Source organism: Zingiber officinale, chromosome 4A (genome assembly GCF_018446385.1).
Source record: "Zingiber officinale cultivar Zhangliang chromosome 4A, Zo_v1.1, whole genome shotgun sequence".
Taxonomy (NCBI): Eukaryota; Viridiplantae; Streptophyta; class Magnoliopsida; order Zingiberales; family Zingiberaceae; genus Zingiber; species Zingiber officinale.
The window spans coordinates 120,902,905-120,974,993 of NC_055992.1; the positions used below are offsets into that span (position 1 = coordinate 120,902,905).

Genomic DNA, 72,089 nt, shown 5'->3' on the forward strand with positions numbered 1-72,089 from the left:
CTATAATTAAGAGGCTACGATAGGGACCGAGAGGAGGAATTGGTTTTGGTCTCCCGATAAAATTAAGCATCCCGTGTTCGCCCCGAACACACAACTTAATTTTATCAATAATAATTCATTCCACTAGAGAACTATTATTGAACTACCGCACCAATCCCAAATTATATTTTGGGCTCATTCTTATTATGAGTGTGTTAGTCTCCCTGTGTTTAAGATGTCGAATGTCCACTAATTAAGTGAGTTACTGACAACTCATTTAATTAATATCTTAGTCCAAGAGTAGTACCACTTAACTTCATCGTCATGTCGGACTAAGTCCACCTGCAGGGTTTAACATGACAATCCTTATGAGCTCCTCTTGGGGACATTCTCAACCTAGTATCTCTAGGACACAGTTTCCTTCTATAATCAACAACACACACTATAAGTGATATCATTTCCCAACTTATCGGGCTTATTGATTTATCGAACTAAATCTCACCCATTGATAAATTAAAGAAATAAATATCAAATATATGTGCTTGTTATTATATTAGGATTAAGAGCACACACTTCCATAATAACTGAGGTCTTTATTCCTTTATAAAGTCAGTATAAAAGAAACGACCTCTAATGGTCCTACTCAATACACTCTAAGTGTACTAGTGTAATTATATAGTTAAGATAAACTAATACCTAATTACACTACGACCTTCCAATGGTTTGTTCCTTTCCATCATGGTCGTGAGCTACTGTTTATAATTTATAAGGTACTGATAATATGATCCTCTGTGTGTGACACCACACACCATGTTATCTACAATATAAATTAATTGAACAACTACATTTATCATAAATGTAGACATTTGACCAATATGATTCTTATTTCTACATAAATGTTTATACCAAAAGCTAGGCTTTTAGTATACATCCTAACAGGTGGTTAGCCGGATGTAGGAAAGGAGGAAGATAGAGAAGAAGACAACAACTTATGTTGGCATCGAGAAGATGATGTTGGGTCTCTGCTTGATTGGAAAAGACGGAATGAGGGATGGTGGCTGGCCGGATGACGGTGGAGACGTGGGAGTTGGTCGATGGATGGAGGGGTGAAGGTTGGTTTCGGTGGAGATGAGTTTTGAAGTTTTGGTGGAGAGGCTAGGTTAATTTAGTGAAGGGAGGTTTCGGTGGAAGAAGTTAGGTTATGTAGTGTTAAAAAAAATGGTTGAGATAGATATTAAAAAAACACTGGTTGACAATGCTTTTTTGTTTTTTTGAAAAGTATTGTTAGACAACACTTATTTGAAAGAGTTATTGCCTTTAATAAGAAATATAAAATATAGACCATATTTTTCACTAAAAGCGTTGTAGAAAAAAAAAGACAATGCTTTTTAAAAAAACGTTATCTTTTAAGTGTTGTGAAATCATAATTTTTTTGTAGTGCTTACATAACCTTCTTTAATAAATTCTTAATAAAAACATACCCTAATATTTTCTTAGTAACAGTAATTTTATTAAAATTTCTAGCTCAAATTATTACAGACAGTGGAGTCTTATAGATCAGCTTTTAAGGTTGGATGCATTTTTGTTTATTATTTACTTATTTTTGTTTAATTTAATTTTTTTAAAGATAACTTTCTTTTAAACTATAATTTTAAAAGAAATTTGAAGTTGGTCAAAACACATTCCTTTTAATCATGGTCGTAAATAATAATTTTTTTATTATTATTTTTTAAACTAATCACAGCATGCTGCATGCCGTTGATAATTTAAAAAAGTATTCGCAGCGTGCCTATTTTTACATGTCGTTATTGTTATTAAATATTTATAGTATTAATGGCATACTTTTAATGTGCGCCGTTAATATCTAGACGTAATTTTTTTCCTTCTTCAAGTTTATACTATTAACAGTGTGCATCAATATGCACGTCGTTAATAATACTATTAACGGCGTGCTTTTAATGTGCGCTGTTAATAGCAAGCTGCGAAAAGCTATTTTTGTTGTAGTGAACACAGAGACACGAGGGAATTTACTTCGTTCGGAGCCTGTGACGACTCCTACTCGAAGGCCCGCGATCCTTGATCACTTTCTGTGGGCAACAACTATAAATTTGAATAGAGTACAAGTATTACAATTAAGTATAATTGAAAAAAGACAGTTATACCAACAACCGTATAGTAATCTGAAGATTTCGGAGCTCCAGGTTGTCGGTGTCAAGTCGTAGCACTTCCGGGTCGTCTTGTTAGCAGCTAGTTGCAAAGGGATCGCTTGGAATTCGTTGGGGAGAGCTGATGGTCGAGACCCTCTTATAAAGGGTGTTCAAGGCGCCTCCATCAGGCTCCAAGGCGCCTTGAATCCCTAAGTTTTATCCCGGAAATGATTCTGCGATGAAGCTTTGACCGCTGCCTTTTATCCATCTCAAGGCGCCTTCATCACTGTCCAAGGCGCCTTAAACCGCCTGTTCAAGGCGCCTTGAGCTTCCTTCAAGGTGCCTCCAACCCTTCTGGACAGCTGGCTTCGGCTCGCACCCGAGGCGCCTCCAAGCTCCATGGAGGCGCCTCGGACACTGTTCATCCGAGGCTAAGTTGTGCTCCTTTGGTCCTGCAACAAGTGTTAGTCCCAAATACATACCCTGCAAAACCAAGTTAGCACAAAACAATATAGATATAATAATGACAGTCTCCGGACTGTCCAGGTCTGACTTCGGATTTCCAACCGGAAACCCTAGGTCGACCCGACGCCTACTGTTCCCTCTACGAGGAACGCGTCCTCACCTACTCTACTCAGGAGATTTACCTATTGCCAGTGCGATCCTCCAGATCGACTGGACTTTTGCTCGATGCTCGATGCTTCCGGACTTTCTGCTGGACTTCCGCTTCCCGGCTGGTCTAGTCTTTCACCTGGTTCGCGACACTAGGACTTTCCACCTAGGGTTACCCCCCCCCCCCCCCCCCTAGGACTTTTGCCTGAAGCACTCGACCCACCAAGACTTTTTGTATAGGGTTACCACCCCTTATGACCTATGGTTATCACCCCTAGGGTTTTCACCTTGCTTAACCACAGTTAGGGCTTTTGCATAAGTACACTTAGGACTTTCCTGCAATCTCATTCAGACTGTTAGATCACCACACACCTTAACTTTAAATCCTTTGCCATTATCAAAACTTAGGTTCGATCGTCGGATGCTTCCCGCACCAACAATCTTCCCCTTTTTGATTATGGCAACCCAAATTCAAAGTTAAGTAAAAAAAATGCAAAAATATATTTAACAGGTTTTAAGTGAGCAATCTTAAGTATATAAATTCAAATACAAACATAACTTAAGCTAACACTTAAACTTTGTGAAGCTCCCCCTTAATACAGGACTTTCTTTTTTAATTAGATTTTCTTTTACTTTTGAATTTCCCTACTCTCCCCCTTTGCCATTTATCAAAAAAAAAAGTTGAAAGCAAGTTTTAAGTGTTTAGAACAAATAGATTTAGACTTTGAAGGAAGGGAAAAAAATACTAAACTAAATTTTGAAAAACTTAGCTAGATTTAAAGAATTTTTGGAGCCCAAAAAAAATTTAAAGTCTCTTTTTGCTTAGCAGAATTCTTTTGGAAGCAATGAGTTAAATTTGGTAAGTAAAGAAGTGTGCTTTTTAATCCTTTAGCTAAGTATAGAAAAAGCAAAAATTTATAAAGGTGGCTAAGTTTGAAAGTTGCTATATGAATCACTTAGCTAAGCCTTTTGCAAACATTGAATTTTGAAAATGTAGTTTCAGTTTAAAAAAGGTACTTAGCTTAAAAAAAAATTAATTTTGAAAAAAATAGTAGTAAGAACTTATGAAATATTAGGACGAAGAGGGAGTAACTAAATATTTAGTTTAGGTTGTTTGGTCCTTAAGTCCAAGCATGAGTCAAGTTAAATAGTTAGTAACTTATCCTAATTGTTTTGATCAGGTATCAGAGCCCTAAAGTAAAAGCATGTTCAATGTTAATATTTCTATTTCCTTCACCAACTGTCTAACCTTTAGCTACTTACTGATTGCCTAGAGGGTAGCAACTTTCACTTGGTTAGTCAAGTTAAGTCGTTTAGTCCAGTTAGATTTCACTAAAGCTAGAAAACTTGACTTGATTACTGTTAATAAAGTATTTAACGCTCAGACTCATATTGATGCACAGAAATAAGCATTCTTGAGTCCAGGCTGTACGCCATTCTATGTATTTCAAACACAAGCAAGGTATACCTGGGTGTTTGTGAGATGCTCTGGCTTAAATCTAGGGGAACATGATTGTTGGAGCAATCCCAATGGTCCGCGGGACCATGTGTTTTGGTGTTTGGGCAAAGGGTTTAGGTTAGATTTACCCTCGTTATTTGATATGTGTACTTGAGTTGTTCAGGACTGCAGGTGACACATGTGACTCAGGTTGACGGCTTCGGGTCTGGTGAAGGATGGAGCATCCGAGGGACCATGGACAAGGCAGCAAGGACAAGGGTCGAGGGAAGCGACTTCGAGGCATACGCGAAGGATGGCATTGGGGACGAGCCGCGGGCTTGGATGCATCCGAGGGACGAGAGCCAAAGGAAGTAGGCTTGAAGGCAAGAGGTCAAGGCTGCAAAGAAGAGTCAAGTGAGTCGTGAGGGTCCGAGTGCGAGAGAAATGTACTCGGGATGGGAAACCCTAAGTTTAGGGTTGTACCAGTCGACTGGTTCCAGTACCAGTCGACTGATGGTACCGTTGAGAGAGACGTTGGGTTGGCACCAGTCGACTGGTGCAAGGACCAGTCGACTGGTAACGGGCAAATCAGCAAGGCTGATTTCCCCAAGCTCTATAAGAGGGAGCTTGGGATGGCCGGTCAACCTGACGAAATTAGACTTGGTTAAAGCCTAATTAGTAGTCATCTAGTGCTCTAGCAATCCAAGTATTCTTGATCGAGTTGTGGCGAGGTTTCTCCACCGACAAGGAGGATTATGCTAGCCGGAGTTTCCGGGGACTAATCCACCGACGGATTGAGGGATCGTCCATCTTACGGACAGCCGTGGAGTAGGAGCATCATCTCCGAACCACGTTACATCGAATGTGTTAGCGATTTGGTTTGCATTTCCATTCTTGTATTTAGTGTTTAGCTTTCTATTTGTGTTTGTTTGTATTCCGCTGCGCTAACATCATAGGAAGCTAACGATTTGGGGGTGCCGTCTATCCAACCCCCCTTCAAGCCGGCCATCGATCCTCCAACAAGTGGTATCAGAGCGAGGACACTCTCCGTTGGACTAACCGCCAAAGAAGCATAAGATGGCCGGGTTTATTGTCCCTCCAAAATTTGAAGGATGAAGCCTTGGGGACATCTCATTTTGGATGATGAAGATGGAAGTCTTCTTCGACACGGATTGGGACACAATGATGGTCGTCGAAGAACCATTTGAAGTCCCTAAAGACAAGAAAGGGAAGAAGCTACGATCACGACATTGGACGGAGGAGCAAACTACACGGTCAAAGGCAAACGATAAGGTAATATCTATTTTGATTGATATTTTGCCTAATGACGTGATAAGCCGTGTAGGTAAATACGAGAACACCCATGAGTTGTGGAGCAAGGTGAAGATGGTTCTACAAGAAGAACCTAAACCTACACAAGAGGAAGAAGAACTCATTGAGATGGTCTAGTTGCTCAAGTTGAAGAGGAGCAAACGGAAGTTGAGCCATGCTCAACATCCGAGGAGGATAAGGAAGATGAGACATCCTCTACATCCTCAAGGGTTGAAGAAAAGTCCAAGACAAGTGAAGAGGATGAAGAAGAGGTCTTGGAGGTCAACCTAGTGAGCACCTCTACCGAAGCAAAATCAAAAGCTCACATTGTGTGCTTCGGGTGCAATGAAAGGGGACACTACAAAAGTAGATGTCCTATGGGTAAGAAAGAGGTATCTCCTAAACCCATTCAAGTTAATTTAAACACTAACAAGGGTTGTAGGAGTGAAGAAGCCCAAAGGAGGAGATTGCGCATCATATGCTTCACGTGTGGAGAGAAGGGCCACTACCACACCAAATGCCCCAAAAAGGGAGAAATTAAGAAGCTGGCGCATCTAAAGAAATGGGAGAAGAAGGAGAGAAGCAAGTGTCAAGGGGGAGCTTCAAGGGTAAGGGAGGTATACCCTAACTTGAAGGTTAATTCAAATTTAAACTCCTCCATGCATGCTAGGAAAAATAATGTTAATCATTATATGCCCATGCAAAATTTTGATTTTAGATATCATGATAGGAATAGGGTTAATGTAGATCAAAACTCTAGGAGGCCAATTCATGAAAAATCTAGGAATGGTAGACCTAAGGAGGCCCAAGGCATTAATCCAAAGAAGGGGAGACACATGCCTAGAAAGGGTAGGTCTAGGAATGTCCAAGGTGGACATGTTGACGCTAGGTTTAGGAACCTAGAAAGGGAGAATCAAGCTTTGAAGGCAAAGCTTGATGGTTTAGAGAAATTCCTTAAGAGATTCACTATTGGATCTAAGGAATTAAGGATGGTGTTGGGTAGTCAAAGACCCAACAATGATAGATCGGGCTTGGGATACTGATCTAGTCCCTCCAAGGCCAATGAGAGTTCATATGCTAGGGTGGCAAATGATCATGGCAAGGGAGAGTCCTCCAAAGCTAAGGGAAAGTCTTATGCTAGGGTTGCATATGACTATAGCAAGGAGAAGCCAATAAATGGCAAGGAAAAGTCATTTAATGGTAAGAAGAAATTAACCAAGGACAAGGTGTCCAAGGTTAAGAAAGTTACGTTTGTACGCCAAGTGTCACCGGGGGTGGACCGATGTGGCCTAGCCATTGTGGATGAGTCACCTAGGGAGGTGACTAAGGCAAAGAGCTCTAGGGGGAGCTCTAAGAGTCAATTTGGGACCCATGGCCAATGGATCTCAGGTGGGTTCTACTTGGGGGTCTAGAGGGGCCATGGAGTGTGCCAAATGGTTTAGAGACGGACTTGAGTCTCAAACCTAGGGATTTGGCACACATGGATTATGTTTCATGCAAGGAAATATGACATTAAGGGTCATATTGCATGATAATTGGTTTTGGATGTATAGATGCCATATAAACCAATGCTAGGGATGCATTGTGGGTTGGTATGGGCACATACATCAAGAGGAAGCCAAAACTAGGACTTTAGGTCAAGGTTCAATTGAACCATTTAGTTAGTTTTGGATTTTGTGTCAATCTTGGGATTGGTGATAGATACATTTTGTAATTTATTTTTCCCAAGTAGACAAGGGTACAATAGACCTTTCCACAAAATTTGGGGATTTTTGGAGGTCTAGGGAATTTCTGGTACATTTCTGAAGTTGGCCTGAAAAGGCTGATTTTTTCAGAAATAGGGTACCAGTCGACTGGTACAGATACCAGTCGACTGGTAACAGTGTTTTTCGACCACAGAATGGTTCTGTAAGGTTGTGTCGAAGGGGGTAGTCGACTGGCACTTAGGGCAGTCGACTGATACCAGTCTGAAATTGTTTTCAGCATTGGTTTGTGACCATGTCAACTCGCTTAGATGTATGGGATCCAAGGAGGATTAATACATGAGTTTAGGGTCAGTTTGGATGATAAGTTTTCAACAATTGGGATATTGTTGGAGAACTTTTTGTATGTTAGGCAAAGGGGGAGAATTAAGGTTTAGTTGGGAAAACCTTTAGTGCCTTTGCATAGGGGGAGCCTTGGGATAGGTTCTTAAAAAGCCCGTTATAAAAATCCTAGCTCATTGGGGAGCATAGGTGTACGGGGAGCCTTGGGATAGGTTCTTAAAAATCCCTGTGATAAAATCCTAGCTCAATGGGGAGCGTAGGTGTAGGGGGAGCCGTGGGATAGGTTCATTCGGCGGTTGCCAAGTGTGTAGCCTTGGCAACGTAAGTCCATTCGGCGGTTGCCAAGTGTGTAGCCTTGGCAACGTAAGTCCATTCGGCATTATAAGTCCAAGTGCGTAGCCTTGGCATCGTAAGTCCATTCGGCAGAGTAAGTCCAAGTGTGTAGCCTTGGCATCGTAAGTCCATTGTATTAGCATGTTTATTTGCTATTTGTTTTCCCTAACTTAAACGTATTGCCAAACACCAAAAAGGGGGAGATTGTTGGAGCAATCCCAATGGTCCGCGGGACCATATGTTTTGGTGTTTGGGCAAAGGGTTTAAGTTAGGTTTACCCTCGTTATTTGATATGTGTACTTGAGCTATGCAGGACTGCAGGTGACACATGTGACTCAGGTTGACGGCTTCGGGTCCGGTGAAGGATGGAGCATCCGAGGGACCGTGGACAAGGCAGCAAGGACAAGGGCCGAGGGAAGCGACTTCGAGGCATACGCGAAGGATGGCATTGGGGACGAGCCGCGGGCTTGGATGCATCCGAGGGACGAGAGCCAAAGGAAGTAGGCTTGAAGGCAAGAGGTCAAGGCTGCAAAGAAGAGTCAAGTGAGTCGTGAGGGTCCGAGTGCTAGAGAAATGTACTCGGGATGGGAAACCCTAAGTTTAGGGTTGTACCAGTCGACTGGTACTGGAACCAGTCGACTGGTGGTGAGCACAGAAGCTTTCTGTGCCCAAAACGGCTGGGACCAGTCGACTGGTCCAGGGACCAGTCGACTGATAGATAGCCGTTGAGAGAGACGTTGGGTTGTCACCAGTCGACTGGTGCAAGGATTTCCCCAAGCTCTATAAGAGGGAGCTTGGGATGGCCGGTCAACCTGACGAAATTAGACTTGGTTAAAGCCTAATTAGTAGTCATCTAGTGCTCTAGCAATCCAAGTGTTCTTGATCGAGTTGTGGCGAGGTTTCTCCACCGACAAGGAGGATTGTGCTAGCCGGAGTTTCCGGGGACTAATCCACCGACGGATTGAGGGATCGTCCACCTTACGGACAGCCGTGGAGTAGGAGCATCATCTCCGAACCACGTTACATCGAACGTGTTAGCGATTTGGTTTGCATTTCCATTCTTGTATTTAGTGTTTAGCTTTCTATTTGTGTTTGTTTGTATTCCGCTGCGCTAACATCATAGGAAGCTAACGATTTGGGGGTGCCGTCTATCCAACCCCCCTTCAAGCCGGCCACCGATCCTCCAACAAGATTTCTAGGGTAGAGCCTAAACTAAGTTCAACTTTGAAAATTCTAAGAATATGGGATTTTAAAATTATTTTTCCTAGAATTTTTGAAAAAAACGGGATGATTAAGTAAGACAATGAGTTTGAAAATCAACATCTATTCTACCCAGCACATTCCTATTTGTCTTCTAAGTGCACTGAACTCAAGTTCAGGTAAGGGTTTTGTGAAAATGTCAGCTAGGTTTGATTTAGACTCAACATAGTTGAGTGCAAGTTCACCTTTAGCTACATGATCCCTTACAAAGTGGTGTTTTACCTCTATGTATTTAGTCCTAGAGTGGTGAATTGGATTTTTTGTTAGAATAATTGAGCTTATATTGTCAATTAAGATTTTTGTATTTTTGTATTCTAATTGATAGTCTTTTAAGGTATGCATCATCCACAAAAGTTGAGTTGCACACTCTCCTAGGGCTATGTATTCAGCTTCAGTGGTGGATAGAGCAACACAATGTTACTTTCTGCTTGACCAACTTACTAGGCACTGACCTAGGATTTGGCAACTACCACTTATACTTTTTCTGTCTAATTTACACCCGGCATAATCTGAGTCAGAATAGCCAAAAAGGTCAAAAGTGATAGTTCTAGGGTACCAAAGTCCTATATTTAGGGTGCCCTTAATATACCTAAGTATTCTTTTAACATATGTTAGATGTGTTTCTTTTGCACAAGACTGGTATCTTGCACACATACCAACTGCAAATATTATATCTGGTCGACTTGCAGTTAGGTAGAGTAGGCTTCCTATTATACTTCTATAGTATTTTGGGTCTACTGGTTTTTCTTCTGGATCAGAGTCAATGTTGATGTTAGTGGCCATTGGGATATTTATGATTTTTGAGTTTTCCATGTCAAATTTGTTAATTAGTTCTTTAGCATATTTAGTTTGGTAAATATAAATTCCATCTTTCGTTTGTTTAATTTGTAAACCTAAGAAAAAATTTAGTTCCCCAACCATACTCATTTCAAATTCATTTTTCATTAATTTAACAAATTCTTTTAGAAATTTAGAGTTAGTTGAGCTAAAAATTATATCATCAACATAGATTTGTGCTATGAAGATATCTTTTTCTATAGTTTTTACAAATAGGGTCGAATCTATGTGACCTTGGTTAAAGCCTTTAGATGTTAAGTAATTAGATAGTCGTTCATACCATGCTATAGGAGCTTGTTTAAGTCCATATAAGGCCTTTTTCAATTTAAATACATGATTAGGGTAGTCTAGGTCCTCAAACGTTGGGGGTTGGTTTACATAGACCTTTTCCTTAATGAATCCATTTAGGAACGCGGATTTTACATTCATTTGGTATAACTTAAACCCTTTATGTGTTGTATAGGCTAACAACATTCTAATGGATTCGAGTCTAGCTACTGGTGCATAGGTTTCGTCATAGTCTAAACCCTCAACTTGACTAAATCCTTTGGCTACTGGTCTAGCCTTATTTCTAATTATTTCACCCTGATCATCCAACTTATTTCTAAATACCCATTTGGTATCTATTATTGACTTATCTAAGGGTTTAGGTACAAGTTGCCAGACTTGGTTTCTAACAAATTGGGCTAACTCTTCTTGCATAGCAATGATCCAGTCTGGATCAGGTAGGGTCTCTTCTATAGTCTTAGGTTCACTTTTAGAAATAAGGGCAATCTGACTAAAGTTTCTATAAGAGGATCTAGTTCTGACTCCTAGGTTTGGATCATCCAAAATTTGATCAGGTAGGTGAGAGGTACTTGTTCTAGTTGATCTTATGTTTGAGTTAGAAATTAGTTCCTCTGGTTTATTGGTGTTAAGATGAATTTCATCATCTTCAATAATTCTTGGATTATTGTCAACATTTTCATTTAAGTTAGGTAGATTATTTTCTTCATCAAATATTATATTAGTTGTTTCTTCAACTTTTAGGGTATTTTGGTTATAGACTCTATAGGCCCTACTGGTTGTGGAGTACCCTAAAAAGATTCCTTGGTTTGATTTGAGTATAAATTTTCCTAAGTAATCTTTAGTATTAAAAATATGAACTTTACATCCAAAAACTTTTAAATAGTTTAGGTTGGGAATTTTATTATAATACATTTCATAAGGAGTTTTATTGTGATATTTGTTAATTAGAATTCTATTTTGAATATAATTTGCTGTATTTACGGCTTCGGCCCAAAATTGATAATTTAAGTTATATTCATTTAGCATAGTTCTAGCGGCTTCTTGTAGAGTTCTATTTGTACGTTCCACTAGACCGTTTTGTTGGGGGGGTTCTAGGACATGAAAATTCATGTTGGTATCCATTGATTTTATAGAATTGAGTAAACATATGATTTTCAAATTCCCCCCATGATCACTTCTTATTCTTTTAATTTTAGTATCTTTTCATTTTCTGTTAATTTGCAAAAATTACTGAACTCTTCAAAAGTTTCATCTTTTGTTTTTAGAAATTTTGCCCAGGTGAACCTAGAGTAGTCATCAATTATAACTAAGCAATACTGGTTCTTGCTTAGTGACTTGGCTCCATGTGAATCAAATAGGTCAAGATGAAGGAGCTCAAGTAAAGAGTTAGTTCTTTCTAGATTAGTTGATTTGTGCGTTGACTTGGTTTGTTTTCCTTGTTGACAAGCATTACAGATTGAGTTTTCAATAAATTTTAACTTGGGCAAACCTTTAACTAGTCCATTTTGACTCATTTTTGAAATGAGTCTAATGTGAGTGTGACCCAGTCTTCTGTGCCACAACTCAGTTTCCTCTTCTTGTGTTAGAAAACACTTTATTGAGGAAGTGGGTAGATCAATTGAGTACATATTATTTTTCCTAAGCCCCTTAAGTGTGATTTCAGGGTTTTCAATATTTTTAACTAAACAACTAGATTTGTCAACGGTAACTAAGTATCCACTATCACACAGTTGACTTATACTTAGAAGATTAAAATTGAAGTTTTCAACTAATAGAACTTTTCGAATAATAAAATCGGAACTAAGTTCGATGTTACCTCTTCCGTTTACCTTAAGTTTGTCGTCGTTGCCAAATGCAACAGACCCTAAATTCTTTAGTTTGAGCTTTGTGAACTTTAGTTTATCTCCAGTCATGTGTCTGGAGCATCCACTATTTAACATCCACTGATCCAATTCTTTATATTCCTACACATAAATTGTTTGAATTGGACTCTATTTGATGAAAAGAAAGTGAAGTGATTAAGTTTGAGTTTGTATTTGTTGAAACAAAGATCTAACTTTAGGTTAATTTATTTTGAATATTTATTTTACGTTAATTAATTTGAAAAATAATTTTAAGTTAATTAGTTTAAAAAAATGATTAAAAGACTTTTTCAGATTAAGTTTTAAAAGATTTTAAAATAATTTTGAAATTAAGTTTTGAAAGATTTTTAAAATAATTTTGAAATTGATTTTGAAAGGATTTTTAAAATAATTTTGAAATTGATTTTGAAAGGATTTTTAAAATAATTTTGAAAAAAAAGATTTTTAAAATAAATTTGAAATTAAGTTTTGAAGGATTTTTAAAATAATTTTGAAATTGATTTTGAAAGGATTTTTAAAATAATTTTGAAATTGATTTTGAAAGGATTTTTGAAAGATTATGAATTATTTAATTTGATTTGTAATCCTTAGTCATCTCACCCGATCTAAATTTCAAATCAGAGAATCCTATAATTTTTGTGAGATGATTTATGGTTCAATTTTAGGGTCTGGTTTAAGTATGTTAGATTCAGGTTTAGCTTTGGGTTCAACAAGTAGGCATTCTTTGGATAAACTTCTGGGCTATGGAGAGTCACAAGGACATCATTAAAGTAACCATGCCTTCGAGGTTTTCCAAATAGTCCTACCCATTGAACTTAGTACAAAACCTTGGTCTAACTGGTTAGGATCCATAAAGGGTAGCTTCGGTCAGTTCCACTTAGCCAAATGCACCAGGTCAAAGTTATATCTTCCTAGACATGCGATGACTAAGTTTCTCCAATATACTATCATCCAATACTTCACCAGTACCGTGGGTCAAGTTAAACCTAACTCCTTTTAATCTAACCTTAATTACCCTGCCGGGTAGTCTACTCTTGTTTACACATTTCGGGTAGATTAAGTTGGGTTACCCAGTCGGGTAGTTTAGTTGAGGGTGCCAGCTATTCTGGATCCTCCTTCTATTTTTTTTATTTGATTTAAGTTGAATTTTAATTAATTTCGAATTGAATTTAATTGAATTTTGAATTTTAAATTTTAATTTAATTTTAAATTTTTAATTTAATTTTAAATTTTAATTTAATTTCAAATTTTTAATGAATTTTGAATTTTAATTTAATTTTGAATTTTTAATTTAATTTTGAATTTTATTTGAATTTTGAATTTTGAATTTTTAATGAATTTTGAATTTTGAATTTTAAATTTTAATTTAATTTTGAATTTTTAATTAAGTTTGTTTTATTAATATCATTTTTTTTTTGCTCCCCCTGGATCATAGTCTCGATATGGTCTGTCGAGGTAGTGTATTTGATCCTTCGGGATCCAATATTGACCAAGTCCAACTTGATTAATCAATTTGGACTTGGGGACCCATGCTTGGACTATTTTTCTATTTGTTCTTTTTACAAGAGATAAGTAAGATTTATATTTCCTTTTTTGTTTAAATCCTAGACCAGTTCTATTGTAAACGGCTCTTTGTGTCCCAAGAATTAGGTCAAGATTCTTGGAACCTAAAGAAAACCGTTCTAGTGTTTTCTCCAGATCCTTGACTTGAGTTTTCAGGCTGTAATTCTCTTCCTCAAGTTTTTGGACTTGAGTTGAGTTTCCAGTCTGAACTGGTTCAGTCAAAGATTCGGAATTAGTCACTTCTTTAAGGACAGTTACTTCCTTTAGAAGTGACTTAATTTGATTCGATTTAGCTAACTTTCGCAATAAATAATTAACTAGATTATTAAGTCTAGAAATACTCACAGCGGGGTCTGGCCCTTCGAAAACGGATACGGATCCGTGGCTTCGCTCGGACTCAGCCTCCAACTCGCTCTCGCTCTCGGACACGTCGATCTGGTCCCGGGCCATCAGTGCGAGGAGACTCGTCTGATCGAGTTCGTTGTCGGTATCTTCTTCTGAGAATTCGTCCCACGTCGCTTTCAGGGCCTTCTTCTTTCGCTTCTTTGCATCCTTCAGACTTGGGCAGTTGGCCTTGATGTGCCCCTTCTGGTTGCACCCGTAGCAGATAACCTCGAACTTACCGTTCGAACTCGGTTGAACCTCCTTGGATTGTACTGCCTTCTTTAGATCTCTCTTGTTGAAGCCCTTCTTTTTCTTGTAGAGCTTCTTTACGAGGTTTACGAGCTCGATTGTTAATTCATCGTCTTCATCGTCTGAGTCGGGTTCTTCTTCCGACTCTGGTTCAGTTCTTCGTCGTGATCTCGGTTCACATGTTCGACTGGTACCTGCAACCAAAGCAACCCCCTTCTCGGTTGGCTGTGCATTAGTCTACTCGTGAAGTTCGAATTCTGAAAATAATTCATCTAATTTAATACAAGATAGATCCTTAGAGACTTTGTAGGCATCTACCATTGATGCCCACAATGTACTCCTTGGAAACGAGTTAAGAGCGTACCTTATGATATCCCTATTTTCTACCTTCTGCCCGATTCCGTAGAGGGAGTTGAGGATGTCTTGAATTCTTGCATGCAGTGAACTCGCCGTCTCACCTTCCTGCATCTTTAGATTATACAATTTATTAAGCAACAAGTCACATTTACTTACTTTTGTGTCGGAGGTTCCCTCGTGGAGTTCGATCAGCTTCTCCCAGAGCTCCTTTGCTGATGTGAACGGGCTAACTCGATTGAGCTCCTCCTTGGTCAGTCCGTACTGGAGGGTGCAGGTCGCTTTGGCATCAGCTTCCACCTTCTTGATTATGGTCGGTTCCCATTTTTCGCAGGGTGTCAGTTTGCCGTCTTCGTCGGATGGGAGTTGTAGTCCAGTCTTGACGATCATCCATGTCTCGAACTGGATTTTGAGGAATGTTTCCATTCGCCCCTTCTAGTACCCGAAGTCTTCTCCGGTGAAGAGCGGGGGACGAACGGTGCTATAACCCTCTTGATGGGCCATTTGACCTTCTGCACGATAAAAACAACGAAAATCTGTTCCAAGACTAAGTCTTGGATTAGTAGTGCGGGAATAATTTAAAAGAAAACGTATTCGAGTGGTGTTGCACCAACTTCGAGTAAAAACCGATTCGAGAAAAGAATTAGAATATAGCTATAAAGCTAAATTCTAATTGACTCCGAAAAATCTGAAAATACCATGAAAATTTGTTTTGAAAGGTGGTTGCACCGATTCAAAACAACCCCGCTCTGATACCAATTGTTGGATCGAGACGCGCAAGAGGGGGGTGAATAGCGCTCGTGGCTATTTCAGCGATTTAAAACTACGAGTAGAAACGCAGCGGAATAAAGAACACAATCAAACACAGAGACACGAGGGAATTTACTTCGTTCGGAGCCTGTGACGACTCCTACTCGAAGGCCCGCGATCCTTGATCGCTTTCCGTAGGTAACAACTATAAGTTCGAATAGAGTACAAGTATTACAATTAAGTATAATTGAAAAAAGACAGTTATACCGACAACAGTATAGTAATCTGAAGATTTCGGAGCTCCAGGTTGTCGGTGTCAAGTCGTAGCACTTCCGGGTCGTCTTGTTAGCAGCTAGTTGCAAAGGGATCGCTTGAAATTCGTTGGGAAGAGCTGCTGGTTGAGACCCTCTTATAAAGGGTGTTCAAGGCGCCTCCATCAGACTCCAAGGTGCCTTAAATCCCTAAGTTTTATCCCGGAAATGATTCTGCGATGAAGCCTTGACCGCTGCCTTTTATCCATCTCAAGGCGCCTTCATCACTGTCCAAGGCGCCTTAAACCACCTGTTCAAGGCGCCTTGAGCTTCCTTCAAGGCGCCTCCAACCCTTCTGGACAGCTGGCTTCGGCTCGCACCCGAGGCGCCTCCAAGCTCCGTGGAGGCGCCTCGGACACTGTTCATCCGAGGCTAAGTTGTGCTCCTTTGGTCCTGCAACAAGTGTTAGTCCCAAACACATATCCTGCAAAACCAAGTTAGCACAAAACAATATAGATATGATAATGACAGTCTCCGGACTGTCCGGGTCTGACTTCGGATTTCCAACCGGAAACCCTAGGTCGACCCGACGCCTACTGTTCCCTCTACGGGGAACGCGTCCTCACCTGCTCCACTCAGGAGATTTACCTGTTGCCAGTGCGATCCTCCAGATCGACTGGACTTTTGCTCGGTGCTCGATACTTCTGGACTTTCTGCTGGACTTCTGCTTCCCGGCTGGTCCAGTAGAAAGTCCAGAAGCCCTAGGTCCAGCAGAAACAATATAGATATGATAATGACAGTCTCCGGACTGTCCGGGTCTGACTTCGGATTTCCAACCGGAAACCCTAGGTCGACTCGACGCCTACTGTTCCCTCTACGGGGAACGCGTCCTCACCTGATCCACTCAGGAGATTTACCTGTTGCCAGTGCGATCCTCCAGATCGACTGGACTTTTGCTCGGTGCTCGATGCTTCTGGACTTTCTGCTGGACTTCCGCTTCCCGGCTGGTCCAGTCTTTCACCTGGTTCATGACACCAGGACTTTCCACCTAGGGTTACCCCCCCCCCCCTTAGGACTTTTGCCTGAAGCACTCGACTCACCAAGACTTTTTGTATAGGGTTACCACCCCCTATGACCTATGGTTATCACCCCCTAGGGTTTTCACCTTGCTTAACCACAGTTAGGGCTTTTCCATAAGTATACTTAGGACTTTCCTACAATCTCATTCAGACTGTTAGATCACCACACACCTTAACTTTGAATCTTTTGCCATTATCAAAACTTATGTTCGATCGTCAAATGCTCCGCACCAACAGGCGCAACTAGCGAGAAGGACGACACAGGAGAGAGCCGACGAGCTTGGTGCGTCCGAGGGACGAGGCGCTGCCGAAGAGTACGCTTGTGGATGAGAAGGAAACATGCGGTGGTTCCGAGGGATGAGAAGATAGAGCGAAAGTTTGCTCAAGAAGGCCGGAAGTTGGGGGTGTTGGGGTTACAAGATTGCAAATAAACATAGTCCCACATTGAAAACACATGGGAAAGATTATGGGTTTATAAGTGAAATAATATCTCTATTGGTATGAGGCCTTTTGAGTAAAGTCCAAGAGCAAAACCATGAAGGCTTAGGCCCAAAGTGAAAAATAGCATACCATTATGGAGATATCTAAATTCTTTTCGATCCTACAATTGGTATCAGAGTCAGGACTGCCATAAGGTTTAGCCGTCGACTATGAACAAGAGTTATGGTCTGATTGAGCTATGTGGATTAATATTGACCTTGAACAAAGAAAGTGGGGGCTCCTATGTTCGAATCAAGAGGACCAGACACCAGGCAGGAAGTCCTTGTTGCGGCTAGGCAAGGAGTCCTAGTAGGTCGAGCGGACCAAGGGGCAGGAAGACCTGGTGGGTTGAAGATCGGACGTGGGAAGTCTGTGGTCCTTTGTTTGAGGGGGGATTGTTGGGGTTGCAAGGTTGCAAATATAGTCCCACATTGAAAACATATGAGAAAGATTATGAGTTTATAAGAGAAATGATATCTCCATTGGTATGAGGCCTTTTAGGTAGAGCTCAAGAGCAAAACCATGAGGGCTTAGGCCTAAAGTGGACAATATCATACCAGTGTGGAGATTTATAAATTCTTTTCGATCCTACAGGGGGTGAGCCCTATTCCGGATGATCAAAATCACCTAAGCAAGCGGAGTCGGAGAGGAAGACCCTGACCCAAGTGAGCGGAGTCGGAGCAAGAACCCGAACCAAACAAGTTAACATAAGGTTAACTTGGTTCGGGCCCCTGAACTCAGTTTAGGTGCTCGGACCATGAAAATTATCTAGATCGTGTTTAACGCGATCCGTTGCAATAGGGATAAAGTTTTATCCCCTTAGAGACGCCTAGAACGCTTCCAAACCCCCTGGTCCGAATGGTTTAAAAGTAACACTTGTGATTGATTTACATTCAGTTCTGTTTTGTAATCTAGTGCTTTAATTACTATAAAGAGGCGTCTCCGCTTAAAGTGGAATTTAGTGAGCGTTCAACTTCCTTGTATTAACAATCACCCTGGTTGTAATCAAGTAACCCCTTTTATGCCTTTTATTTTTTTTGTATTTTATTTTTGTTTATGCAAGTGTTGATTGTTATTAAGTTGCAAAAGTTCGAGGAAGATTTATTTTATTTTATAGGGCTATTCACTCCCTCTAGCCGCTCGTCAAGGGTCCTACAAGTCTTTCATTCGACTTCTTGTGTTCTCAAGTCCCTACACACTTAGATACAAGATATCAAAATCATATAACCTAACTTAACTCGGTTGATCATATCAAAACTCACATAAAATACTTATCTATAGTTTAGCCGTTAGCATACCTTATGCCATTTGATATTCAAATTTCTTAGTCAACTCAATCCCTAGATTAGAGCTCCTTGAACTCTCCCTAGTACCGACCCTAGGGTGGTCAAGGTGGGGTCGGCGCACAGGGCCTCACCTCGGGTAAGACCCCGCTTCTATTAGTAAAAAATTATTAGTATTTATTGAATAAAACATTAATTTAAAAAATCTAATTATAAAATTAAAAATGATTGTAGATTTTTTTTATTTTTGTAAAAGTGTCCATAATAAAATAGAGAAATGCCCATGGGAGGGAGCTCGATCGTATATTTTTTTCCTCTGTTTTGTTCTAATTATTTCTAAACCCTAAATTCACTTTTGCTCCCTGTCTCACATTCAGATTCTTCGCTTTCGCCCACTTTGATAGCCACCGACAATCACCTTCCTAGTTCTCACACTGTGATTTTCTGTGTCGTCGTCATTGCATCGTTGCGGCACCACTGATGCCCATTGACACTACACATACGCTTAGACCCTTCGAGACTTCAATTTAGATAGAGTTTTTTTATTTGATCCATGATTAAATGAAAAATAATTTTAGATTACTCAATTAGTTTGTTTGATTTCTTTTTATTATAGTAAAATCTTCGAGACTTCAATTTAGATAGAATTTTCTTATTATTATTATTACATAAATACAAAGGAGTTTTTTTTTTATCGGACCTTTTAAAATCTAAGACCGGCCTAACTGTCCCTTCCGGACACTTAGAGCTCCTTTGAGATTCTTAAGCTTTTCTCTCCGGAAGCTCCCTATGTTGAACTTGATCTCTCGAACTCCCCATTCTGCTCAATTACGTGTAACTCTTGCGATTATGAACCAATAATCGGGCATTGCCCCTCATCTTTCACAACCCATGATCCAGATTGCTCAACAACCTCAGAGTTTATGGTTTGAATATTGATGCTTTATAAATATTAAAGCCGGCGACTGTATGGTTCTCTTAATATAATCCTACTTTCTGCTCTATTATAATTGTTCTATTGTAATTTAGTTATAATAGTGATTTAAACATCACAAAGACTTTGTTGAATAACTTTAGTGTCTTCTCATATGTGTGTTTTTTTTTGAAATAATTGTGGATCAATATTTTGCCTTTCATTCTCAACCAATCTATATATACACACACATCGTGCTCTGCAGCGGGCCCTTCATCCGACACCGTCCACGACACTGACCGTCCAAGCTTTTAAAATGAATCCATACTATACACCTGGATTTATAGAGTAATTTATTTTAGAATATATTATATATATTTAAAATTTAAAATTTCAAAATTTAAGAGTCACATTATAATGTGATTATGAGATATATTATATGTATTTAAAATTTAGAAACTGAGTTATAATATATTTAAATTAATAAGATTTTTTTTTCAGATTTATTTTTTTAGCTATATAGTCTTGGGATTAAAAGTTTTAGATGGATATAGTATTCCTCTTTTCAAAAACTAATGATTAAAAAAAATTAAGTCCAACCGACACGCACTGTCACAGTCACAGGGGGTTTCGTCCGCATCAGTACGTGCATATATATAGTCATGCTGTAACATTTTTTGTATAATTACAAAAGCCATAAATTCTAATTGATGGTCCATCTAAAGTATAATAAATACGATGGTCCACTCATTAACTCTTCTTGTAATTAGGAGGGTCAATCAGCCTTACGGATAGGGATGTAAATAAATTAAGTCGTTCGTGAGTTATTCAAAGCTCGATTTGATAAAAATTCATTTGAGCTCGTTTAATGAGACTCATTAAGATAAACAAATCAAACTCAAGTTTCACAATACTCGGCTCGTTAGCTCGTGAACACGTTCGTTAAGCTCATGAATCAACTTTTAAATTAAAAAAAAATAATAGTTTTGATATTAAATTTATAGATTTTACACTCTACTTATGAAAAATATAGACAAATATATTAAATTTATTTATTAGAATAAAATTATAAATTTTAATAAAAATATTATAATTTTCTCTAAATATATAATTTAATTTTTAATGAATCTTTAAGTTTATAATTTATACTTATTCAGCTCGTTTAGGATCGATAAAAATTCGAATAACCTCGTGAGCCATGAATATATTCGTTAAATAAAGCTCGAATTCGGCATGATTATAAACGAGTCAAGCTCAAACATTCAAGAGTTCGGCTCGACTCGGCTCGATTACACCCCTCTACTTATGAAGAAGCAATCCAAACTTAAAAATAAAGATATTTATTATTATTATTATTATTATTACTAATTCTAAAGTTGATCGATGAGCTTCCACGTACATAAATTTTTTGTCACCATTAAAATAAATTACGGAGTACATATGCGTTTTTAAGAATGGCCCAACTAACTTTATAAAATTTTCAAATTATTTAAGTGAAATGTGTCTTAATAAAATTTAAACCTTTATTGCTTCAGAAGCTAATACTATATTTTATCATCATACATGATGCGAAGATAAACGAAGTTTATACCAATGATAAGTCTAAGGTAGTTCAGATCCTCTGTCCTCATTTCTTTTTGTTCTCGTGTTTCATTGTCGATCGGACAGATTAGATTAAATCTTAAGGATGTTTTACACATCACGAGGATACTATACATATTTTAAAGATACCATGATGTCTTGAGATTTAATCTGATCCGTTCGATCGGCAATGGGACACGGGAACAGAGAAAAATGGGGACAGAGGATCTGAATTAAGTCTAAGGTGGGAAAAACACTTAAGTGCTAGTTTAACCAGACTGCCCATCCAGCCGTACGAGGAATAACTTATTGAGCCGAGCAATGATGGAGAAGAACAACCCAGAGCGACTGGACAAGGAATCCCGACCGAGCGACTCCCCAGCTCGGTCAAACAGTGAGATCCCTTACTTAGCTCATTGTATCCTTTGGGAAGTTAATGCCGCTGACAGGAGAACATGGTCAACAGACAAATCGTATGATGAAAGCTTCTATTGTCATGTCAGAAATTTACATGTCCTATTAAAAAATAGTGTCAGAGACACTTTTCTAACCTGTCTTTTCATAATGTGCACATGCTTTGAGAAGTATGCACGTACACTACAGGACAACTATATAAAGGGAGGTCCATGCACCCGAGGAGGTATGTATTATTCTATAATTAAACTCTTGTTGCTATAATTTCTATTATTCTTCTACTATTCTGATGAACGTCAGAGAGCCAATATCAAAGACTCCTTTTCTAACTCGATACTAAGGGTGCGTTTGGTTTGTCCCATTTTCATTTTCATTTTTTGGAAAACGTGCGTTTTTCATTTTTTAGAAAATGACTTTTCTGCGTTTTTTGTTTTCTTAGAAAACACTTTCTCATTTTCTTAAAAATGAACGTGGAAAACACAAACCAAACGCGTTTTCCATTTTCTCAAAAAATGAAAATAGAAAACAACATGAAAAACGTAAACCAAACGCCCCCTAATATTTTTGATTTTGTAGGATGAAACAGAGTCTTCACATAATCAATAATTAAGTCATATCTCCAACTAACTGTCTTTACCCTACTCAAATAGGATCAATACCATACATGAAAATAAAGACATTTAGCCATTATTTAACATAGTGATAACAATTGAATTTAACATCAATTCAATTCATTGAGGTTTAAATCATTAAATATATATTTTAAAGTTTTAAAACTAATTTAAAAGATCGTTCATTCATCATTTTGGGGATATGGCCATGCTCTACTTAATATTCAACGGAAAAAGCTAAAATCTCGTGGAGCTAACTTTTATATTCTCTTGTTTTATAATAAAAATAAAATTCTTGATTAATGTTTTTTTAATTAGAAGTATCGATCCGATTAATTTTAAAATAGACGATTCAATTTTATATTCCACTCTCTAAGTAAATATAAGAAGTGTGATGACTCTTAACATTCTAATTTTAACTACCATTATAAATATATTTATGTGAAAATTTAATTTTAATTATTTAATAAATACATTTTACTTTTTATCAGGTTTTCGAGGCAATTGGTTAATGATAGACTCTCTAATGAATAATTAATGAATTTAAGATTTGATTTTTAATTATGACGTATTATAGGAAAATTTTCTTCTAATAAAAAATAAATAGGCCTAAGAATATAATGCTAGCCGTTTGGATAAATCACTATCGGTATTTTTCAATTTATCTGATGGGCAATGAAAATATTTTTTTAAACTGAACCAACCATCTCAAAGTTAATTGGTTCTAAAATTTGAATATTTTTAATATTAACTTAAAAAATTATATTAATGAATTTGTAATAATTCTTATCCACTGGCGGAGCTAGCCCAGGTAATCTATCCAGGTTGTGCGCCACGAGCGCCAATGCTATCTGGACTAAGCTCCTCTTTCTCTTTCGTTTTTCTCTTTTTTTCAAACGTCAATTTGAGTTTTCTCTCTTTTCACCTCTGCTGGCACCCGGGCTACAACCCGGGTTGGGATGTACCTGGCTCCGCCCTTGTTCTTATCGAAGTTAGAGCGTAGCACAGACGGTAAGTATATGATATCTCTGACATAATTACCAAAGGTCGATTCTCAGGAACTGACGATATAAGGTTTAACTCACCATACTTCTGACGCCTGTTTATATGCATATACCTCCCTCTATATCCTTGGAGTCATCATTAGGGGGTCATTAATATAGTGAACCTATATTTTTTTCAAATACTAAAATCAAATATTTTAATAATTTATTAGGGAACATTTAACTTTTTAAAGTATTTAAAAGAATCAGCATAAGTACATTTCTTAATAAAAAAATATAAAATAATAGATAGGCGGTCGCTATGGACTATAATTTTGCAGCTAGAGGCTGCGATCGGCTCCACTATAATTTTACAGCTATTAATTTTATTTTATTTTATTTTTAAGTAGAAGAGTGTTTAAGAAAAGAAATGGATGATAAATGAGTCAATTTGTGGTGTTTAAATTTATTTGCTAGAGTAATCGAGTCAAATCAAGTCAGTTTAAAAATAATTATTATTGGATTTTTTTAATGAATTTAAGCTGGGCTGAAACTTGACTCAAACTGAATTGAAATTCAAGGCATTAAGTTGATTCACAAATTACAAATCCATCCATTTTTTTCTCTTAATTTTTCCTTTCTCTTGCACGCTCATTTTTTTTTTCACATTACAAGTGTCATTAAATTATACACAATATATATTATTAAATTATATTGTAAATACTAAAGGAAATCAGAGTCTTCTTTTTTATCCATGGCTCTTTTAAAAATTATTAAAATAATATCCCATCTATAATTTTTTATTTAAAATATTCTTATATACCGCATCTTAAAATTATTTTATTTAAATTTGTTTGTTTTAACAAACAGAGTGGCTTCTCTTAGTTTAGTTTTTTTTTTCTTTTTATATTTTTTGTGCTTAAGTTCTGCCCAATTAATTTTGGCGGTAAATGTCTTTTCTAGTTCGCCTACGTATGATAATTTATAAATACTTACCAATATTTAGAATATTAATTTATATTGGGTTTTTTAATTACTTAACCACTACAAATGTCACATGGGGGTGTTTGGTTGGAATGAGATCCTTAAATCATTTTTTGACAAACTCCTAGATCAAGAAAGATGGGGGTCATTGTCTCCCATTAATATAAGTACTCGATCAGGGGATGGTCCAGTATTCCATTCCCGTTTGGTTAGATGAAAATGGAGAATGAAAAAGTGATTGAAAGTTAATGTTTAATTTAGTAAATTGATGGTAAATTTTATGAATTCAATTCTCTATTTCATCAATCAATCCATTCCATCATCTTCACAGATTCTAATCAAAATCCAGCTAACCAATCCTCCAAACTAGATCTATATTAGCATCAGATTCAAACTAGAGAGGGAAGAACAAGAGAGAGGGAAGAAGAAGGAGAAGCAACTAGGAAGGTTATCGACAATGCCTGCTGTTCCTTCGGCCGCCCAAGAGGAGTCCCCGCGGAACCTCCAATTCCATGCACATGCAACCTCCACCTTCTTCACTACACTCCTACTCATCTCCTTCACGTTGTTGCTGCTCTTCTACCTCCGCCGCCGCCGCCAGAAGGTCAACAAGGAAACCAGCAGCCTCCGCCTCCCACCCAACCCGCCGGGCCTCCCCATCATCGGCAATCTCTACCAGATCGGCGACCTCCCCCACCGCTCCCTTCACCAACTCTCACTTGCCTACGGCCCCCTCCTCCGCCTCCAGCTCGGGAGAATCACCACTCTCGTCGTCTCCTCCCCCGCCATCGCCCGCGACGTCCTCAAGACCAACGACCTCTCACTCTGCTCCCGCCCCGATATCGCAACCTGGCGCCGTTACTCCTACGGCAGCCTCGAAGTCGCTCTCTCCCCCTACTCCCCCCGCTGGGTCAGTGCGCGCCGGCTCTTGCTCACCCACTTCCTCTCCCCGCGCCCGGTCCGAGGCCTCTCCGCCGCGAGGGAGGAGGAGGTACGGACCCTGATGAACACCGTGGCCGCTGCCGCCGCGTCCGGCCACACGGTCGACCTCAGCAAGAGTCTGATGAGTTTGGTGAGCTGCATTGTATGCCGGGCCGTGTTTGGGAAGAGGTTCGCGCCGGCGGGGGAATCCTCGATGAGCGAGATCGGGGGCGTGTTATGTCTGACGGCGGAGATCTTGGGGGGGTTCGTCGCTGGGGACTACTTCCCGTGGGCGCGCCGCTGGCTCAACGCCGTCACGGGAGTGCATGGAAGGCTTGAGAGGAGCTTCAAGGAGTGGGACGACTTGTTCGAAAGGGAAATTAAAGAGCGGGAACGCGCCGGCACCGGCAGTAGTGAGGACGGCACCTATGCCAGTGTTCTGATGCGCTTACTCAAAGAGGAACAGAGTAACAAGGAAGGCGGCCTCACGAGGGACGCCGTGAAAGCTTTTCTCTGGGTAAAAACCACGTACTGTCCAAATTGGCGAATTACGGAATCCTATATAAAACTTTGATTTAGAGATTCGTGTTGATCTAAAAGGATTAATTTCCTCTCAATTAATCAATCCCCATCTTTATCAGGACTTGATGTTCGGCGGAACGGACACAACGGTTACGACATTGCAATGGGCCATGGCGGAGCTAGTGAGGACTCCTCGAGTGCTCGCTAGAGCCCAGGAGGAAGTCCGCCGAGTGGCAGCCGGAAAAAGCTACGTCGACGAGGAGGACCTCCCGAGGCTCAGCTACCTGCAGGCCATCGTCAAGGAGATCCTCCGACTCCACCCGGCCGCCCCCCTGATGCTGCCCCACGAGTGCCAGCAGAGTTGCAAGGTCGCTGGCTACGACGTTCCCGCCGGCACTAGAATCTACATCAACGCGTGGAGCATCGGGCGAGATGCGAACCTATGGGATAAACCCGACGAGTTCCGGCCGGAGCGGTTTGAGGGCAGCTCCGTCAACTACCAGGGGCAGTGCTTCGAGCTGGTGCCGTTCGGCAGCGGCCGGAGGATCTGTCCCGGGATCTTGATGGCAGAGTGGGTTATCTGGCTTACACTGGCCAATCTCTTACACGGCTTCGACTGGGCATTGCCTGCGGGAGTGAGAAGGGAGGATCTGGACATGAGCGAGGTGTTTGGGCTCGTCGTTAGCAAGAAGGAGCCGCTCGTGCTGATGGCAACTCCGGCGAAGTTACTTTAATTGCATTATGGCGGAGGGGAATGCTGATGGCAACTCTGGCGAAGTTACTTTAGTTGTATTATGGCAGAGGGGAATGCTGATGGCAACTCCGGCAAAGTTACTTTAATTGTATTATGGCACAGGGGAAGGAGCCGCCTCTGGTTTAAATAAAAATAAACTTTATTAAACTTAATATTAATATAATTTTTTTACAGGAGCCCTAAATCTTAGTTAAATAACTTTAAAAAATAAGAAAATATCACAAAAGGAATAGAAAAATAAAAAATAAAAATAACTAATATTAAAAAAAATATAAACTAACTTTACGAAAATAAAATTAATCCTTTTCAAAAGAGATAAGATCTCAATTAAGTTTTAAAAAGAAAAGAAATTCTAAAAATTTAAAATAAATAAAAGAAAAATCAAAAGATCAGATCTAGAATGTTGATGACTTAGTTAGCCGATTCCGTCTCCTCTAGACTTTGAATCGAATGTAACTATGTTAGAAGGTTACAAACTAATTATTTTCCTTGTAAGTAGCTTTGATCGTCCTTCTTCAATATCCAGAAGGGAGGTTGGTAGTCGCATTTTCTTTTCGTAACAACTTGAAGGTTAATATACCCACGTTAGATGATATAAGATGATTATATCCCTAGATGCTCTTGCATCAGACGCCCCAGGTTGAAAAGTAGTCCTTTAGTTTAAAACAACGTCTTCAACATCCATAGTGTTAGGATGTATACTAAAAGCCTAATTTTTTATAAACATTTATTTTGAAATAAGAATTACATTGGTCAAATGTCTACATTTATGTTAAATGTAGTTGTCCATTTAATTTATATTGCAATCTACTTTTTTATTACTGTTATTTTTGGTAGAAATATTAGACAGACACAGGTGTTCCACAAAAACATGATGATATCCAAAGCAAAGTGTGAAGTTACAATAGGAGGGGAATACAAAAACAGCTGTTGTTCTATTAAAATCAGAGATACAGTCCTTAAGGGTTTACATAGCTTCCAAAGCCAGAGGCTTGATCCTTTCTAGTCAGATGAGCTCGGACCTTAATTAGATCTTCTGTAATTAGGTCGATGGTACGTTTCAACTGCCCAATGGTCTCATCTTTGATACGTCCTTCCTCTTTCAAGAGAGTCACCTCATCTTCATGCTTCCTCTTCAAGTAAACAATATATTGCCCCTGACTCTGAAAGTCAGATTGAGCTTTATGCTTAAGAGCGATCTCGGCTCGGGTCCTAGATTTGGCGGTTAGCCAGAGGCTCTCCATCTCATGAGTAAGGGAAGCCTGAAGATCTTTGCTCGCGGTCATCTCCTGAAGGATGCCTTCCTTTTGAGCCAGTAGCTCCGTCAGAGTGGCAATTTGCTAGAGTGAGACTTCTTCTTTTTGAGCCGATAGCTCTAGCAGATGGGAAGTCTGTCTAAGCAGAGAAGCAAGTTCGTTAGGTTCTGTGGTAGGCTCCATTTGTACAGAATACTGCATTAACAAGAGGATAGTTGGAAGCAGCGGATGTTCAGATCTTTTATAAGGAAGGAGAAGGTGAAGAGGTTTACTTGAAGCTTGAGGCGACGCTTAGAAAGTGTAGCATTTATGGGAAGAAAGCGCACTCAGAAGTTGAGGGGTCAGCATGAGCATAGGAGATAGTACCTCTCCTAGGAGGACAGGATATTCCCCAAAAGGTAGAGGGGAGACAGGGCAGCAAAGGGTGCGAGAGCCAGGTCAGCCAACACAAGGACGAGGGTCTAGTCAGTCGAACTAGAGCCTCATTCAACTAGACTTGAGAGGGAGGCTTGTGATACGGTGCATGTTTTGTGGGGTCGATAGGATGATGTGGTTATGAGTCAAAACCGCAAGAGGGTCAGAAGTCAAGCTGACCTGGAGGATAGGAAGGTCAAAAGTCAAGCCTCCGTGGCCGGTCAGCAGTCAAGCTGAGGGGGAGGTCAGGAAGGTCAGAAGTCAAGCCTCCGTGGCCGGTCAGCAGTCAGGCTGACATAGACAGCAGGGAGGTCAAAAGTCCAGCTTACGTGGCCAAAGTCAAAGTCTCGACGGGCAGGGTGGTCAAAGGAGAGAATTATAAGACCCAACCTTGATAGTGAGTAATAAATGGGCTCGTGGGCCAGGTATGGCTAAGGATGGAAACTACCAACAGGTTTGGTACAGACCCAGCGTGCAGGTCGGGACATCCAAGCCAAGGATCACAGGTCTGCTTACAGACCTAGCGTACAGGTCGGGACATCTAAGCCAAGGATCACAGGTCTGCTTACAGACCCAGCGTGCAGGTCGGGACATTCAAGCCAAAGTCACAGGTCTGCTTACAGACCTGGCATGCAGGTCGGGACATCCAAGCCAAGGATCACAGGTCTGTTTATAGACCCAACGTGCAGGTCGGGGCATACAAGTCAAGGGTAATGATATATAAAAGTAGGGCGAGCCCAGATCTCGAAACGCAGGCTCATTGGTCAGATACTACAGGACAAATTAGCCAAGGAATCGTAACTACTTGTTAGAGAGAATAATCAAGATATCAGGGAATATGCCAATAGTTGGGGCTCAATACACCTTCGATTTTGCCGCCAGCCTATCAAGAAAAGCCACGTGTCAATCGTCGTCAGACAAAGCCTAACAGCCGACATTACCTGACACTCGTCAGACCCAGAAACTTCAGTTACAGTATAAAAAGGGATGCCTTGTTCCTTATGCATGTACGCTCACTCGTCATTTCTTACTAGTCTATACTTTTCATCACTTCTCTGCGATTTCTGGGGAAAAAGTACCTGACTTGAGCGTCGGAGGGCCTGACTCGGGGACTTTTTCCCTGGTTTTTTGTCTCTAACGACTGGTGGATCCGTCTGAGTGTGCGCAGGGCAACAACGTCGTCGTCCTGATTATTTCTAGCCGTCAACCGCCCGTGTGAACCTTTCCAGAGGGGGGTACCAGGTATATTTGACACTTCAACGACTCTCCGTCAACTTTTCACACAACAAGACCCGCCTTCATCCGACTCAACTTCCGGACGGGATCAAATTTGGCGCCATCTGTGGGAACACAACAACTTGTTTCGGGACATGACGATAGAGGAGTCTGGTCGTATTCATGTCACTATGACCGCCGGAGAGTATGAGCTCTTCAAGGATGCCAAAAGGTTGGCAACCTCCGAGAGGCAGGCAACTGTTTCACGCCCACGACAAGCTCCTGCTGAAGCTTCCAAGGAGCCCCTCCCTGTTTCAGATCGGGGTTCTAAAAGAAAGTAGCTTGAGGTATTTCCTCAAATTCCTTATCGTGAGCCTGGTGTGGGATATTATCAGCCAGAGCCTCAAGGGCAGAGCCTCAAGAAGGAGCAGCCTCAAGCCTCCATGGCTGAGAGTTCCTTGCCACGAGACTCGAAGAAGGGAAATGCCCTTATCGTACCTGAGGTGTTCCCCGAAGATCCGGACGAGAAAGTACCTTTCTCGGCCAGGATTTTAAATAAAAGACTGCCTAAGGGTTACAGAGCCCCGTCGATCGAAGAGTATGACGGGAGCAAAGATCCGGAGGAGCACTTACGAAAATTTAAAAATGCAGCCCTGCTGCACCAATACAGCGATGCTGTCAAATGCAGAGTTTTCTTGAACACTTTAGCTGGCTCGGCCTTAAAGTGGTTCGATGGGCTACCTCAAGGGTCCATTACCTGTTTTTTGGACTTCAAAACGGCTTTTCTGCGTTGATTTGCTAGCAGCAAGAAGTATCAGAAGACAGATCATTGTCTCTTCGCTCTGAAGCAAGGGTCGACTGAGCCCTTAAGAAGTTATATCAACCGCTTTAATCAAGTGGCTCAGGATGCCCCCACTGCCACTTCAGAGATTCTGATGAGCGCCTTCTCTCATGGATTGGGAGTGGGAGAATTCTTCAGAGATCTCATCAAAAATTCTGCTCGGAATTTTGATGAGATGGTGGAAAAAGCTACTTCCTATATCAAAGTGGAAGAAGCGCAAGCAGCTCGAAGGAAGGTGGAAAGACCACCTCCCTCCACCAACAAGCAAGAAAGAAGGGTACCTCAACCACCCCCTCAACCTCTGCCGCGAGCCTGGGAGGCTAGACCTGTATTTCATCCTGGGCCGGAAGTCAAACCTGCACCATGAGTTGTCGCCGTGCATGTTCTCCGACCAGGGCCATGGAATAATCGGTACTGTACCTATCATCGGTCACGTATCATGATACTAATCATTGTTTTCAGTTCGCTCGAGACTCCAAACGAGCTGCCGAGATGGGTTTACCTCCGCCTGAATTAGCCCCTCAATTGATCAAGATGATGGAAGAACAATGGGGTGTGGCTGGACAGGTCGGGCAAGCTCGCCCCGACCTCGCAGGACCCAGTACTCATCAACTTGGCCGGGGAAAAGAGCCCGAAGGATCACGGGAGGCCGAGAATAGAGGTAATGCGGCCATCAGAGAGATTGGCATGATCTCTGGAGGGCCAACTGACGGAGATTCAGGGAGAGCACGCAAGTCTCATATCCATCGATTAGAGATTCATGTTGTCGGATGCAGTCAAGAATAAGCCGCCGACCCCGTTATTAGCTTCGAGCCAGCAGACCTGGAGGGTCTAGAGTTACCTCATGACGATGCACTCATCATCAAAGCCATCATTGCCAATAGTCGAGTGGCTCGGGTTTTCGTTGACACCGGGAGCTCGGTCAACATTCTATTCAGGACCACATTCGAAGAAATGCAAATTGATGCTGCTGAACTCCAGCCGGTGGCCACATCTCTATACGGATTTACAAGCAATGAAGTGAAGCCTATGGGTAAGATTAAGCTGGCCATATCTTTGGGCACTGAGCCGTTGGTGCGTACCAGGAGGAGCACTTTCATAGTAGTGGACTCCCCTTCTTCTTATAATGTCATTCTAGGAAGGCCCGCCCTGCATTAATTTAGGGCTGCTGTCTCAATATTCCATCAAAAAATTAAATTTCCTGTGAGCGAGCAGGTCGGGGAAGTTAAAGGAGAACAGAGGGTTTCTCGCCGATGTTATATTGACATGGTCTGAGTAGAGGCTCGGAAAATCAGAGGATACAAGATGGAGGTGTTCATGCTGTGCAGGAGGAGCCTCTGCCTATAGCTGAAGAACCCATCCCTTGGGAAGAAGTACAACTACACGCCGAGCGACCTGAAAGTCTAACCCAGGTGGCAAGCGACCTTCCCTCTCCCCTCAAAGAAGAGTTAATTCAATGCTTGATCCGCAACCAGGATGTCTTTGCCTGGTCTACTGAAGAGCTGCCCGGGGTCAAGCCGGAAGTAGTTGAACACAAGCTGCATTTAGTACCAGATTCCCGACCTGTAAAACAAAAGAAAAGGAATTTTCAGCTGACCAGAATAAAATAATAAGAGCCGAGGTGGATCAGCTCAAGAAGGCAGGACATGTTCGGGAGGTTTTGTTCCCATCATGGCTCTCCAATGTAGTCTTGGTAAAGAAGCCCAACAATAAGTGGAGAGTGTGCATAGACTTCCGGGACCTCAACCGGGCCAGCCCTAAAGACTGCTATCCTCTGCCCCAGATTGATCAAATGGTGGACTCCACGGCTGGATGCGAGAGGATATGTATGCTGGACGCCTACCAGGGGTATCATCAGATACTCTAGCAAGGGAGGATCAAGAAAAGGTTAGCTTTATTACGGCTGACGGTACTTTCTGTTATACTGTCATGCCCTTTGGCCTTAGGAACGCAGAAGCCACATACCAACGAATGATGGATAAAATCTTTCGGGAGCAGATTGAGCGAAATGTGGAGGTCTATGCAGATGATATACTCATCAAATCCCTGCTGGTCGTGAACTTGATCAAAGATGTGGAAGAAACATGCAGGACTCTCTGACAATATGGGTTGAAGCTGAATCCCTTGAAATGCTTATTTGGAGCTAAAGGAGGAAAATTCTTAGGTTACCTGGTGATTGAGCGAGGAATAGAAGTCAATCCTGAAAAATTTCAAATACTAAAGGATATGCAGCCTTCTCAAAATTTAAAAGAAACCCAGAAGCTGGTCGACAGAATAACAGCCCTGTCCAGATTTATTTCCCGGTCTGCAGACCGAGCTGCTCCTTTCTTTAAGGTGCTAAGGAAGGCCTCCAAATTCCAATGGGATGAAGAATGCACCAGAGCTTTCGAAGAACTGAAGAAGTATTTGGAGACTCTCCCTTCTCTCTTTAAGCCAGTTGTAGGAGAACCTTTATGGGTCTACTTGTTGGCTACCCCTGAGGCTGTAGGGGCTGTGCTTGTTAAAGAACATGATAATGTACAACGGCCAGTGTATTTCTTCAGTCATTTATTGAAAGGGGCCGAGTCTTGATACACGGCCTTAGAAAAGTTGGTTTATGGATTGGTCCTTATGGATCGGCGGTTGAGACCCTATTTCTTATCGCATCCTATCACAGTCCTAACCAATAGCACCATGGGAAGAGCACTAACTAATGTAGAAGTTGCGGGTCGACTTATCAAATGGGCAACGGAGTTGGGAGAATATGATATACAGTATCAGCCGCGCACCGCTATTAAGGCGCAGACCTTGGCAGATTTCTTAACAGAAGTTCATCAGACCAACTCTGAAGAAACCTGGAAGATCTACGTGGATGAGTCTGCTAATCACCAGGAAGCGGAGTCGGGGTCTTGGTAATATCTCCTCAAGGATATATACTCCAATTGGCGGTTCGATTAAATTTCTGAGCCACGAACAATGAAGCCGAATACGAGGCTTTGTTGGCAGGATTGCAAGCATCCCGACACGTGGGGCAGCCCGGGTAATCATTCATTTCGATTCGCGGCTGGTAACTCAGCAGGTGAATGACAACTTTATGATAAATTGTGATAAATTACAAGTATATCAGGAAGCATATGAAAAGATGAAGGGGGAATTCGCAGAAGTCACAGTGACCAAGATTCCCAGGTTAGATAATGAAAGAGCAGATGAGCTAGCAAAGATGGCCAGTTCCTTAACCACTTGGGTGTTGGATCGGTCAACGACACAAACTTTTCTGATAGCTCAGATAGACCTGTAAAATAATAGAGAGGAAACTATTGATTGACGGACACCCATGATTAATTATCTCAGACAGGAGATCTTACCGACCGACCAGAAGAATCACGATTGATAAGGAAGCAGGTCCATGCTTATGTCATGATTGGGGACCAGCTCTACAAGAGGTCCTTCTCTCGACCTTTACTTAAATGCTTGAGTATGGAGGAGGCCGACCAGGCCTTGTGAGAAATACACCTGGGATGCTGTGGCAATCATGTTGGCGGTCAGACATTATCTTGCAAGGTATTCCTGGTCGGGTATTTCTGACCCACTTTACAAAGGGATGCACATAAGTTGGTGAGCACATGCTTGTCCTGCCAGAAACATCAAAACTTGACACATCGACCTACGACCCTATTGAGAACTTCTATAGTTTCATGTCCTTTTGATCAATGGGGCATGGATATCGTGGGACCATTTTCGATGGCGCCCGGTCAGAGACGTTTCTTATTGGTGGCCGTGAACTATTTTTCTAAGTGTGTAGAAGCAGAAGCTCTAGCCCGGATCACAAAAGATGCCGCCATTCAATTCCTGTGGAAGAACATTCTTTGCAGATTTGGTATTCCTCACAAGCTGGTGTCTGACAATGGAAGGCAATTTCAAGGACAAAGAATCCAGGCCTGGTGCAAGGGATTTGGCATAACGCAAGCCTTCACTTCAGTAGCTTATCCTCAAAGCAATGGTCAGACCAAGGTAATCAACAGAGAAATAGTACGAGGTCTGAAGGTCAAGCTAGATCATGTTGGAGGCAATTGGGTGGAATAGTTGCCAAGCATTCTGTGGGCTTACCGTACAACACCTCGGGAAAGTACAAGTCTGACACAATTCCACCTGGTTTATGGCAATGAAGCAGTTGTACCCATAGAAATTGGAGTGACATCGGTCAGGAGGACACTATATGATGAAGGAAACACAGAGCGACGGTTAGCTGAGCTGGATCTCATTAGTGAAACTCGGGACAGAACGGTGGCTCGGTTGGAGGCCTATTGACAAAGGATGAGACAAAATTATAACAGAAGAGTGATTCCTCGATTCTTCGGAGAAGGAGATCTGGTCTGGAAGCAAATCAAGCCAGTGGGAGACGTGACTAAGCTAGCACCTCAATGGGACGGGCCTTACAAGGTCATTAAAAAGTTAGCATCCGGAGCTTATTATTTACAAGATGAACGGGGCAAAAAGCTAGATCGACCATGGAGTGCTAATTACCTGCGACCTTATCAAGTTTGAAGAAGTAGGCCGAGAAGTGTTAGCTGGGTGGTAAGCCGGGCTGTCACTTATCCAACAAACCAGGATAGCAGGCCAGGGAAAAGTAGATCGGAGAAAGTAGAAGAAGATGTGAAAGCAAAAATTGTATGTCCTAATACTTTTTATGACAAAAGCTAAGCCATTTTAGTAAAAGCAAACCTTAGAATGCAAATGAAGAAACAGCAAAGTACTTTACAAGAAATTCTCACGTCACTATATACAAGTAGCCAAGAAATGTCACTTGAAAGGAGCAAAAATTTCATCCGGGATCTCTTTGAGGATTCGGTCATGGTCTAAAAATTCAGGAGGCGGAAGGGACTTTAAGTAGTCTTGCTCATAAAGTTGACGCAGAGCCCCGCCCGCCCCATAGATAACAGACGTGGAGAAACGGTGTCCCACCTATGCACAGAATTCTGGAGAACGTAGATACAAAGCACGGTTCTGTAGGCAGCGATCGTTCTCTCCATCTCTGTAAATAGCCAGAACTGTTGATACGCCCTCTGTGGTAGCCCGAGACTGGGTCAGTTCTTTCCGGGCCGTGGCCAGCTCTGCTGCTTGGGAGGTCAATTGAGCCTCCTAAGATTTCAACTTCTTGTCTTGCTCTTGCGCCAGAGTCTCGGCAGCACGCAACTTCTAAGTCAATTGTTCCATAGCTCGTTGATGCTCTAAAGTTTGTTGATCTACACTCTGCTGGTGCACAATATTGACTCGACTTTATTCTTCCTGGAGAACTTTAAGTGCACGGTTGGCCTGCGCTAGGGATATTTCCAGACTGTTCTTCTTTTTGGTTAAATCTTTTATCTCGGCCCGTAAAGCATGGCTAGCATGGGCAGGATCATTCAATTGCAGTTCCAGTTCAGCAACATGGTCCCGCAGCGCCTTATTCTGATAATGAGTAGCATGGAAGGAATGGTTCACTACCAGAGACTCTGCACAAGACTGAGACATACAGGAAATATCTGATAAGAGCGGGAAAAATAACAGTTGGGAAATCTTCAAAATTTACCTTGATATACAACTCTGCGAATTTGTCCATCTGAGCCAGGGGAGGCAAGGAGTTCATGTGCTGCATGCTTTCTTTCCATAAAGTGGCTAGATGACCTTTTATCTTGAGGGAGCTGGTGGGAACATCTGTTCGAGACCATAACCTCTCCTCAGAAGGGACAGTGATATAGTAACAGTGATGAGTAAGCGGGGGTGGTTCTGAGGGACCCGCAGCTGAGCCCGGAGGAGCTGAGGGCTCAGCAGTTGAGCCAGAAGGAGCTGAAGAAGGATCCTGAGGAGGTGCTGCAGAAGGGGTAACTGAAGGGTGTTCTGAGGGGCCAGCTTCATCGCCCTGAAGTTGCTGCGATGCAGAAGGTTGAGACAACGGAGGCTCGACCGGAATATCAGATGGAGCGAGGGGATCATTTACATGGCTCGGGATTGGAGGCGGAGTCGCAATGGGAGGTGGAGGAGAGGCAACTGCAGCTGGAGGAGGAGAAGAGATAGACGACGGACCTGAGTCGAACACCGGACGTGGGGCTTAGCGTCGACGTCTCTGAGCCAGCGGCTGGCCATCCGAATTAGAATCATCAGAGGGTGACCGAGCCCTGCGTCTAGAGGGAGAAGGGGCATCCTGGCTCAGGCGGTCATTTGTGGAGCGGGTCCTGCGAGCTGCTTGAGAAGCCTCTCTGAAAGCGGGGCTGGCAAAGGAAACGTTGCCTGTTCCTCCACCCAGGCCCATACGTCTTCCACCAAGGCCTAGACCAGGGGTATAGGTGGCTTTGGGAGGACTAGCCGATTGGAGGGGTGTTGAGGTAGTAGGCCGAGTTGTACGAGGGGCCCGAGGGCGAGCAGGGGAGCAGGTCGGGCTCCAGAAGACCCTCACCGAGCAGGTCGGGGCGGAGGATTGACCGAGGAAGCCCCACCGATTGAAGTTGAAGACGAGTGGGGGAGTGCTCTCCTCTGTAGGATAACTCGGCCACGCCTCATTATTTCCATATCGCTCAAAGGAAGGGGCTGAACCTCTGAAGCGTGGGTTAAGACTTCAGCTGCACAAGATAAAATGTGAAATTAATTGCCATAGAAAAAATAAAGTGCCCATGAAGTGATAACAGAAAGGAAAGAGAGACTTACACAGGGAGTGAGGCGTATCAAGGGTCAGATAAATCAGGCGAAAATAGGACAACAGTTCATCTGACGATAACAAACGCGTCAAGTTTAGCTGCCAGCTGGACAAGCGAGACGAGACTTTTGTGTAAGAAGTGTCAAGATAAAATTCCCCTAGCTCGGGAGAGGGAGGAAGTGACTGTTGTCATCGCAGGGGCCACTCCACCTCGTGGGGAAAGATAATGAAGAAAAATTTGTTCCTCCAGCTTGGGGCAGAAGGCGGCAGGGATGAGAAAAAAGTAGTTCGGAGACGAGGCTAAAAACGAAATGTGCCCTCTTCCTGGCGCCGAAAGATAAAGAAGCAGTGGAATAAGTGGGAGGACCAAGATAATTCACATATGTCACATAGTATTACAAAGCCACAGAGGATCCCGATGGAGTTGGGTGTCAGTTGCCCTAGGGGAATTTGAAAGTAGTGGCATATGTCGGAAAAGAAAGGGTGGATAGGAAGACGAAGGCCCGCCACGAATTGCTCTTTAAAGAAGGTGCTAGAGCCAGCAGGGGGATTGAAGAATTGATGTATTCCAGTGGGGATAATCACTTGCACGTCATCCTCAATTCCGTAGGTGTAACGTAGGTCATCTCGGTCCAATTCATCGAAGGTGGATGAGCCAGGATAGTACGCCGCCGCCAAAGAAGGAAGAAAGGAGGGGGAAGCCATGAGAAAAAGAAGCAAAAAGAAGAAAGATTGAGCGGAAAGCTATCGACGCAAAAGCAGGAGGATCGGAAGTAAGAAGGGGTTCAAGCAAAAGGAAGGGGAAAAGGACATGAAACACTTGAAGTCAAGAGTGAGGAGAATATTTATAGTCGCCTAGCAAAGGGGTAATTTTGTCATATTATCATCCATCGGAGCAAAATAATGGGCGGGAACAACGAGAGCCGAAGGATCTTCCTCGGAAATAACGTCTAAGGGCATAGAAAAGTACCAGCGCGAAGTATGAGGAGACGGATCTCGGTAAAGGATATGAACAGTTGTTTTAGAAAAGTGCCCACGCTTTCCCCCGTCTGGGCTTAACTCTTAAATAACCCGGTCTTCGTCTATACAGACCTGGGTTATGAGGGGCCCTGGTCTGGGCTTAACTCTTAATTTCTCGGTCTTCGGTTATCCAGACCGGTAATACAAGGCAAAGGACAGATCGAGGAGCAAGAGTGCTTAACTCTTAAATTCCCGATCTTCGGTTATCCAGACCTGTAATACGAGGCAAAGCATAGATCAAGGAGCAAGACTGAGGCAGGGGATCAGCAGAGAAGGACAATGAAAGCAGGTCGGGGAAAAAGAAGGATCCCTGACCAGGGGTAAATGAGACCTAAAATAGGTGGCCAAATTACACACAAGGCCTTGGGGTGTTTCAAATAGACTCAGATGGGCAATATACAAGACTACCAACAATCGAACAACACACTGTCAGATGATTAATATGCTAAGAGAAAATCGAGAGTCCGCGGCCAAGGGGTATCATGAGAAAGATAAACACGCCAAATTGAAGATAAATCAGCAAATAGGTTGAAAGAGAGTTAGTTAGCTACAGTTTTACATTAAAAAGTGCATTACATGTTGCCATCTTAGGGATTATCGTCCGTTGGGGCGGGATTATCATCAGCGGGGTCAGTAGCAGGCTCAGGGAGGCAGGAAGTAGAGTCGGTCGAAGGCTCAGGAAGAAGGAAGAAGTCGCCATCATCCTTGAAAGAAGGGAATGACCCATCAGGAATCTCGTTCATGATGCGACTTATATCCAGGAAATCTTCCGAGGGGGCAGCCCGAAGCAGATTCTGTTCAAACATTTGGCGAGCTCCTCCGCCTGCGCCACAACATACCAGGAAATTCATCAGATCTTCTATTTTCTTCATGAAGAAAGGGGAGGTAACGTAGGCTCGCCTGTAGGCTCTCAGACGACCTACTTCACCTGCCTGATAATCTGTCAGCTTGGTCTCCGCCTTCTCCTTGTCAGCACGGGCCTGAGTCAAGGCTTGTTGACTTTGAGAAACGTCCTCTTGAGCTCTCAGAAGGTCGGTCCGCATAGATTTAAGAGTTACTTGGCTGGCCTCCCACTGGCTTTGAAGGGGGGTTTCCCGGTCGGCACTGGAAGCCAATTGACCCTGGACTTCTGTTATAGTCTTCTGAAGATTCTCCCGAGTTTCTTGCAGGCTCGCCAACTGGGCATCCCTTTTATCTAGCTCAGCTGCTAGCTCCTGACGCTTTTCTACCTCGGAAGCTCATTTCGACTCGCTTGTCTGAAGAGCTGCTTCCAAAGCCCTTATCTTGCCAAAAGCCGCATGAGAAATATTGCGGTCAGATTCTGCAGACTCTCCAATCAAGTGAAGATAATGAGCTAGGTCTCCAGGAGTTGGGTTGAGAGGATCGCGGGGAGTTAGGGGCAGCTCTATTTCCTCAAGACGAGCCTTTAATACTTCATTTTCCCTCTGTAAGCTGCAGGCGTACTGAGAGACACTTAGGTTGGCAGAGCAGGCCTGCATTAGATATAGGAAGAAAAATTATGAAAGAGGTCAACAGGGGAGCATAGAGATAAGAAGACTTACAGAAACTATCAGGCAAGCTGCTTGATTTAGCCCCTTTACCGGGGGATTCTTCCAAAACTTTCGATGGCCTGAGTACCAGGAGGCCGCTAAGTCTCCCTCCAACTCAACCATATCAACAAGGGGAGGATCCCCTTCAGCAGTTTCTACAGCGGCCCCTGAGCCTGTGGAGGAAGGCAGGCGCCAAGAATTAGTAAAGGAATATTTCTTGTGAGTTTTCCTCCGAGATCTAGAAGTAGTGCGGGAACAACTGAAGGAAGGGAGGCAAATGAAGTTGCAGAACTCCCGGGCTGGTCTACTAAAGGTAAGGGTAACTGACCGGGAGAAGAAGCTGGAACGGGAAAAGAAACCTGCTCGGGAGTTATAACTCGACCGGGAGCCGAGACTGATATGTGGGGCGACGCGACGGGAACCTCAGGCCCCATATTAATCTCCCGGGCAGGAGAAGCAGTCTCAGTTTCCAAAGAGCGAAGGGCAGCAGAAGAGCGACGACCGAAAGGAAGAGATGGAGGTGACGCTTGAATAGCGGGAGTCACTTTCTTCCTCTTGCGCTGAAGTTTCAGGCGTTTGGCTGGCCGGGGGGATGCAACTCGCCTTTCCTCGACCTGCTCTTCAGCGGCTTCCCTGACCTGTGCTTCGGTGGCCTCCTCGATCTGCTTTGGAGTGGGTAGATCAACCTGTCCTACAGCGACCAGGTCTTCCGCTGGAGCCACATCCATGGGAATGGCAGAAGAAGCTTCCCCTTGGTCCGTCGCCGGCGGGATAGGTGGTGGAGTGGAAGGAGCGGATTGGGAAGCAGAAGGGACAGATCGGGAGGAAGCTTCCAAACCTTGCTTAAGCTCCTCACTTAAAGTTTTCAAATAGGCGGTAGAGCGGCGCTTAACATCGGAGGAGTACGCTCGGAACATGGCAGCCTCTGCGATAAAAAAGAAAGATACCTCAATTAGCGAAGAGTAGAGGAGAGGAAAACGGGGTCTTACCAAATGGAGCCCCGATATCTGCCCGAACAGGGCTGAGCCCAAACAAATACAGAAAGTCTTCCAACAGTAATATAGAAATGCTAACGTTCACGCCTTGCAGTGCTTCTGAGGCGGCGTTACATGAGGGTTGATGCTGATGTACAGGGAGGTTGGAAGGGATGTCAGGACACTATTGGGAGGGCCCAACCAGGGGCTCAGGGGACCTAATGAAAAAGAAACGAGATTTCCACCCCTTATTGGAAGAATGCATGTCCTTAAAAAATTTATAACCCGACCTCGCCTGTACCATAAACACTCCCAGTTCCGAGCATTTAAAGGAGTAAAAATGGTGAAACAGTTGGACTATCAGCGGAAGTCGGTACACACGACATAAAATAACCGTGCCACAAACGGCTCTGAAGAAGTTGGGAGCAAATTGAGATATGCAGATGCCAAAATATTCGCTCAGGGCAGAAATAAAAGGATGGATAGGAAAACGGAGGCCCCCCATCAGTTGATCCCGGAAAACGGTCATAAAGCCTTTCGGAGGGGATGAAGGATGCTCAGTGGATGTGGGGATGCTCAGTACGTATTCTTGGCCAAGCCCCAAGTCAGACCGAATCATCGATAGGTCATGTTGACCTATGTCAGAAAGGAAACACGAATACCAAAAGGTAGTCTTACCATCAACCATTATCGAGATGAGGAAGGTTGGAGAAGAGGATAGTCGAGAAGAAGAAGAGCACCAGATGGGAAGAGCCTAGAAGGGGAAGAGTGAAGACGCTGGAGAAGTCGAAGCAACAGAAAGAGGAAGGCAGTCAAAATGCGCAAGGTAATGACTGCGGACTGCCTTTAGGGTTTATAAAGGGAGTTCTCCTAGGGAATATCGAAAAGAGATGTCGAATATCTTTTTGGGTGAAGCGCCTAAAGCCGTTCAATCGCCGAGGGGCATGTTCTTGTGGGAAAGCGTGTACCAAAAGGAGTGGTGTGGGTGGCGTCATCATGCATAAGCAATAAAGGCATGAGACAGGGGTCGATCCCTTAGGAGCCGTATTAATGATGGACGTGATAAGGAAATCATGATATGAAGTGGGAGTACGGAAACACTTACTACGCAATTTTCTCGGGAACCATCGAAGAAAAGTAGCGGGAAAGAAATTCAAATGCAGCGAGGCCAAGGCTGAGTAAAATTTTAATATGGTTATCTTCACAGCACCACTAATGGTATGTTTTTTGATGACAGACGAAGTCAAAGCTCTTCAAGCAATTCCCGAACGGGAGATTGACCCCCAGGTCGGCAGCCTATATCCTGGTCGGAAGATCGACCCCCAGGTCGGCAGCCTATATCCTAGTCAGGAGATCGACCCCCAGGTCAGCAACATCTATCTTGGCCAGAAGGTCACTCTCCAGGATTGCGACATATATCTTGGTTGGGATGTACCTTCCCGGTCAGCTGTCCCAGACTCTCGCCCCAATGCGAGTTATAAGTGAGCATGACTCTCACGCCCAACGACCTTCCAAGTCGGCTGTCCCAGACTCTCGCCCCAGTGCGAGTTATAAGTGAGCATGACTCTCACGCCCAACGACCTTCCAGGTCGGCTGTCCTAGACTCTCGCCCCAGTGCGAGTTATAAGTGAGCATGACTCTCACGCCCAACGACCTTCCAGGTCGGATGTCCCAGACTCTCGCCCTAGTGTGAGTTATAAGTGAGCATGACTCTCACGCCCAACAACCTTCCAGGCCGGATGCCCCAGATTCTCTCCCCAGTGCGAGTTATAAGTGAGCATGACTCTCACACCCAACAACCTTCTAGGTCGGATGTCCCAGACTCTCACCCCAGTGCGAGTTATAAGTGAGCATGGCTCTCACGGCCAACGACCTTCCAGGTCGGATGTCCCAGACTCTTGCCTCAGTGCGAGTTATAAGTGAGCATGACTCTCATGGCCAACGACCTTCCAGGTCAGATGTCCTAGACTCTCACCCCAGTGCGAGTTATAAGTGAGCATGACTCTCACGCCCAACGACCTTCCAGGTCGAATGTCCCAGACTCTCGCCCCAGTGCGAGTTATAAGTGAGCATGCCTCTCATGCCCAACGACCTTCCAGGTCAGATGTCACAGACTCTCGCCCCAGTGCGAGTTATAAGTGAGCATGACTCTCACGCCTAACGACCTTCCAGGTCGGATGTCCCAGACTCTCGCCCCAGTGCGAGTTATAAGTGAGCATGACTCTCACGCCCAACGACCTTCCAGGTCGGCTGTCCCAGACTCTCGCCCCAGTGCGAGTTATAAGTGAGCATGACTCTCACGCTCAACGACCTTCCGGGTCGGCTGTCCCAGACTCTTGCCCCAGTGCGAGTTATAAGTACGCATGGCTCTCACGCCCAACGACCATCCCGGTCGGCTGTCCCAGACTCTCGCCCCAGTGCGAGTTATAAGTGAGCATGACTCTCACGCCCAATGACCTTCCAGGTCGAATATCCCAGACTCTCGCCCCAGTGCGAGTTATAAGTGAGCATGACTCTCACACCCAACGACCTTCCCAGTTGGCTGTCCCAGACTCTCGCCCCAGTGCGAGTTATAAGTGAGCATGACTCTCACGCCCAACGACCTTCCCGGTCGGCTGTCCCAGACTCTCGCCCCAGTGCGAGTTATAAGTGAGCATGACTCTCACGACCAACCACCTTCTCGGTCGGGTAATGATTTTCTCGAGCAGTATGTCTTATATTCGCTGACACACCAAGCGGCAAGTTAAGTTATTGGGTCCGGCTGGTCAATAAGCAGTATTCAAGGGTTCTGATTACATAGGAAATCTCGCAGGCCTATCTTCGACTGGCTCATTGACTTTGGTCAAGAGTTCATGTGATATGAGGTAACATTGGGTAAGCAATCTACTTTTTTATTACTGTTATTTTTGATAGAAATATTAGACAGACACAGGTGTTCCACAAAAACATGATGAAATCCAAAGAAAAGTGTGAAGCTACAACAGGAGGGGAATACAAAAACAACTGTTCTATTAAAATCAGAGATACAACTCTTAAGGGTTTGCATAGCTTCCAGAGCCAGAGGCTTGATCCTTTCTAGTCAGATGAGCTCGAACCTTAATTAGATCTTCTGTAATTAGGTTGATGGTACGTTTCAACTGCCCAATGGTCTCATCTTTGATACGTCCTTCCTCTTTCAAGAGAGTCACCTCATCTTCATGCTTCCTCTTCAAGTAAACAATATATTGCCCCTGACTCTGAAAGTCAGATTGAGCTTTATGCTTAAGAGCGATCTCAGCTCGGGTCCTAGATTTGGCGGCCAACCAGAGGCTCTCCATCTTATGAGTAAGGGAAGCCTGAAGATCTTTGCTCGCGGTCATCTCCTGAAGGATGCCTTCCTTTTGAGCCAGCAGCTCCGTCAGAGTGGCAATTTGCTGGAGTGAGGCTTCTTCTTTTTGAGCCGATAGCTCTAGCAGATGGGAAGTCTGTCTAAGCAGAGAAGCAAGTTCGTTAGGTTCTGTGGTAGGCTCCATTTGTACAGAATACTGCATTAACAAGAGGATAGTTGGAAGCAGCGGATGTTCGGATCTTTTATAAGGAAGGAGAAGATGAAGAGGTTTTCTTGAAGCTTGAGGCGACGCTTAGAAAATAGTGTATCATTTATGGGAAGAAAGCGCGCTCAGAAGTTGAGGAGTCAGCATGAGCATAGGAGATAGTACCTCTCCTAGGAGGACAGGATATTCCCCAAAAGGTAGTGGGGAGACAGGGCAGCAAAGGGTACGAGAGCCAGGTCAGCCAACACAAGGACGAGGGTCTAGTCAGTCGGACTACAGCCTCCTTCGACTAGACTTGACGGGGAGGCTTGTGATACGGTGCATGTTTTATGAGGTCGATAGGATGATGTGGTTATGAGTCAAGGCCGCAAAAGGGTCAGAAGTCAAGCTGACCTGGAGGATAGGAATGTCAGAAGTCAAGCCTCCATGGCCGGTCAGCAGTCAAGCTGACGGGGAGGTCAGGAAGGTCAGAAGTCAAGCCTCCGTGGCCGGTCAGCAGTCAGGCTGACATAGACAGCAGGGAGGTCAAAAGTCCAGCTTACATGGCCAAAGTCAAAGTCTCGACGGGCAGGGTGGTCAAAGGAGAGAATTATAAGATCCAGCCCTGATAGTGAGTAATAAATGGGCTCGTGGGCCAGGTATGGCTAAGGATGGAAACTACCAACAGGTCTGGTACAGACCCAGCGTGCAGGTCGGGACATCCAAGCCAAGGATCACAAGTCTGCTTACAGACCTAGCGTACAGGTCGGGACATCTAAGTCAAGGATCACAGGTCTGCTTACAGACCCAGCGTGCAGGTCGGGACATCCAAGCCAAGGATCACAGGTCTGCTTACAGACCCAGCGTGCAGGTCGGGACATCCAAGCCAAAGTCACAGGTCTGCTTACAGACCTGGCATGCAGGTCGGGACATCCAAGCCAAGGATCACAGGTCTGTTTATAGACCCAGCGTGCAGGTCGGGACAACCAAGCTAAGGATCACATGTCTGCTTACAGACCCGGCGTGCCGGTCGGGACATCCAAGCCAAGGAGCAGAAGGCTGGATACAGACCCAGGGTGCAGATCGAGATGTGCAGACCAGAGATAGTAGATGACAAAGGCAGATCTGGATATAAGCTTAACACAGGTCGGGGCATACAAGTCAAGGGTAATGATATATAAAAGCAGGGCGAGCCCAGATCTCGGAACGCAGGCTCATTGGTCAGATACTACAGGACAAATCAACCAAGGAATTGTAACGGCTTGTCAGAAAGAATAATCAAGATGTCAGAGAATATGCCAACAGTTGGGGCTCAATACACCTTCGGTTTTGCCGCCAGTCTATCAAGAAAAACCACGTGTCAATCATCGCCAGACAAAGCCTGACAGCCGACATTCCCTGACACTCGTCAGAGCCAGAAACTTCAGTTGCAGTATAAAAAGGGATGCCTTGTCCCTTATGCAGGTACGCTCACTCGTCATTTCTCACTAGTCTATACTTTTCATCCTTTCTCTGCGATTTCTGGGGAAAAAGTACCTGACTTGAGTGTCGGAGGGCCTGACCCGGGGACTTTTTCCCTGATTTCTGGTCTCTAACGACTGGTGGATCCGTTTGAGTGTGCGTAGGGTAACAACGTCGTCGTCCTGATCATTTCTAGCCGTCAACCGCCCGTGTGAACCTTTCCAGAGGGGGGTATTAGGTAGATTTGATACTTCAACGACTCTCCGTCAACTTTCCGTACAATAAGACCTGTCTTCATCCGATTCAACTTCTGGATGAGATCAATAGTGAATTTGAGATAATTCCGATTGAAGATTGAAATACTAAAATTAAATATTTTAATAATTTATTAGGGAACATTTAACTTTTAAAAATATTTTAAAAAAACAGCAGCGCATTTCTTTTTTTAAAGGTACATTCCTTAATAAAAAATAATAATATAAAATAATAATAAAAGATAGGCGGTTGCTATCCACTCTAATTTTGCAGCTGGTTGCGATAGCTCGACTATAATTTTACATATAGTTGTTGTGATAGACTCGATTATGATAGTAAAAAGTGAATATATTTACGTCTAACGTCTCAATCAATCCATTCCAAGTATGATAGACTCGATTATAATTTTACAGTTAGAGATTGTAGTCAATCATTTTGGTGACAAATTGCGGCCATTAGCCATAAATTTGTACGAACTATTTATTTTATTTCTAATGAGAAGAGTGTTTTAAGAAAAGAAATGTCTTATGAATTAGGATGATAAATAAGTGACATCGAGTTAAATTTATGGTCTTTAAATTTATTCAATAGAATATTCAATGGATTAAGTTGACTCACAAATTACAAATCCATCCATTTTTTTCTCTTCATTTGTCCTTTCTCTTGCACACTCATGTTTTTTTTGTCACATTATAAGTGTTATTAAATTATATATAGTAGATATTATTAAATTATATTGTAAATACTAAAGAAAATCAGTTTTCTTTTTTTATCCATGGCTCTTTTAAAAATTATTAAAATAATATTCCAACTATAATTTTTTATTTAAAATATCCTTATATATCACATCTTAAAATTATTTTATTTAAAATTGCTTATTTTAACCAAAGAGAGCGACTTCTCTTATTTTTTTTTTCTTTTTATATTTTTTGTGCTTAAGTTTTGCCTTATTAATCTGGGAGGTAAATGTGTTTTCAAATTCTCCTGATAATTTATAAATACTTAGAGATCAATATTTAGAATATCAATTTAGATTGGGATTTTTAAGTACTTTACCATGGGAGTAACGTCTATTAGTTAATTATTTAAAGAGGGGGGAAGGAAAAGAAGAAATTGAGAAGTCTTGAAGATTAAACTTAATTGGAAAAATAAGAAATTGAGAAGTGTTGAATATTAATTTAGATTGGGATTTAAAAAAAAAACAAAAAAAAAACATGGGAGTAACGTCTCTTCTTTAATTATTTAGAGAGGGGAAAGAAAAAGAAGAAATTGGAAAGTGTGGAAGATTAAACTTAATAGAAAAAGAAGAAATTGGGAAGTGTTGAAGATTAAACTTAATTTGTCGATAAGGATAGAATTAGTGTTCATAATAAGATAATGATAAAATATAGTGAGATAGTAATTTATAAAATTAATAGTTATCCAATAAGTTTAAGAGTATCCATGTTACCATTAACATGTGTACGTATTAATAGTAATATGTTATTTTTTTTAATCTGTGGATATTAACGTGTTTAAAAAATTAAACGCGTTAATACGACAGTAATATAAAGTATTCACGTTGGCGTTAATGGCCATTGCAGAAGCCCTAATAACTCTATAAATATTTTAAATTATTCAATGAACAATGCAAATTGAGTTGACGTTTATTCACGACACAAGTTGAGTTGACGTTTCTTCACGACACTCCTACTCATCCCATGAGTGACTTGGGAGGGTTACCGACAATGTCCGTTGTTCCTTCGGCCGCCCAATTCCATGCACATGCAACCTCCACCTTCTTCACCACACTCCTACTCATCTCCTTCACGTTGTTGCTGCTCTTCTACCTCCGCCGCCGCCAGAAGGTCAACAAGGAAACCAGCAGCCTCCGCCTCCCACCCAGCCCGCCGGGCCTCCCCATCATCGGCAATCTCCACCAGATCGGCGACCTCCCCCACCGCTCCCTTCACCAACTCTCACTTGCCTACGGCCCCCTCCTCCGCCTCCAGCTCGGGAGCGTCACCACCCTCGTCGTATCCTCCCCCGCCATCGCCCGCGACGTCCTCAAGACCAACGACCTCTCACTCTGCTCCCGCCCCGATATCGCAACCTGGCGCCGTTACTCCTACGGCAGCCTCGAAGTCGCTCTCTCCCCCTACTCCCCCCGCTGGGTCAGTGCGCGCCGGCTCTTGCTCACCCACTTCCTCTCCCCGCGCCCGGTCCGAGGCCTCTCCGCCGCGAGGGAGGAGGAGGTACGGACCCTGATGAACACCGTGGCCGCTGCCGCCGCGTCCGGCCACACGGTCGACCTCAGCAAGAGTCTGATGAGTTTGGTGAGCTGCATTGTATGCCGGGCCGTGTTTGGGAAGAGGTTCGCGCCGGCGGGGGAATCCTCGATGAGCGAGATCGGGGGCGTGTTATGTCTGACGGCGGAGATCTTGGGGGGGTTCGTCGCTGGGGACTACTTCCCGTGGGCGCGCCGCTGGCTCAACGCCGTCACGGGAGTGCATGGAAGGCTTGAGAGGAGCTTCAAGGAGTGGGACGACTTGTTCGAAAGGGAAATTAAAGAGCGGGAACGCGCCGGCACCGGCAGTAGTGAGGACGGCACCTATGCCAGTGTTCTGATGCGCTTACTCAAAGAGGAACAGAGTAACAAGGAAGGCGGCCTCACGAGGGACGCCGTGAAAGCTTTTCTCTGGGTAAAAACCACGTACTGTCCAAATTGGCGAATTACGGAATCCTATATAAAACTTTGATTTAGAGATTCGTGTTGATCTAAAAGGATTAATTTCCTCTCAATTAATCAATCCCCATCTTTATCAGGACTTGATGTTCGGCGGAACGGACACAACGGTTACGACATTGCAATGGGCCATGGCGGAGCTAGTGAGGACTCCTCGAGTGCTCGCTAGAGCCCAGGAGGAAGTCCGCCGAGTGGCAGCCGGAAAAAGCTACGTCGACGAGGAGGACCTCCCGAGGCTCAGCTACCTGCAGGCCATCGTCAAGGAGATCCTCCGACTCCACCCGGCCGCCCCCCTGATGCTGCCCCACGAGTGCCAGCAGAGTTGCAAGGTCGCTGGCTACGACGTTCCCGCCGGCACTAGAATCTACATCAACGCGTGGAGCATCGGGCGAGATGCGAACCTATGGGATAAACCCGACGAGTTCCGGCCGGAGCGGTTTGAGGGCAGCTCCGTCAACTACCAGGGGCAGTGCTTCGAGCTGGTGCCGTTCGGCAGCGGCCGGAGGATCTGTCCCGGGATCTTGATGGCAGAGTGGGTTATCTGGCTTACACTGGCCAATCTCTTACACGGCTTCGACTGGGCATTGCCTGCGGGAGTGAGAAGGGAGGATCTGGACATGAGCGAGGTGTTTGGGCTCGTCGTTAGCAAGAAGGAGCCGCTCGTGCTGATGGCAACTCCGGCGAAGTTACTTTAATTGCATTATGGCGGAGGGGAATGCTGATGGCAACTCTGGCGAAGTTACTTTAGTTGTATTATGGCAGAGGGGAATGCTGATGGCAACTCCGGCAAAGTTACTTTAATTGTATTATGGCACAGGGGAAGGAGCCGCCTCTGGTTTAAATAAAAATAAACTTTATTAAACTTAATATTAATATAATTTTTTTACAGGAGCCCTAAATCTTAGTTAAATAACTTTAAAAAATAAGAAAATATCACAAAAGGAATAGAAAAATAAAAAATAAAAATAACTAATATTAAAAAAAATATAAACTAACTTTACGAAAATAAAATTAATCCTTTTCAAAAGAGATAAGATCTCAATTAAGTTTTAAAAAGAAAAGAAATTCTAAAAATTTAAATAAATAAAAGAAAAATCAAAAGATCAGATCTAGAATGTTGATGACTTAGTTAGCCGATTCCGTCTCCTCTAGACTTTGAATTGAATGTAACTATGTCAGAAGGTTACAAACTAATTATTTTCCTTGTAAGTAGCCTCGATCATCCTTCTTCAATATCCAGAAGGAAGGTTGGTAGTCTCATTTTCTTTTCGTAACAACTTGAAGGGTAATATAGCCACGTTGGATGATATAAGATGATTATATCCCTAGATGCTCTTGCATCAGACGCCCCAGGTTGAAAAGTAGTCCTTTAGTTTAAAACAACGTCTTCAACATCCATAGTGTTAGGATGTATACTAAAAGCCTAACTTTTTTATAAACATTTATTTTGAAATAAGAATTACATTGGTCAAATGTCTACATTTATGTTAAATGTAGTTGTCCATTTAATTTATATTGTAAATAACATGATGTGTGGTGCCACACAGAAGATCATGTTATCAGTTCCTTATAAATTATAAATAGTAGCTCACAACTAAGATGGAATGAGGCAAACCATTGGAATAGTTGTAGTGTAATTTGGTATTAATTTATCTTAACTGATCCTGTCCGAACGCTGAATCAACGGACGCTGGGCACGTGGCGCTCTCCGAACTGATGACGTGGATCTCCGGCCGGCTGTAGGGATCTCCGGCGAACCTGCAAGGAAGTCGGGCCGGGAAGGGGTTCCCGGCGACGACCCTTCGACGCTCAAGTCAGGCAAGAGGAAATTACGAAGTGGCTCCGAAGATGCGAGAATGCGTGATCGCGTACCTCCGGCGAAGTGTGAGGACCCTTATATAGAGCTGTGAAGAGGCCTGTGCACACATACCGAGGTGAATACGTGTCCCCTTACCATATCTCAGTATGGGCTTGTTAGAGGAGCTTGCCTGACACCATACCGCTACAGTCCGAGCACCTCTCTGATGGGACGGCAGAACCTTCTTTCGTAAGGTTCAGCGTATGACTTGGTCGTGGAACATGCATGTTGTCAGAGGATATTTCCCGATGTTCTTTTGTCCCTTCTGTTCCCACGCCGAGCGTCCGGCCGCTCGGCAGTCCCATCACGTTCGACCGGACGTAGGTACTGATCCGATCGGGAGATTCCAGGCCGTGTGCTCGGATGAAACTGTTCAAAGCATTACTGCTTTATGCCTCGGCTGAGCGGGCTACCCGCGCGGCCCGGCGACCCTGTCCACCATGAGCGTCGGAGACCCGACTCCCCGTCGGGTTCTTTGCTTCCGCTTAGTCCCCGTTCGGCCGGTCGGCCCCCCTTTTCCGGTCGACCGTTTGACCTTTGACCTCCACGTGGCGTTGACTTCCCTTAAAGGGGGTCCCCATCCTTACTGCCGGATCACTTGCCTCCCCTTCAAGTTTAGTCGAAGGAGGCAATTAGTCCGACTGACTAGACCATCAGTTGTGCCGAGCGGCGTCCATGTGCAGCTACCCACCGCTCGGCCTCCACGGGGGCAACTAAAACGCCAGTCAACGCCAACATTCATCGGTATCTTTTCAAAGTTTTCGCCAATCTCCATCATTAAGGTCGAGCACACGCTCATTAAATACGTTCCAGTGGCTGAATGCCACGTGGCGATGCTGCCGTCATTGTAATGCGGCGGCGTGGTGTTCTGACGGGATCGAGGCGGTTTGAAATGGACGGTGCGATGCATGCTCCGGTTCTCGTGACCTGAATCCAACGGTGGAGGCCGCTCGGGCTCCACCCTATAAAGGCTTCGCTTTCTTCCTTCGCCGCATTTCTGCTCTCGCGTGCTCCAGAGATTCTCGCTCTCAACACTCCGGCGACCTTGTTCTTCTGTTTTCCGACGATCTCCGACGTTCTTCCCTCGATCTTCATTCTCCTCTGTAAGGCTCTTCCTCTTCTCTATCTTTGGTTCTTGTGGTTCTTGTGTTTTCTTTCCCAAGTTTTGGTTCTTGGGGCACTGTTTCGTTTGCCATCTTCTTTCTTCTATCCTCTGCCTTTCGTCTTTTTTGGTTTCGTCCGCTCGGACAATGACTAGTTCCTCCCAACCTCAAGAACAAGCCCTCGGCCCATGGTATACTGCCATGGAGTCGCGCTTCGATCGACGCGACGCCGATATTCTGATGGATACTTTCGACATTCCCTCTGACTTCGAAATTATCTTACCTTCTCCCTCCGCTCGGCCTCACAAACCGTCGCGCGGAGCTTTTTGTGTTTTCCGCGACCAGTTCACAGCCGGTCTGCGATTTCCCATCCATCCGTTCATCGTAGAAGTTTGTAACTTTTTCGGCATTATGCTCGGAAGCCTAGTCCCCAACACTTTGTTGGTGCGGGAAGCATCCGACGATCGAACCTTAGTTTTGATAATGGCAAAGGATTCAAAGTTAAGTCAGTGTGTGAATCTAACATGGTTGAATGAGTGTTTCAGGAAAGTCCTAGCTGCGGTTAAGCAGGTGAAAAACCCTAAGGGGTGGTAACCTTAGGTCCTAGGGGGTGGTAACCCTAGGTGGAGGAAAACCCTAAGGGGTGGTAACCTTAGGTCCTAGGGGGTGGTAACCCTAGGTGGAGGAAAACCCTAAGGGGTGGTAACCTTAGGTCCTAGGGGGCGGTAACCCTAGGTGGAGGAAAACCCTAAGGGGCGGTAACCTTAGGTCCTAGGGGGTGGTAACCCTAGGTGGAGAAAAACCCTAGGGGGCGGTAACCCTAGGTCCTAGGGGGTGGTAACCCTAGGCGGAAAGTCCAGTCAGTCTGGAGGGCCAATCACTTCTGAGGGGAGTAGGTGAGGACGCGTTCCCCGTAGAGGGAACAGTAGGCGTCGGGTCGACCTAGGGTTTCCGGTAGGGAATCCGAAGTCAGACTCGGACAGTCCGAAGACTGTCGTTTATTCTTTACAATGTTTTATCAGATTCTAACGCTGTCTTGCAGGGTATTTGCTCGGACTAACCTTGTTTTGCAGGTGAAGAACCTGCTGGAAAAAGGTGGTCCGGGCGCCCGGGATGGATCTGGGCGCCCGGAACAGGTCCGGGCGCCCGGGATGGATCCGGGCGCCCGGAACAGGTCCGGGCGCCTGGGACCAAACTTTATCCCCTGCGCGACTTCACCACGTGGAGCAACCTAGTTGGCTGCCCACGTCACACTCCAGGCGCCCGGAAAGGTCCCAGGCGCCCGGAACCTCACATAAAAAGAGGGTCGGGGGTGCAGCCAAAGACGACAATTGAACAAGCCTTCCTTCTGCTGTGTGCTGCTCAAGAAACGACTCTAAAGTGCTATTACAGTCGCCGACGACCTAAAGCTTCAGTTATTATTTTGCTGTCGGTATTATTTCAATTCCAGTTGTACTTATTTCCGTGTACTTATTCACGATATTATAGTTGTTGCCCACCGGAAGCGATCAAGGATCGCGGGCCTTCGAGTAGTAGTCGCCTTAGGCTCCGAACGAAGTAATTTCCTATGTCTCTGTGTTTGACTGTCTTTATTCCGCTGCTTATTACTCTATTAGTTTCACGTACGATTTACGATTTCGAAAAACGAAATAGCCACGAGCGCTATTCACCCCCCCTCTAGCGCTTTCGATCCATCACACTTTCCGCCTTTTATGCGGCGTTGTCATCCTGTTTGAAATCCACAATATTCCCCTCCGACCGGAGGTTTTCTACTTTTTTTATTACCCTAAACAGTCCGAGCTGGGCACATATATGTTCCAGGCTCGACCCGGTTTAGTTTTCTTCAATAAATTGCCCTCTTCCAATAAACATTGGAAAGAGTTCTACTTCTATCTTCGAATGCCCGAGCGGCCCTTCCGAATGTAGTGGCAGATCGGACCACCAACCTCCCCTGAGCTCAAAAGGTTCAAGACCCGACCGGACTATCTACATGCCTCCAACATGTTAGCCGGTCTGAAGTTTGACATCACCAAGTTCCTGCCTGAAGGGGTGATGTACATATTCGGCCTGAGTCCGATCAGAACCCCCCTCCCGAGCGGCTTCGGTAAGAATCTTACTTGTACATTTGCCTTGATTGCTAACTGATTTTCTCTTTTTTCCTTTGCAGCGAACATTGTCATGGAGTCGGTGATGGCTGAAATTTTGAAGAGGAAGGCGGCGACGCTCGAGGCCGCGGCGACAAAAGAGATGGAGACGCTTGGCATTCATCCGGTCGGCTCTAACGAAGGAGAGAGCGAGACAAATGCTGGGGAGTCGGCTGCTCAAGCTTCTCCCCCGGAGCCAGCGGCTGGCGCAACTGCTAGTCGAGAGCATTCCGCCCGGGAGGAAGGCTCTGCTCAAGAGGAAGAGCGCCCGCTCAGGCAAAAGAGACGCCGAGTGGAGACACCTCTTCGCTCGGCTACCTCCACGGTCTAGCCGGCCGAACGGACCACCGTTGATTCCCGCGGCAAAGCCCCAGCGGTGGAGGCCATCTCGTCCGATCGGACCCCGTCCCAATTGGACGCGTCCGCGGACGCCCTCGAGGCAGTTCCAGTCAGCGTCCTTCCGCTTGCTGCCCGCCGAGTTCAACGTTCAGTAATTTTGTCCCAGATATCTGCGCCGGCCTTCGATCCTTCCCCGGCTTCCGCCCAGACGACCCCTGGTCGGCACCGTACCATCCGGGTCTCTTTGCATCTCCCCACCGAGGAATTAATGCCCGAGGCCGATCTGCCAACTGCGCCCGAGCACATGATCACAATGAAGGGGCCCTTAGCCGAGATGTGGGCCGACGCTCGGGCGCGCGTCACAATGATCCCCCTCAGCAATCTGGCCAACAGCCACATGCAGCAGGCCACGAGGGTAAGTTTATTTTCTCAAGTCCTTTACGCATTCTTTCCGATCGACTATTAACAATCTTTCTTTTGTCAGAGATGGGTGGAGGAGATTGCTGTCTCCAATCGTCTGGCGATGGTGGACGAGGAGCTCAAGAGGTTACGGAGTTCAGGCGTCACTCCTTCCCAAGGCCCATCATATGTCGAGCTGCAGAAGGAGCTCAAAAAGACCCAAAATCTGTTGGAGGCCGAACGGAAGAAGACGACCGACCAGGCTCACACTCTGGCCGAACTTGATCGCCAGAACAAATCACTGGATTGCAAAATAAGCCTGGCGACCGAGTGGAAGAAGACAGCTATCTCCGATCTGGAGAAGAAGAATATTGAGGCTCGGGGCCTGGAGCAAAAAGTTAAAGAGCTGATGGACCAGCTGGCCGGCGAGAAGGTGGCCCGCTCGGCGGAGGCAAATAAGCATAAGGAGGAGCTGAAAACTCTGCAGGAGTCTCTCGCAGCCTCCCAAGCGGCCTTCAAGGAGTATCAAGAAGCTGAGCCTGGCCGAGTCGCAGCCCTGAGGCTGAATTACATCCGTTCGGAAGTGTTCTCGGAGAAAGTTTGCGAACGGATGTACACTGTCTTCGAGCTTGCTATGACTGCCACCACAAATTATTTGAAGTCCAAGGGTTTTCTGGCCGACTCCGTCATCATCCCGACCCAAGACCAAGCGGCACTTCTCGGCACCATCCCCCAGGACATTTATGATTTCCTTGAATAGGAAGTTTTTATGTAACTCGGCCGCACGGCCAAACACTTATCCATTTTTGTAATTCGGCCGCTCGGCCTTAATTTCTTTAATGCTATCCTTTTATTTTCTGTTTCTTTTTCTTTTGCTAGTCAATATGAGTGTTTTCCGCTTGGCTCGCCAACTACCGTTGTTCATGTTCCTTTGCTTCTCCTCGTTACTCGTCTCTCATCCCACCTTTCTTGTGTTCGAAAGGGGTTTTTTACGAAGTATTTTGCATAGCTAGTCCGCTCGGCGGAATATATCATGTTTCGCAAACGGGATTTTCTCCAGCTGTTCACGAAGTACTTTTGGTTAGTTGGCCGACCGGAGGGTTTATAGTCGACTTAGTTGGCCAAACGACTTAAGAGTCGACCTCTTTGTTGTCTTCTTCCGACCGGAGGGTTTATAGTCACCGACACGACTCTCGAATTTTAACGTTGGAGCTCGACGGTCTTCCAGCCGGAGGGTTTATAGTCGCCAGTGCGACTCTCGATATTTAACGTCGGAGCTTGACGGTCTTCCGGCCGGAGGGTTTATAGTTGCCGGCGCAACTCTCGATATTTAACGTCGGAGCTCGACGGTCTTCCGGCCGGAGGGTTTATAGTCGCCGGCGCGACTCTCGATATTTAACGTCGGAGCTCGACGGTCTTCCGGCCGGAGGGTTTATAGTCGCCGGTTCGACTCTCGATATTTAACGTCGGAGCTCGACGGTCTTCCGTCCGGGGGGTTTATAGTCGCCGGTCCGACTCTAGCGTTTAACGTCGCCGCTCGACGGTCTTCCAGCCAGAGGGTTTATAGTCGCTGGCGCGACTCTCGATATTTAACGTCGGAGCTCGACGGTCTTCTGGCCGGAGGGTTTATAGTCGCCGGCGCGACTCTCGATATTTAACGTCGGAGCTCGACGGTCTTCCGGCCGGAGGGTTTATAGTCGCCGGCGCGACTCTCGATATTTAACGTCGGAGCTCGACGGTCTTCCGGCCGGAGGGTTTATAGTCGCCGGTGCGACTCTCGATTTTTAACGTCGGAGCTCAACGATCTTCCGGCCGGAGGGTTTATAGTCGCCGGTTCGACTCTCGATATTTAACGTCGGAGCTCGACGGTCTTCCATCCGGGGGGTTTATAGTCGCCGGTCCGACTCTAGCGTTTAACGTCGCCGCTCGACAGTCTTCCGGCCGGAGGGTTTATAGTCGCCGGCGCAACTCTCGATATTTAACGTCGGAGCTCGACGGTCTTCTGGCCGGAGGGTTTATAGTCGCCGGTGCGACTCTCGATATTTAACGTCGGAGCTCAACGGTCTTCCGGTCGGAGGGTTTATAGTCGCCGGCGCGACTCTCGATATTTAACGTCGGAGGTCGACGGTCTTCTGGCCGGAGGGTTTATAGTCGCCGGCGCGACTCTCGATTTTTAACGTCGGAGCTCGACGGTCTTCCGGCCGGAGGGTTTATAGTCGCCGGTTCGACTCTCGATATTTAACGTCGGAGCTCGACGACCTTTAAGGCTAATTTCTACACTGCCGTTCGGCGAAGATTGCCAAATGTGTTTCTTATCATTTTGCTTCCTGCATTAAAAGAACACAGGCGACCAAGAGATACATAAAATAAATTACATCAGCGCACCTCTCACCCAGCTCGGTACAGCTGGAGATGATTTGCGCTCCATGGTCGATCCAGCCGCCGTCCGTCTTCATCTTCCAAATAAAAAGCACCTGAGCGGAGCTTTTCGATGACTTTGAAGGGACCCGCCCAAGGAGCCTCCAGCTTGCCAACGTCCCCGACCGGCTTTACTTTCTTCCACACTAGGTCGCCGACCTGGAACGCTCTGGGAATCACGCGCCGGTTGTAATTCTGCTTCATCCTCTGCCGGTACGCCATCAGCCGGACGGACGCCTTGGCTCGTTCTTCGTCGATTAAGTCCAACTCCTTGTTCCTCCGCTCGGCATTGTCGTCATCATAGTTCTGGATCCGGACGGACTCTACGCCAACTTCAACCGGGATAACCGCTTCGCCGCCATATACTAAATGGAACGGCGTGACGCCCGTTCCTTCCTTTGGAGTCGTGCGGATAGCCCATAAGACGCCTGGCAGCTCGTCCACCCAACTTCCTCCAATGTGGTCAAGTCGAGCCCGAAGAATTCTGAGTATTTCTCTGTTGGTTACTTCCGCTTGGCCGTTGCTTTGGGGATACGCCACGGAAGTAAAGTGCTGTTCAATGCCATAACTTTTGCACCATTCTTCGAGCTGCTTTTCGACGAACTGTCGCCCGTTATCAGATATGAGTCGGCGAGGAATACCGAACCGACAGATTATATGCTGCCAGATAAACTTTTTGACCATCTGCTACGTGATTTTGGCCTGTGGCTCGGCCTCCACTCATTTGGAGAAGTAGTCGACAGCCACCAGTAGAAACTTCTGCTGACCGGTCGCCATAGGGAACGGATCCACGATATCCATCCCCCACTGATCAAACGGACAGGATACCGTAGACGCTTTCATCTCCTCCGCCGGTCGGTGGGAGAAGTTGTGGTACTTCTGGTAGGAGAGGCACGTCGCGACTGTCCGAGCGGCGTCTTTTTGCAGTGTTGGCCAGAAGTACCCGGCCAACAGGATCTTCCTAGCCAGCGATCGCCCGCCCAGATGCCCCCCGCACGATCCTTGGTGCACTTCCTGGAGGATGTACACCGCGTCTTCCGAGCTCACACATTTCAATAGTGGGCGGGAGAAAGCCTTCTTGTAGAGTTGGTCTCCAATGAGTGTGAACCGACCGACTCTCCTCCTTAATAGCTGGGCTTCTTCTCGATCGGACGGTGTTGCCCCTGATCTCAGAAACTCCATGATGCCTGTCCTCCAATCGCTCGGGAATGCGAGGCCCTCCATCCGGTCGATGTGCGCCACCAAGTATACTTGTTCGATTGACTGCTGGATGACGACCGGTGATATTGAACTTGCAAGTTTGGCTAACTCATCTGCCGCCTGGTTTTTCGCTCGGGGTATCTTCTAGATAATGACTTCTCTGAAGTTGGCCTTGAGCTTTTCGAAGGCTTCAGCGTAGAGTTTGAGCCGAGCGTTGTTAATCTCAAAAGTGTCCGAGAGCTGTTGGGCAGCCAACTGAGAGTCAGAATGGAGCCTCACCCGACCAGCCCCAACATGCCGGGCGGCTTGCAAGCCGGCTATGAGCGCCTCATACTCCGCTTCATTATTGGTGGCTTTGTAGTCCAGCCGGACGGATAGGTGCATCCTTTCTTCTTGGGGAGAGAGTAATAACGCGTCAATCCCGCTCCCGAGCCGAGTGGACGATCCGTCCACAAATATTTTCCACATAGCTTCGGACTCTGGCCTTTGCACTTCGGTGACAAAATCTGCCAAGGACTGCGCCTTTATCGCCGAACGGGGTTGATACTGAATGTCAAATTCGCTCAACTTCGTTGTCCATTTGATGAGCCGTCCGGACGCTTCTGGGTTCAACAACACTCTTCCCAATGGGCTATTTGTCCGGACGATGATTGTATGTGCCAAGAAATAAGGACGAAGTCGCCGAGCGGCGAGGACCAAAGCAAAAGCCAGCTTCTCGAGCCCAGTGTAGCGAGATTCAGCGTCTTTTAAAATATGGCTCAAGAAGTACACTGGTTGTTCTTCTCCGCTCGTCCTCACTAATGCCGAGCCTACTGCCTGCTCGGTTGAAGATAAATAAATACAGAGCGGCTCATCTACAGCTGGCTTGGCTAGCACGGGCAAAGAGTTCAGATATGTCTTCAGTTCTTCAAACGCCCGATCGCATTCCTTGTCCCAATGGAACTTAGTAGCTTTGCGCAGGATCTTGAAAAAAGGGAGGCTCCGGTCGGCAGTCTTGGAGATGAATATGGACAACGCAGTTATCCGACCGGTCATGAGCTGTACTTCCCTTAGATTTCTTGGGGGCGACATATCTTGCAGCGCTTTGACCTTGTTGGGATTTGCTTCTATGCCCCGCTCGGTCACTATATAGCCCAAAAAACACTCGCCTTTTGCTCCGAACAGACATTTCTGAGGGTTGAGCTTGACTCCATACTTCCTCAGCGTTCAGAAGGTTTCCTCCATGTCAGTAAAAAGATCGGTCGCTCGGACGGACTTGATGAGAATATCATCCACGTACACTTCTAAATTGCGTCCGATCTGCTTCTTGAATACTTTGTTCATCAAGTGCTGGTAAGTTGCTCCTGCGTTCTTCAATCCGAACGACATTACATTGTAGCAGTAAGTGCCGTCGGCCGTGACGAAGCTAACCTTCTCTTGATCCTCTCGGGCGAGCGGCACCTGATGGTAGCCCTGATAAGCGTCTAGCATGCATATTAACTCGCACCCGGCTGTGGAGTCCACCAGTTGATCAATCCGAGGCAGCGGGTAGAAATCTTTTGGGCATGCTTTGTTGAGATCCCGGAAATCAATGCAAACCCTCCACTTGTTGCCCGGCTTGGAGACTAGCACCATGTTCGCCAACCATCTCGGAAACTGCACTTCACGTATGTGGCCGGCCTCCAGAAGCTTCTCGACCTCCACTCGGATGATGGCGTTCTATTCGGCGCTGAAGTCCCTCTTTCTTTGCTTCACCGGTCGAGCGTCCGGTCGGACGTGAAGTTCATGCTGTGCTATGCTTGGCGAAATTCCCGGTAGCTCATGCGTCGACCAAACGAAGACATCGCAATTTTTCTGGAGACATTTGATCACCTCCTCTTTCTGGCTTGCCTCCAAATCGGCCGCAATAAATGTGGTGGCCTCCGATCGGGTCGGGTGAATCTGCACTTCCTCTTTTTCTTCATAAACCAAAGAGGGTGGTTTTTCAGTAATGGCGTTCACCTCGATACGCGGCGTCTTCCGAGAGGAATTAGCTTCAGCTCGGACCATCTCGACGTAGCATCGCCGAGCCGCCAACTGGTCTCCTCGTACTTCTCCCACTTTATCCTCCACCGGGAATTTGATTTTCTGGTGGAAGGTGGAGACGGCCGCTCGGAACTTGCTGAGTGTCGGTCGCCCCAAGATGACATTGTATGCAGAGGGAGAGTCGACCACGACGAAGTTGGCAGTCCGCGTCCTTCTAAGCGGCTCCTCTCCCAGCGAAATAGCCAGTCGGACCTGTCCGATCGGCAGAACTTCATTGCCCGTAAACCCGTAGAGGGGGGTTGTCATGGGCAGCAGCTCGGCTCGATCAATTTACAGTTGGTCGAAGGCCTTTTTGAATATAATATTGACCGAGTTTCCTGTATTGATGAAAACACGGTGAATAGTATAGTTAGCTATTACTGCTTTGATGAGGAGAGCGCCGTCATGTGGCACTTCGACTCCCTCCAAGTCCCTGAGCCCGAAACTGATTTCGGGCCCGCTCGCTCGTTCTTGGCTGCAACCGACCGCATGGATCTGGAGCTGCCTGACACTTGCCTTCCGTGCTCTGTTGGAGTCACCTCCGGTCGGCCCGCCAGCGATGATGTTGATTTCGCTGCGGGACGTGTTGCTTCTATTTTCTTCTTCCTGAGCGGATGGCCTAGGCCGCTCCCTAGACACTCGGGGATAATCCTCGTGCCTCTGAGGATGATGCCGCTCGGGAGACTGTCGCTGTTGCCTGTCGGATATACGCCGATCGGCTTCATGGTGTTGCTGTCGCCTGTCGGATGATGGTGAGCGACGATGGCTATTCCGAGGAGCGGGGTGGGCGATCAAGGGAAGGCTCCGGCAATCTCTTGTATTATGCGTGTCAGTCCGGTGGAACGAGCAAAACATAGGGGTCCATACCTTCTTCTTAAGTTTGGGCCGCTCGGCAGCTACCTCTTGGACTGCTTGGGACCTCGCGTGGTGAGGGCGGACTGCTTCGGCCCTCGGTCCTCTGGGCGGCTCCTGGTGATTGACAGGCTTCCGCTCGGCAGGTGCTAACTGCTCAGTTGGAACTTTTTTTCTTCGGGCCGCCTGGGCTTCCTCCACATTAATGTACTCGTTGGCCCGGTGTAACATATGATCGTAGTCTCGGGGCGGCTTCCGAATGAGTGACCGGAAGAAATCACCATCCACGAGGTCTTGCGTGAACGCATTCATCATCGTTTCTGAGGTGGCCGTTAGAATATCCATGGCCACTCGGTTGAATCGTTGGATGTATGCTCTGAGCGACTCCCTGGGCTCTTGCTTGATGGCGAATAAGCTGACACTAGTCTTCTGGTAATGCCGACTGCTTGCAAAATGGTGGAGGAAGGCCGTGTGAAACTTCTTGAAACTTGTGATGGATCCGTCCGGCAGCCTCCGAAACCACCGTTGAGCCGATCCCGAGAGGGTGGTAAGGAACACTCGGTACTTTACTCCATCTGTGTATTGATGTAAGGTAGCCGTGTTATCAAACTTACCAAGATGATCGTCCGGGTCGGTGGTTCCGTTGTACTCACCGATCGCCGGGGGCACATAGTGCTTTGGTAGAGGGTCCCGCAGAATGACCTCTGAAAATTGCCGGTTGATCCGCTCAGGGGAGGCGTCCGTTCGGGGGCCTTGCCTTTTCTGTTGTCTCACAGAGGCGCCTCGTCGGACGAAGATCCTCGATCACGGTTAACTGTTGCGGCTTCAAAAGGTGTACGAAATAGGACCCGATGAAATGGAACCGTGGCCGGTGGTGCTTCCGCTCGGCCTCCTGATGCGGACGTCGCTTGTTGCTCCATCCGCTCGGCTTGTGCCTTCTATTTTTGTTCCACAAGCTTAGCGGCTCTTGCCTCGATCAGAGCGTCGAGCTCCTCCGTGGAGAGCATCATCATATACGGTCGTCCAGCTTCGTCCATTGCTTCCGCTCGGATGCAGGTGCGTTCCCACAGATGACGCTAAATTGATCCTGTCCGAACGCTGAATCAACTGACGCTGGGCACGTGGCACTCTCCAAACTGATGACGTGGATCTCTGGCCGGCCGTAGGGATCTTCGGCGAACTTGCAAGGAAGTCGGGTCGGGAAGGGGTTCCCGGCGACGACCCTTCGACGCTCAAGTCAGGCAAGAGGAAATTACGAAGTGGCTCCGAAGATGCGAGAATGCGTGATCACGTACCTCCGGCGAAGTGTGAGGACCCTTATATAGAGCTGTGAAGAGGCCTGTGCACACATACCGAGGTGAATACGTGTCCCCTTACCATACCTCAGTATGGGCTTGTTAGAGGAGCTTGCCTGACACCATACCGCTACAGTCCGAGCACCTCTCTGATGGGACGGCAGAACCTTCTGTCGTAAGGTTCAGCGTATGACTTGGTCGTGGAACATGCCTATTGTCAGAGGATGTTTCCCGATGTTCTTTTGTCCCTTCTGTTCCCACGCCGAGCGTCCGACCGCTCGGCAGTGTTAGGATGTATACTAAAAGCCTAGCTTTTGGTATAAACATTTATCTAGAAATAAGAATCACATTGGTTAAATGTCTACATTTATGATAAATGTAATTGTTCAATTAATTTATATTGTAGATAACATGGTGTGTGGTGTCACACACAGAAGATCATGTTATCGGTTCCTTATAAATTATAAACAATAGCTCACGACCAAGATGGAAAGGAACAAACCATTAGAAGGTTGTAGTGTAATTAGGTATTAGTTTATCTTAACTATATAATTACACTAGTACACTTAGAGTGTATTGAGTAGGATCATTTGAGGTCGTTTCTTTTATACTGACTGTATAAAGGAACAAAGACCTCAGTTATTATGGAAGTGTGTGCTCTTAATCCTAATATAATAACAAACACATATATTTGATATTTATTTCTTTAATTTATCAATGGGTGAGATTTAGTTCGATGAATCAATAAGCCCGATAAGTTGGGAAATGATATCACTTATAGTGTGTGTTGTTGATTATAAAAGGAAACTGTGTCCTAGTGATCTAGGTTGAGAATGTCCCCAAGAGGAGCTCATAAGGATTGTCATGTTAAACCCTGCAGGTGGACTTAGTCCGACATGACGATGAAGTTGAGTGGTACTACTCTTGGAGCTAGATATTAATTAAGTGAGTTGTCAGTAACTTACTTAATTAGTGGACATTCGACATCTTAAACACAGGGAGACTAACACACTCATAATAAGAAGGAGCCCAAAATGTAATTTGGGATTGGTGCGGTAGTTCAATAATAGTTCTCTAGTGGAATGAATTATTATTGATAAAATTAAGTTGTGTGTTCGGGGCGAACACGGGATGCTTAATTTTATCGGGAGACCAAAACCAATTCCTCCTCTCGGTCCCTATCGTAGCCTCTTAATTATAGAGTACTATACCCACCTATACCCACCTTCTTACCCATCCCATAGGGGCCGGCCAAGCTAGCTTGGAGACCAAGCTAGGGCCGACCAAAGTTTGGTTCATGGGTGCTTCAAGGTGGCCGACCCTAGCTTGGTGTGGCCGACCCAAATTTAAATAAAAGGATTTTTATTTTTAAAATTTTTCTTATCTGGATAACATGATTTAAAAGAGAGTTTAAAAATTTAAATCTTTCCTTTTATAAGATTCTACAAAAGATTAAGAGAAGAGCTAAATCTCTTTCCTTATTTGTAGATTAAAAGGTTGATTTTAATTTTGGTAAAAACTTTCCTATTAATCATGTTTATTATTTAAAAGAAAGTTTAAAAATTAAAAATTCTCTTTTATTAGTTTCTACAAAAGATTAAGAAAAGATTTAATATCTTTCCTTATTTGTAGATTAAAAGAGATTTTAATTTTTAGAGATAACTTTCTTTTTATCCACATGTTAAAAGAAAGATTTTAATTTATAAAATTTCCTTTTTATTAACCAATCATGAAGGGAAAAATTATTGGAGAAATTTTTTATAAATTTCCGGAAGCAAATAAGGAAGTTTTAATTTGTGTTTAAAATTTTATTTGCTTGGAAATTTTATGGTGTGGCCGGCCATTGTAAATTGAAAAGAAAAATTGTTTTTAATTAAATAAATTTTCCTTTTCAATGGCAAAAGAATTAAGGAAGTTTTTATTAAATTTTCCTTATTTGCCAAGACCAAGGATTATAAAAGAGGGGGTAGAGAAGACTTCATGGTGAACAACTCTATTCTATTTTCTCCCTCTTTTTCTTCCTTGGTGTGGCCGGCCATCCTCTCCTCCTCTCTTCTCTTTGATGGCCGAACCTCATCCTTCTTGTAGAGATTCATATGGTGGCCGGATCAAGTTTAGAGAAGAAGAAGAAGGAGAGAAAGAAAGTTTTGTTTCTATCATCCCTTGGAGCATGGTGGTGGTGGCCGAACCTCTTCATCCTAGGAGAAGTTTTGATGGCCGAAACTTGTAAGGAAGAAGAAGGTGCTTGGTGGTTCTCATCTCGGAAGATCGTTGCCCACACAACGTCCGAGGTTAGAAGAGGAATACGGTAGAAGATCAAGAGGTCTTTATAAAAGGTATAACTAGTATTTTTCCTTTCCGCATCATACTAGTTATTTTTGGAAATAATACCAAATACAAGAGGCATGCGATTCTAGTATTTCGAATTTGTTTTTGATGTTGTGTTCTTTTGTTTTTTTCTTTTCCTTGTGATTTGATTGTTCTTTTCGGTTGACCTAAAGTTATTTAAGGAAATTAAATATTAACTTTCCTTAAAAGGCTTTGTCTAGTCGGTGGTGGTTGTTCCCATATCCAAGAAGGCCATGTGCCTCGCCACGTCAGTACTGGAAGCCAATTTTGGAAATTAATATTTAATGAAATTAATAACCTGGGTGATTTGGATCGAACGTGTTAAGTTTCGCAGGAGATCCGAGTCTAAACCTAAAAGAACAAATAGATTAAACTTTGGATCAAACGTGTTAAGTTCCGCAGGCGATCCAAGTTTAATTTAAAAGAACACATGGTAGCTAGGAAAAGGTTCAGACCTTTGTACAAAATTTTTGTACAGTGGAACCATTAGGTTTTCCGAGTAGCAACCAACAGGCAGTCCCATCACGTCCGACCGGACGTAGGTACTGATCCGGTCGGGAGATTCCAGGCCGTGTGCTCGGATGAAACTGTTCAAAGCATTACTACTTTATGCCTCGGCCGAGCGGGCTACCCGCGCGGCCCAGCGACCCTGTCCACCATGAGCGTCGGAGACTCGACTCCCCGCCGGGTTCTTTGCTTCCGCTTAGTCCCCGTTCGGCCGGTCGACCCCCCCTTTTCCGGTCGGCCGTTTGACCTTTGACCTCCACATGGCGTTGACTTCCCTTAAAGGGGGTTCCCCGTCCTTACTGCCTGATCATTAACTATAAAATTACACTAGTACACTATGTGTGTATTGAGCAGGACCATTTGAGGAAATTTCTTTTTATACTGACTACATAAAAGAATAAAACCTCTGTTATTATGGATGTGCGTACTCTTAATCCTGATATAATAACCAGCACATATACTTAGTATGTATTTCTTTAATTTATCAATGAGTGAGATTTAGTTCGTTAAATCAATAGGCCTGATAAGTTAGAAAATAATATTATTTATATGGTGTGTTGTTGATTATAGAAGGAAACTGTGTCCTAGTAGTCTAGTTTGATGATGTCCCCTTGAGGAGCTCATAAGGATTGTCATGTAAACCCTGCAGGTGGACCTAGTCCGGCATGACAATGAAGTTGAGTGGTACTACTCTTGGAGCTAGATATTAATTAAGTGAGTTGTCAGTAACTCATTTAATTAGTGACATTCGATATCTTAAACATAGGGAGATTAATGCACTCATGATAAGAAGGAACCTATAATGTAATTTGGGATTGGTGCAGTAGTTCAATAATAACTCATTGTTGGAGTGTATACTGAAAGCCTAAGCTTTGTAAACATTCGTTATGAATAAAGAATCACATTTGGTCAAATTATCTACATTTAGTTGTAGTTGTTCAATTAATTTATACTGTAGATAACATAGTATGTGGTGCCACATGCAGAAGATGATGTTATCAGTACCTTATAAATTATAAACAGTAGCTCACGACCAAAATGGAAAGGAACAAATCATTAGAAGGTCATAGTGTAATTAGGTATTAGTTTATCTTGACTGTATAATTACACTAGTACACTTAGAGTGTAATGAGTAGGACCATTTGAGGTCGTTTCTTTTATACTGACTTTATAAAGAAACAAAGATCTCGGTTATTATGGAAGTGTGTGCTCTTAATCCTAATATAATAACAAGCACATATATTTGATATTTATTTCTTTAATTTATCAATGGGTGAGATTTAGTTCGATGAATCAATAAGCCCGATAAGTTGGGAAATGATATCACTTATAGTGTGTGTTGTTGATTATAGAAGGAAACTGTGTCCTAGAGATACTAGGTTGATAATGTCCTCAAGAGGAGCTCATGAGGATTGTTATGTTAAACCCTGCAGGTGGATTTAGTCCGACATGATGATAAGGTTGAGTGGTACTACTCTTGGACTAAGATATTAATTAAATGAGTTGTCAGTAACTCACTTAATTAGTGGACATTCGATATCTTAAACACAGGGAGACTAGCACACTCATAATAAGAAGGAGCCCAAAAATGTAATTTGGGATTGGTGCGGTAGTTCAATAATAGTTCTCTAGTGGAATGAATTATTATTGATAAAATTAAGTTGTGTGTTGGCGAACACGGGATTTAATTTTATCGGAGACAAAATCAATTCCTCCTCTCGGTCCCTATCGTAACCTCTTATTTATAGAGTTCTATACCCACCTATACCCAACCAATGGGGTAGGCCAAGCTAGCTTGGGAACCAAGCTAGGGCCGGCCTAAGCATAAATTGGTGTGGCCGGCCCTAGCTTGAACCCAAGCTAGAGGGGCCGACCATATTAAATTAAAAAGGATTTTAATTTTAATTTTAATTTTTATTTTTATTATGTGGAAGATATAATTTATTAAAGAGAATTAAAATATCTCCCTTGTAAAAGATCTACAAAAGATTAAAGAAAGAGATTAGATCTCTTTCCTTATTTGTAGATTTGTGAGATATTTTATTTTCTATTTAAAAATTATTCACATGTTGTTAAATTAAAATTATAGAAATTTATTTTTATCAACCATGAAGAGATTTTTGAAGAGAAATTTTATTTTTAAAATTTCCGGAAACAAATTAGGAAGTTTTAATTTGTTGATTAAAACTTGTCTAATTTATTTCTTTTGATGTGGTCGACCAATATTGTTTTAATTGGAAATTTTATTTTATTTTTCTCAATTAAATCATGTCAAGGAAATTAAGGAAATTTTATTGTAATTAAATTTCCTAATTTGCCTAGGCCAAAGAATATAAAAGAAGGGGTGGGGGTGCCTTCAAAAAGAGACAACCTCTATTATTTCTCTCCCTCTTTTGTTTCTTGGTGTGGCCCGCCATCATCAACCTCTCCCTCTCTTCCTCTTGTGGTGGCCGAACCTCTCTCTCCCCTTGGAGCTCTTGTGGTGGCCGGATACTACTTGGAGAAGAAGAAGAAGAAGGAGAGAAAGCTAGCATCTCTTGGAGCTTGGTTGGTGTTTTGATCTTCTTCCTTGGTGAAGCTTCCTTATTGTGGCCGAACCTAGCTTGGAGGAGAAGAAGGTGGTTGGTGGTTTCTTATCTCGGAAGATCGTTGCCCACACAACGTCCGAGGTTAGTGTTAGGATGTATACTAAAATCCTAGCTTTTGGTATAAACATTTATCTAGAAATAAGAATCACATTGGTCAAATGACTACATTTATGATAAATGTAGTTGTTCAATTAATTTATATTGTAGATAATATGGTGTGTGGTGTCACACACAGAGGATCATGTTATCAGTATCTTATAAATTATAAACAGTAGCTCACGACCATGATGGAAAGGAACAAACCATTGGAAGGTCGTAGTGTAATTAGGTGTTAGTTTATCTTAACTATATAATTACACTAGTACACTAAGAGTGTATTGAGTAGGACCATTAGAGGTCGTTTCTTTTATACTGACTTTATAAAGGAACAAAGACCTCAGTTATTATGGAAGTGTGTGCTCTTAATCCTAATATAATAACAAGCACATATATTTGATATTTATTTCTTTAATTTATCAATGGGTGAGATTTAGTTCGATGAATCAATAAGCCCGATAAGTTGGGAAATGATATCACTTATAGTGTGTGTTGTTGATTATAGAAGGAAACTGTGTCCTAGTAATCCAGGTTGAGAATGTCCCCAAGAGGAGCTCATAAGGATTGCCATGTTAAACCCTGCAGGTGGACTTAGTCCGACATGACGATGAAGTTGAGTGGTACTATTCTTGGAGCTAGATATTAATTAAGTGAGTTGTCAGTAACTTACTAAATTAGTGGACATTTGTTATCTTAAACACAGGGAGACTAACACACTCATAATAAGAAGGAGTCCAAAATGTAATTTGGGATTGGTGCGGTAGTTCAATAATAGTTCTTTAGTGGAATGAATTATTATTGATAAAATTAAGTTGTGTGTTCGGGGCGAACACGGGATGCTTAATTTTATCGGGAGACCAAAACCAATTCCTCCTCTCGGTCCCTATCGTAGCCTCTTAATTATAGAGTACTATACCCACCTATACCCACCTTCTTACCCATCCCATAAGGGGCCGGCCAAGCTAGCTTGGAGACCAAGCTAGGGCCGGCCAAAGTTTGGTTCATGGGTGCTTCAAGGTGGTCGGCCCTAGCTTGGGTTCAAGCTTGGTGTGGCCGACCCAAATTAAAATAAAAAGGATTTTTAAAATTTTTCTTATGTGGATAACATGTTTTAAAAGAGAGTTTAAAATTTTAAATCTTTCCTTTTATAAGATTCTACAAAAGATTAAGAGAAGACTAAATCTCTTTCCTTATTTGTAGATTAAAAGGTTGATTTTAATTTTGGTAAAAACTTTCCTTTTTAACCATGTTCATGATTTAAAAGAAAGTTTAAAAATTAATAATTCTCTTTTATTAGTTTCTACAAAAGATTAAGAAAAGATTTGATATCTTTCCTTATTTGTAGATTAAAAGAGATTTTAATTTTTAGAGATAATTTTCTTTTTATCCACATGTTTAAAAGAAAGATTTTAATTTATTAAATTTCCTTTTTATAAACCAATCATGAAGGGATTAAATTATTGGAGAAATTTTTATAAATTTCCGGAAACAAATTAGGAAGGTTTTAATTCTTGATTGAATTAAGGTTTGTTGTGTGGACGACCATGTTGATTAAGAAGAGGAATTTGATTTTAATTAATTAAAATTTCTTTTTCATGGCAAAGGAATTAAGGAAGTTTTTATTAAAGTTTCCTTATTTGCCAAAACCAAGGATTATAAAAGAGGAGGTAGAGGAGCCTTCATGAGATGAACTTCTATTCTTTTTCTTTCCTCTCCTCTTTGGTTTTGGTGGCCGGCCCTATTTCTCTCCTCTCCTCTTGTTGGCCGAAACTCATCTCTTGGTGGAGCTTTTGTTTGTGGTCGGATCAAGGAAGGAGAAGAAGGAGAGAAAGCAAGTCTCGTCTCTAGCATCCCTTGGAGCATTGGTGGTGGCCGAAATTCTTCATCCTTGGAGGAGTTTATTGTGGCCGAAATCTAGAAGAAAGAAGGAAGGTGGAAAGGTGGTTCTCATCTCGGAAGATCGTTGCCCACACAACGTCCGAGGTTAGAAGAGGAATACGGTAGAAGATCAAGAGGTCTTTCTAAAAGGTATAACTAGTATTTTTCCTTTCCGCATCATACTAGTTATTTTTGGAAATAATACCAAATACAAGAGGCATATGATTTTAGTGTTTCGAATATGTTTTTCGATGTTGTGTTCTTTTGTTTTATTTTTCCTTGTGATTTGATTGTTCTTTTCGGTTAACCTAAAGTTATTTTAGGAAATTAAATATTAGCTTTCCATAAAAGGTTTTGTCTAGTCGGTGGTGGTTGCTCCCATATCCAAGAAGGCCGTGTGCCTCGCCACGTCAGTATTGGGAACCAATTATGGAAAATAATATTTAATGGAATTAATAACTTAAGGTGATTTGGGTCGAACGTGTTAAGTTCCGCAGGAGACCCAAGTCAAAACCTAAAAGAACTAATAGATTAAGTTTTGGATCAAATGTGTTAAGTTCCGCAGGCGATCCAAAATTTAATTTAAAAGAACACATGGTAGCTAGGAAAGGTTCGGACCTTTGTACAATGGAACCTCTAAGCTTTCGAGTAGCAACCAAATTGGTATCGAGCTAGGGTTTGCCTGTGTATTTGGTATTAGTTTAATTATGCACATGTCATACATAATTTATGCAGGTTAATAGTAGGATGTGCTAACTTTGTGGATGCAGGATCCAACTATTATGTCTTATAGTTATTATGTGTGTGATTGGACCCTTGGACATGTCAAGGGCATTTTATTGTGTGTGCATGATTGTATTATAAAATACAGCAGGAGCTGTATTTAGTTTTATTAGGATTTTATTTTTTGATCTAGTTACATGTACATTCCTTTTATGGAATATAGGATCGATGGATGTAAATTTTATTTTATGTTCAATCTAGTTTACATGTACATTTCTCTGAGGAATATAGGATTGAAAAATGTAAAATTCTATTTATGTCGCGGATCGAATCTTGCAAGGCGTGGAACCTTTTGAGGACCAGAGGCGCAACGGAACAAGGAGCAAGATGGATGCGACAACTAGACCCGGTGGCGGTGGCCAAAGATGGCAGCAGCTAGGGTTGGCGACACACGGAGGACAACAATAGATAAAAGCCATAATAGTTGAAAATTAGTTTGTCTATTTATTGCTTTTTATGCTGTGTTGTGTGTGCTTGTTAGTATGCATGTTAGGTAGACTAGCATAGGCAAATTTCTCACTTTAAATAACTAAGTGGGAGAGGGATTTATTTTTAAATAAATTCCACGGTCTCCATTACTGGTTTATAAGTAATGCAACAAGCTTGCGCGTTGGCTCTGAGTGCCTTCCTCCATATCGGATGAGCTTGTTTGCGGATCACTAGCTTAAACTTCCATTTTGGATGACTATAGGAAGTTAATTAAGAGCGTGTGATCTTCCCCATCGGAAGGGGCACAATCTTATTAATGGACTTAGTGTCAAGTAATGGTATACACTTAGGCACATTTAATAGTATCCTCCCCATCGGAGTCACTGCTATTATTTGTGTGACCGAAGTAAACCAACTATTAATTTGTCAAATAAATAGGTTGACAAGATAATAAAATTAAAACCCCTCTTACAAATGTTTGATTTTGTATACGTCCACACTATCATGGCATACAAAATACACGGTGTTTGAGGTAATTTTATTTGTCATAAAGATTTATTGACAAGATAATTAATGGGTAAACCCCTCCTCTTACAAATGTTTAATTTTGTATACGTCCACACTATCGTGGCATGTAAAATTCACGGTGTTTGAGGTGTTGGTGAATTTAAATAATATTGTTTGAGGAATCAATGTTATTTTAAATTCAAAAGTTTTGACCAAATATTTGATCAAAGAAAGATCAACTATTAATTTTATTCGTCATAAAGTAAAGTTGACGAGATAATAAAATTAATGGATAAAATCTCTTCTTTGAGTTTTGTATACGTCCACACTATCGTGACATACAAAATTCATGGGGATTTTAAGGAATTGATCTTGACCAAATATTTTTGTGATTCTTAGGATTTAAAATGTTTGCCAATTCCCTAGTTTTTATACTATAGAAAAGACTTAGTAAGTCCCAATTGTAATGATTGGAAATAGGACTTGGACATTAAGGTAGACTGTCTTCTTAGAATTAAGAACGAGATAGGTGTATTTTATTCATACATGTTTAGTGGTATTATCTACCGGTACCTGGTGTGTAGATACAGGAACCACTGAGCATGTCTGCAATTCATTGCAAGGGTTCCAGGAAATCCGATAACTATATGAAAGGTAAATCACCGTTTACATGGGCACTACTGCAAAAAGTGGTAGCTATTGCAGTGGGAGATGCTTATCCTCTGATAGGAATAAAATATGGATTTTAGAAATTGTCTTTACGTACTAAGTTTAGAAAGAATTTGTTTTCAGTTTCTAAACTATTAAAGAATAGATATTGTGTCTATTTTGATAACAAAGTTGTTGTCAAGAAAAATAGGGAAGTTATCTATTCTGGTACGTTGGTTGGCAATTTATAAATCCAATAAATCCCACGATGCAACAAATGGAAATTAGTAACACATCTTCTAATTTTTAAGAGAAAGCAACCTTCGGAAATGAACCAATTATATTTTTGGCATCTAAAGCTAGGTTATATTAACTCGAGTAGGATTCATTGGTAGCTGATGAACTTTTGGGTTCATTGGTAGTGAAAATCTTTCCAACCTGCGAGTCTTACTTGGAAGGAAAAATAACCAAGAAGCTTTTAAGTCTAAGGGGTTTGGAGCCAAAGATATATAAGAATAGGTTCATTCTGATTTGTGAAGACTTTTTGACTATCCAGGCAAGAGGTTGTTTCAAATATTTCGTCTATTTTATAG

General features: G+C 43.6%; 3 protein-coding genes across 3 annotated transcripts; all 3 read left to right on the plus strand.

The window, feature by feature from the left end:
* The first annotated feature begins 24,448 nt into the window (after positions 1-24,448).
* LOC121972712 (cytochrome P450 71B34-like) lies at positions 24,449-25,486 on the plus strand. Its single transcript, XM_042524356.1, has one exon. The coding sequence runs from the start codon at positions 24,449-24,451 to the stop codon at positions 25,484-25,486; it is 1,038 nt and encodes a 345-aa protein (XP_042380290.1).
* Positions 25,487-25,558: 72 nt separating this feature from the next.
* On the plus strand, positions 25,559-26,229 carry LOC121973602 (cytochrome P450 71A1-like). The gene has a single exon (XM_042524997.1). The coding sequence runs from the start codon at positions 25,560-25,562 to the stop codon at positions 26,166-26,168; it is 609 nt and encodes a 202-aa protein (XP_042380931.1). The 5' UTR covers position 25,559; the 3' UTR covers positions 26,169-26,229.
* A 20,833-nt stretch (positions 26,230-47,062) lies between these two features.
* Positions 47,063-48,816, plus strand: LOC121972713 (cytochrome P450 71A1-like). The gene is made up of 2 exons (XM_042524357.1): positions 47,063-48,016; positions 48,141-48,816. Exons 1-2 carry the CDS (start codon positions 47,063-47,065, stop codon positions 48,753-48,755), a joined length of 1,569 nt encoding a protein of 522 aa, XP_042380291.1. The 3' UTR covers positions 48,756-48,816.
* The last annotated feature ends 23,273 nt before the right edge of the window (positions 48,817-72,089 follow it).

Coding starts and splice junctions, on each gene's coding strand:
- LOC121972712 (XM_042524356.1), top strand. CDS start 24,449: ATGCCTGCTGTTCCTTCGGCCGCCCAAGAGGAGTCCCCGCGGAACCTC.
- LOC121973602 (XM_042524997.1), top strand. CDS start 25,560: ATGTTCGGCGGAACGGACACAACGGTTACGACATTGCAATGGGCCATG.
- LOC121972713 (XM_042524357.1), top strand. CDS start 47,063: ATGTCCGTTGTTCCTTCGGCCGCCCAATTCCATGCACATGCAACCTCC. Junction 48,017..48,140: donor CCGTGAAAGCTTTTCTCTGG/GTAAAAACCACG, acceptor CATCTTTATCAG/GACTTGATGTTCGGCGGAAC.